Source organism: Amblyomma mixtum, chromosome 10 (genome assembly GCF_055824585.1).
Source record: "Amblyomma mixtum isolate Tamu chromosome 10, ASM5582458v1, whole genome shotgun sequence".
NCBI classification, from domain to species: Eukaryota; Metazoa; Arthropoda; class Arachnida; order Ixodida; family Ixodidae; genus Amblyomma; species Amblyomma mixtum.
The window spans coordinates 188,335,423-188,407,511 of record NC_143021.1 but is presented as its reverse complement, the minus strand read 5'-3'; the positions used below and the strand labels follow the sequence as shown (position 1 = coordinate 188,407,511).

The window sequence follows — 72,089 nt, the reverse complement described above, 5'->3', positions numbered from 1 at the left end:
TATTGTACATCTGTAACTATTGTCTTCATTATTCCTTGTTACTAGTTTCTGATCGGTGTTCGGTCTGTGTTCACTGCTGTTTAGCCTTTGAGCGGATAAGGCCTTAGTCAAGCTGCGTACGCACATTTTTGCCTTATCTCCTCCATTATATGTAATGAAAGACCAATAAACAATAAACAAACTTAATGGGTCAAAACATTCTAGCAGCGCAAGAATACAAAATGTATTTTACGATTTGACGCACATGTCAACAGCACAAATAGGGCCATAGCTGCTGGATGATGACTGGAGGTACACATAAAGGGGCCCAGCTATGATGAGGCAGGAAGCTATCTTCACGGCATGCACAAGATACATGCACACACTGCTTCCTGTCCTTGTGTTGTCTTCTCTAAGTTTCACACAGCTTGAGCTGAGTGTACTGTCATGTGGACCAGACGGCATGTTGACGCTTTGCCTAGAGACGAGAACAATAGCAAGAAAGGCTACTCTGTGCGGTGGTATTCTTTGTTGTTTTACGTCATCTTTGTTCCTAGCATAGGTTTGCAAGCTCCAAAGGGCTCTTTTTTCTATCCGAAGTTTCAAAGTGGCGTCACGTAAAGCCAACTGATATTCTGCACTCACCACACTACTGTACCATACAACACATTGTTCTGACCAGCTTTCATAATTTGCAAAGCCAAATATACTTATCAGGTCATTTAATTAAATAGCACAGCATAATTACTCGTGTCAGCATGACAACACCCTGGAATTGTCATCATACCTCTGGTTGCGCTTTTAACCATGACCTAACAGGCACACGGACTCCTCCTGCTCACGAACTTGCTGGTTGCCAAAGCACCCCTTTTACTGGCGTCAAAATCATTGTCAGTGCCTGGCGAGTCTGATCATGGCACACATTGCTCTCGTACAAAATGAATTAAGCTGCTTAAAAATGAAGGAGCACAGCCACACGCTTAAATTATAACGTCTATAACCTCACAAACGCTTTTCCGCAGCCCACAATGCTAAGTTAGCCCATTTTAAACGGTGTACACGATGTTGTCACAACCTAAACAGAAAACTACGTCTCTGGCTCAACCCACCACCATGAAAGGAAGTTTTGTGTTGTCACCAATTAATCATACCAATTTTGCACTCATAGAACGGCGCTCCGGAAGAGAAAGTTGACTATACGCCGATGTTTCCACAGGTTGTACCTCGAGCACCTATACCCACAATGCGTACCGAAATAGGTTCGAAGTACAGTGGGAAGGGCCTGCTGAAGTAGTTGCCAAGCTCTCTAACACAAACTAGTTTGTTTAAACCCCAGGAAGGCGTACAGAAATGTGAATTTGCTATTGCAACCTAATGAAGCCTTACGTGAATAGAGAGCCGCGGTAAATATAAAGCTGAACCTTCCTGAGGAGATGGAAGATAACCTTGTCTAAGCGGAAAGGTAAGCAGCGCGCAGGAACTCCTCACGAGGACTAATGAGAGAGGAGAATTAAAAGAATCTCAGTTGTCCGATCTCAGCTAACTGATAGCAGAATTTGATGACTGTTTTGTAGACAGGCCAGGCAGAACTGATTTCATTGAGCGCGATATCGGGTTAACTTTCGAGAAGCCAGTGTGGTCAAAGTGCTATCGAGTCTTTCGTAGGCAGAGAGATATCCTTTATAGGGAGGTAATACGCATGCTAGAATTGCGAGTAATCAAGCATTCTAAAATCGAAATATCTCGCCTATGATCTTGGTGGAAGCTCCGAGTAAAGACCCAAGGCCTGTAGTAGACTACCGAAAGTTAAATGCTCTCACCAAGGTAGAAGGGTATCCTATCCGCAATATCGAGCAGAGAGTGGAACAGGTCAGTGAAGCAGCGTATGTAACTACGCTAGACCTTACTCAAGGGTACTGGCAAGTTCCGCTTGCTGAGCGCACCAGCATACGCGCAGCGTTCGTAACTCCAACGGGAAGCGCCTATGATCTTGGTGGAAGCAACGAGTAAAGATCCAGGGCCCTTAGACGACTACCGGAAGTTAAATGCTCTCACCAAGGATGAAGTGCACCCTACTGCCAATATTGAGGAGAGAGCGGCTATGCGGCGCGCAAGGCAACGGCGTGAGATGGGGCCCCGTTTTTAAGCAGCTGGTATGACGTCACTCCTCGCGCGGCGCCCCTGGTGAGAGGAGCGAGAGTCAGGCCACGGCCGCGGATATGGAGTATTGCTTGGCAAAGCAGTATTGCTTCGCAATAATAAAACCGAGTAGGAAATTGGTCGAATTCGGGAATCAAGCCCCGGTCTACGAAGTGCGAGACGATCATGCTAACCACTCCGCCATGCCAGCTCGGTGGTTTGGAATGAACAAATGCGCGTGTAGTGAATACGGTGTCTTCGTTCACTCCCATCTTCCTCCCTTCCCGTTACGGCGAGGTTTAGGTTTCCGCCCAAATATGCCAGACAGATACATTTCCTTTCCTCAAAAACCAATTTACCAACGAGCAAGGCGTACAACCGAACGGGCGATGGCGTTCTATGGACACCCTGGCAGTGTTGCAAGACGCTGTCGCGTTTCGCTCTTAGAGGCGAAGCCTAACATCTTAACAACATATCAGTGACACAAGCAGCAACACCGCGCTTAAGGCTTTCGCCTCACCACACTTTAGGTCAACAAAGTGGCCCCCTGAATTTTGTCTGCGTGTGTATTCCCCCCAAAAAATGCAAACTGCCACCGTTGTTCCTCTCTTTCAGCGCGTTGATAAGACTGACCTAACTATCGGATTATTTCAGTCAATCCAGAATTTTCAAAAGGTATTGAGAAAATAATGCACGAAAGATTACTATTATTTTTTAATCGCCACAACCTTCATGATGACTTTCAACATGGTTTTAGACAGCACCACTCTACAGAAACAGCCCTCCTCACTCAAAAAAATTATTATAGATGCATTCAGTCGTAAGCACATGGCATTAGGTATATTCATTGATTTTTCTAAGGCATTCGATTTGATTAATCATTCTATCCTTCTCAAGAAATTCCAAAATTACGGTATGCGGGGAATAGCCCATGCGCTTTTGAAATCTTACGTTTCTTGCAGAACGCAATTTGTAGATGGCAACAGTGCCACTTCCGCAATGAAACCGGTTAATGTTCGTGTGCCGCAAGGAAGCACTTTAGGGCCACTTTTATTTTTAATCTACGTAAATGACATTGTACACTGCACAGAAAATTCTTCCGTCATTTCTTATGCTCATGGCACGATAGTGTTTATTACAGTCAGCTTGTTCAAAGATTTTGAGCAAGGCTAACAAGACGCTGGCTGATTTAAAGGTCTGGGCTAAGGTGAATTTCAATATACTGTAGCGCAGCAAAAGACGAGGACACAAGAGACGAGAAACGAACAGCACGAGCGCTAACTTCCAACAAATTTTATTCTCCTGAAGCATCACATTTATACGCCAGAAAACAGTAATCACATGTGCGAACAGTATCAATTCCTTAGAAACCCGAGCTCTTTATCTGAGAGGAGAATGGAAGGTGTGCTTACAAACGCGCATCCTGACCTATTTATCTTTTCGGCTTCAATGATTTCGCGCGTTACCCTTTCTCTGCTTTTTCCTATTACCCGACATTTATCAAAGAAATCACGCGACATCATTGAAGCCGAAAAGATAAATAGGTCAGGATGCGCGTGTGTAAGCACACCTTCCATTCTCCTCTCAGATAAAGAGCTCGGGTTTCTAAGGAATTGATACTGTTCGCACATGTGATTACTGTTTTCTGGCGTATAAATGTGATGCTCCAGGAGAATAAAATTTGTTGGAAGTTAGCGCTCGTGCTGTTCGTTTCTCGTCTCTTGTGTCCTCGTCTTTTGCTGCGCTACAGTATATTGAAACTATGTACCAACAAGCCCAAAAAGCCACGCTACTGAACTTAGGTGAATTGTTTGAAAATAAATCCCACTAAAACAAAAGTAATTTTGTATACGCCTAGAGGTAAAGTGTTAACAGAACAGATGGATTTGTTTCTTGGCTCCCAACAGATAGAGATGGTGGACTCTGTAAAATAGTCTTGGAGTACATTTATTAAAGCATCTTACCTGGAGTGAGCATATCGACTACCTCCAATCCAAGTTGTCATCTGCCATTGGTGCCGTTGCGCGTGTAAGGCGATTTATCCCTGCTAAAGTGAAACTTATGCTTTACAATCCTTTAGTGCTACCTCTCATGCAGTAGTGTAACATGGTGTGGGGCACAACTAGTGTGACCAATTTGCGCAGGCCACATTTTCTGCAGAAAAGAGCCGTGCGTTATAGTGGTGATGTACATTACACCATACAACATTTTGGGCGAGTTGGTTACCTACATTCATTATTACAGCGCAAAGACGGCACAGAACAAGAAGGGGACGCAACAGCGCTGACTGTCAACTAAATTTTATTCGAGTCGAGTATGATTGAGAACTGCCACAAGAGCAAACTTGTGATTTTTTTCTCTGCAAAGACCCATAAACCCAACTGGCCGTTTCGTGAAATAGTTTCAGTTGCAGGGACATGGCAGAAGCATGTCGCAAGATACTTGCAACAGAAACTCAACGTTTTAACGATCGATGACCCTTTTAGAATAAAAAATTCTGACGAAGTAATCACCTTCCTAAAAGGATGGGATCACGATAAAAAACTGCAGGGATTTTCAGTCGACGTAAAATACTTATATTACACAATTCCAAAGGCGGAAATCTTGTCAGCTGTGAATAAGCACATCGAAAAGCATGGTGTTATAACTTTCTAAAACGAGTGCGGAATTTCCGCCGATGCGTTCCTAAAATTGTTATCGTTTTATCTTAGTTCGACTTTTGTAGAATGTAATGGGGATATGTACATTCAGAAAGACGGGATATGTATTGGTTCGTGCCTAGCCACGAATCTTAGCGATATGTTTTTGGCCTTGCCTGACAAAACACTGCAAGATCATTTGGAAGTGTTCAGTGTGTGCCGTATTTTTAGATTTGTTGACGATTACTTTGTGTTAGTACAGAATGACAACCTCAGTTTTGAGCAGCAGTTCTTAAAGATTCATTCAGTGTTCACAGAGTGTCTTAAACCACTGGTTTTAACACATGAAACCCCAGTTAATGATTCTATCAGGTTCTTAGATCTCGCCCTTCATTTCACTCCGTCCCATGTGTGTTGGTCGTACGAGCCTCGAGCAAAAAAACCCATCCTGCCATATGCATCACCTTGTAGCGCCCGGCGACGCTATAAAGCGCCGGCGCTGAGATCGGCGTTACAGCGCGCGCTAGAGAAAAATAAAGACGGACAGCGCGTGCTCGTGGCGCACGCCCGGCACGGGCAGTCCGGAACTAGAAGCCTGCCACGCTGGTCGTCTCTCTCTGGTGCTCCGCTGCGACCCCGCAAAACCTCAACAGTGGTGACTCCGGCCTAAGACATGACCGACACCAGCAACCTACCGCCCTCAGGCGGCCTTCCGCCTGACGCTACCTTGCGCCCACGGGACGTCGCAGCTCTCCAGCTCCGCCTACCAACATTCTGGCCCAAGTGTCCGCAGACCTGGTTCGCCCAAGTGGAAGCCGTCTTCCATCTGCACCACGTCACCTCGGAGGCATCTCGGTATCGTCATTTACTTTCCAACCTGCCTTCTGAGGTGGCTCAAGAGGTAGCGGACATCATCGCTGCACCCTTGGGCGATACCCCGTACCAGCGACTAAAGCAGGGCATCCTGGACCGCACCACGGCGTCAGAGAGTGCGCGCCTCCAGCAGCTGCTCACCTACGAAGAGCTTGGAGACCGCCGCCCCTCCCAGTTACTCAATAGTATGCGGCAGCTCCTGGGAGAAACCAATGCAGACCCGAATGGCGCACTCTTGCGGCAGCTCTTCCTACAACGCTTGCCGCAGTCGACCCGCATCGTCTTGGCTGCTGCGGGCGACTTGACCCTTGACCGCCTCGCCCAGCTCGCTGATCGAGTCCACGATGCGACTTCTCCTTCCGTCGCCGCCCTCTCTTCTCCACCGGAGACCGCCGTCATTTCACGGTTAGAGGCCCGGATCGATCAGCTGGTCGCTTCTATCGATGCCCTTCGGACGTCCTCTCATGCCCCGCACGGTTTATTCTCAACACCTCGCCGCCGTTCGTCTTCCCCGAGTGGTCCGCACTCGTCCAGTCCTCGCCGTCCGCGTCTCTGCTGGTATCACCGAACTTTCCAGCACAACGCTCGCCGCTGCACTCCACCATGCAACTGGTCGGGAAACGCGCAGCGAGATCACTGACGGCGGCGTGTGACCTCGCTCTTCAACCTGGCCGCCTTTTCGTCGTCATGGACCGCATTTCTGGCCTGCGCTTCCTCATCGACACTGGTGCCGAAGTCAGCGTACTGCCGGCCTCCAAAGCAGACCGTGCTTCCAAGTCACATGGACCTACTCTTCGTGCGGTCAACTCAACCTCCATCGCAACGTATGGTCTCCGATCCCTCACTCTGGACATTGGCCTACGGCGCACGTTTCGATGGGTCTTCATCGTCGCCGATGTACATCAACCCATCCTCGGTTCCGACTTCCTGACGCATTTTGATCTGGACGTCAGCATGCCTCACCATCGTCTCATCGACAGCAAGACGCGCCTTTCCATCACTGGCGTTATATCAGCTGTCGCTTCCACTGGAATCCGAACTCTGCTTCCGTCATGCCCGTATGCTCAAGTCCTCGCAGACTTTCCCGAGGTCATGAAGCCTTGTAATTTACATCAGCCACCCAAGCACGGTATCACCCACCACACTGTCACGCGTGGTCCACCTGTCGCAGCTCGCCCGCGCCGCCTCTTCGGTGAGCGTCTGGCTATTGCAAAACGGGAATTCGACCACATGCTCCAGTTGGGTATTATTCGCCCTTCATCCAGTAGTTGGGCCTCACCACTCCACCTGGTGCCCAAGAGAGAACCGGGTGACTGGCGTCCGTGTGGCGACTACCGGGCTCTCAACGCTCACACGGTCCACGACAGCTATCCCCTTCCACACATCCAAGACTTCACTGGGCATCTGGATGGCTGCAAGATCTTTAGTAAAGTGGACCTTGTCAAGGCGTACCACCAAATCCCTGTTGAGCCGGCCGATATTCCGAAGACGGCCATCACTACACCCTTCGGACTGTTTGAGTACGTGCGCATGCCTTTTGGGCTACGCAACGCAGCTCAAACTTTCCAAAGATTCATCGCTGAAGTGACGCGTGGTCTCCCGGCGGTATTCGCCTACATCGATGACATCCTCGTCGCGAGTCGTACTCCACAGGACCACGAGCGTCACCTCCGGGAACTCTTTCAACGCCTCCAAGAGTTTGGCTTGGTCGTCAATGCCCAGAAATGTGTCTTCGGCTCTTCTGAGCTCGAGTTCTTTGGCTACCACATCTCGGCGCTGGGAATTCGTCCATTGCCTTCTCACGTCCAGGCCGTTAAGGACTTCCCAGCACCAACTACCCTACGCAAGCTCCGTGAGTTCCTGGGCCTAGTGAATTTTTCACGGCGCTTTATCTCACACTGCGCCGAGCTTCTTCACCCCTTGACTGACCTTCTCCGCACCACGAAGTCCTCATCCTCTGCGATTTCCTGGTCTCCCGAAGCTCAGGCAGCTTTCACGGCTGCCAAACAAGCCCTCGCCGATTCAGTCGTCCTCATCCACCCTAGGACTTCCGCGCCCACTCGCATCATGGTGGATGCTTCCAGCGTGGCCATTGGCGCGGTGCTCCAGCAGAAGATTGACTCCGAGTGGCACCCACTGGGTTTCTTCTCTCGGAAGCTCCAGCCTGCTGAGACTCGCTACAGCGTATTTGGCCGTGAGCTGCTTGCTATCTACTCCACCATCCAGCACTATCGCCACTTCTTGGAGGGCCAGCCTTTTTACGTTCTCACGGACCATAAGCCTCTGGTGTATGTGTTCCGTACGAACTCTTCGAAGTACGTCTCCCGTGAACTTCGTCAGCTGGCCTACATATCGGAGTTCACAACCGATATTCGACATATCAAAGGCACCGACAACGAGGCAGCTGATGCACTTTCACGCATTTCCACCATCGGCGTGTCTCCACCTGCTGTGGACTGGCCCTCCCTGGCGCGGGCACAGCTTGAAGACCCTGAGCTGCACGCCCTGCGTGACCACCCTCGAGCACTCCGTCTGCAGCTCGTGCCTCATCCGTTTGTGCCCGGATCACTCTGGTGCGACATATCATCGCCTCTACCGCGACCGTTCATCCCGGAGGCCTTTCGTCGTGCCATTTTCCATTCCCTTCACGACATCTGCCATCCTAGCATTCGGTCCACGCAGCGCCTCGTTACCCAGCGGTACGTCTGGCCGAACATTAACACCGACGTTCGCCAGTGGGCCCGCTCGTGCCTTGCTTGCCAGTCCACCAAAGTGACACGCCATACCAAGACTCCCCCTCAGTCTTTCCTGCCGCCTGGATCACGCTTTGACCATATTCATATTGACCTGGTTGGACCGCTTCCCCCTTCTCAGGGCTACAAGTATATTCTGACGATGGTCGACCGCTTCACCCGTTGGCCCGAAGCCGTGCCCATTCCGGACATTACTGCGGAAACAGTTGCCAGAGCCTTCGTTTCGACGTGGGTTTCCCGCTTCGGCTGCCCCGGCATTGTTACCACGGATCGCGGCCGCCAGTTCGAATGCGCCCTCTTCACTTCGCTCACCCGGCTACTCGGCACTAAACACTGCCGCACCACATCGTACCATCCCTGTGCCAACGGCATGGTCGAACGGTTCCATCGCCAGCTCAAGGCTGCCCTTACTGCGCGCCGGGATCGCGAGCACTGGGTCGATCACCTCCCTATGGTGCTCCTAGGCCTTCGCGCCGTCCTTCGTCGTGACCTTGGCTGTTCGGCGGCCGAACTCGTCTTCGGTACCTCCCTGCAGCTTCCCGGAGACTTGTTCGTACCTTCGGCTCCCTCGTCCCAACCCCTGCAATACCTTCAACGCCTACAGGACTGTCTCCAGCACCTGCGCCCAGTGCCGCCTCGCTCAACTGCCCATCAAGTCTTTGTGCACCCGGACCTTGCTTCCTCGACGCACGTTTTTCTCAGGCGAGACGCTGTAAAGGCGCCTCTTACCCCTTCATACGATGGCCCGTACCGCGTCCTCACCCGGACGACAAAGTCAGCGACAATCCTGCTTGATGGTCGTCAAGAGGTCGTCTCCCTCGACCGACTCAAACCAGCGTACCTCGAGACACCTCCCCAGGAGCTCCCCTCAGATGTTGCCGGCCCACCTGCAGACCTGCTTGCCGCTGTGGCTAATCCATCTCTGCCCCGTCGGCGCGTACATTTCGCCGTTCCGTCTAGGCGGGGGGCCCTGTAGCGCCCGGCGACGCTATAAAGCGCCGGCGCTGAGATCGGCGTTACAGCGCGCGCTAGAGAAAAATAAAGACGGACAGCGCGCGCTCGTGGCGCACGCCCGGCACGGGCAGTCCGGAACTAGAAGCCTGCCACGCTGGTCGTCTCTCTCTGGTGCTCCGCTGCGACCCCGCAAAACCTCAACAAGCTCATTCGAAACTTGTAAAAAGGGCCATTATTCATTCTGTTTTTAATAACGTTTTAAAGAAGTGTTGCCAGCATAGTATGGAACAAAACTTTGCGAAACAAGTTGATCGCCTTACGATGGCTGGTTATCCATTCGATGTACTAGTGTCAGTGGCAGAAAAGCAGCTGAAAAACCTGAGACCTCGCCACACTAGCGAACCGGTTAGGCAAAGGGAAAGAAGAAAGGTTGTTGTTTTGCCTTATCTCCATCAGGTGTCGCACAACCTCCGGAAAATTGGAAGTAGGGCAGGCGTTGACGTAGTATTTTCAGCGCCGGAAAAGCTTTCCAGCTTGTGCAAAAAGTTAACCGCACGACTAACGAAACGCGCAGGTGTAAAGTTAAACACGGGGATCGTTTTGTCCCTCTTAAGGAAGGTGTGGTGTCTTCACTGCCCATGTCCTTTGCGAAAAAATACATCGGGCAGACTGGCCGCTGTCTCAACAAAAGGCTAAAAGAGCACAGTGACAATGTGGCACGTGTTGCTACCTCAGGCAACATAGCCAAACATTGCAGGGACTGCAGCGCAGAAGATGACAGCGACGATAAATGTGAACCGATGTACAGGCAATGCAGTGTCATAGCGAAACACCGAGACATATTAACAAGAGAAATAATAGAAGCTTCATGATTATAAGATTGCAAGACGAGTGCATAAGCGCACCCTCGGTCCCACAAAGAGATCAAATATCTAGAATGTGAAATCTGACGCGTGCCTGATAACCGCCGTTCTTGTACCCTTGCGCATGCCTACAGCTATTCTTGTATGTTTTTTTCCTGTTCTGATCGCCAGGTGGTATAAAAACCCTACTGGTCTCGTATAAAATTTAGTTGACAGTCAGCGCTGTTGTGTCCCCTTCTTGTTCTGTGCCGTCTTTGCGCTGTAATAATGGATGTACATTACACTTTCTCCACGAAGCAGTTTTTTTTTTCAAAGTTTGATATTCTTCTTGTGTTTTGTTTATAAAATTATAGGTTGATTGTACGCTATAAAGCATTCGTTAAATTTCATATGGATTATGCAATTCGTCCTGCAAGACTACAGGTGAACACAAGTGATTGTAAAACCAGATACAAAAAAATATGCTCCGTGCCCAACCCTAGGACGTCGTACGATGAACAACCTTTATCTTACACCTTACCCTGACTGCTAAATTTACTAAACCGAGTAGAGTTTCATCCTACCTGTAACCAAAACGATATCGTCAAACACCTTTGCCAACTTGTTCTTTTGCAGAACTAAAATAAGAATTCCATTTCGTTCGCAACAGCTTCTGTTTATACTTTTAAATATTTGCACCTGCATTTTTGTTTGTGTTTCTTTTCTGTTTGCCACTTTCAGTGTCTCTTTGATACGTGTCTGTTTTTGTAACTTTGATGTATGACGGGCCGTCATCTTGCCGTCATCTTGTTTGCCGACTAGTAAGGGGCCGGGACCTCGTCAAGCTCTCCGAACTCTTACTCCCGTGCTCCTCCTTCTCAAAGGAAATAAAATAAAGGTATGTAACTACGCTAGACCTTGCTCAAGGGTACTGGCAAGTGCCGCTGACTAAGCGCACCAGCAGACGCGCAGCTTTCGTCACTCCAACTGGAAGCTATCAGCCAACAATGATGAGCTTTGGGCTCAAAAATGCTGCCTTTTGTTTTTCGCATCTCATGGATAAGGTTTTAAAGGGCTGTCAAGCACTTGCTGTGTTCCTACTTGTACGACGTGGCTGTCTTCTCAGATTTGAAATCTTTTTATTTGCCATCAAATACAGATGGGGGGATTGTAGAACAAAAGCTGTCCTTGGACAGCTTGACGGGTCCACAATCCCTTATTATGGCACAGTGGCGGCATCAGGTAACATATTCTTGATATCCAAACATATAAATACATATTTAATATGATACAGACTTAGTACTCGTAGTAAACGAAAACAAGAGAAAACAACAATAAAAAGAACCAAAGAAAACAACAGCGGAACTCACTTCTACATGCTGTAGGTGTTTGCAGCGCACACGAAACACGGACGGACAGAAAAGGGAACGAAACACAGCGCTGTTCCCTTTTCTGTCCGTCCGTGTTTCGTGTGCGCTGCAAACACCTACAGCATGAAAAACCAACTAGCCCAAGAAAAGACGATTCACTTCTACAAATCCAAAAGAAAACAACAGCAAGGCTAGATAACATTACATAGAAACCAAATACATCTGCCGGAGGTCCTTGTAGGTTGCCGTGAAGAGGTCAAAACGGACAGCATTATGATAATTTAAAAGCGTTGGTATTGTGTACTTAAGGCACTGTTTCCCGTAACTTGAACGTGACATTGGTACTGACCAATCCTCAAAGTGTCTTGTAAGGAAATTTGGAGTTCTGCCCTGTAATTGGGATAGGTTACGTATATTGTTGATACTCCTGTGGATTTCTTGTTTATATACATGGTTTAAGCGATATCTATAGAGATTGTGAGCTGGAATTACACCAGAGTTGATAAAGAAAGTTGAGGTGGAGCAATATAAGAAGCATTATATGTGTGTCGGAGATACTTTTTCTGTAACAGGTGGATGTGTTCTATATTAGTGGATGTTGTGTTTCCCCATACTAGTTGATAATAGTTCCAGTGTGACTGAAAGAGTGAATGATAAAGCAAACGCTTGATGCGTGTGGGAAGGATATACCTTAAACGACCTATTACACCAGTTATTTGACTTATTTTGCTTAGAACATGCTTAACGTGATTATCCCAGGCCATATTTGCGGAAAAGGTGACACCCAGACATTTGAAATTCTCGACTAAATCGATGAGTTTATTATCGTGAGTTTATTATAATATCTTGAAGCGGAGGTATGTGCTTGTTTTTCAGTTTTTCGCTGGCAACGTAGGCCAAGGTTTCTGGAAACCCAGTGAGGTTACGATCTCGGCGTTAGCAGACTACCCGCGGCCTAGAACAAAGACGGATATTCGGGCATTCTTAAGGTTGACGGGATATTGCAATCGCTGCATGCGTGATTATTCAGCCTTGGCAAGACCTTTGACCGATGCTCTCCGCAGGCCAGAACCGAAATATGTAGTCTGGGACGAAATGAGGGAAGCGTCCTTCTTAAATCTTGAGAGCGGCACAGATTACCCACCCGATATTGCGAGCTCCTGATTACGACCGACAATTCACGGTCTAGCCTGATGCGAGTCATCGAGGGCCAGGTGCCATTCTCTGCCCGAGGGATGACAGCGGCAATGAACATGCCATGCTCTACCTGAGCCGAAAACTGAGCTCTCGAGAGATGGCGTACAGCGCGTCGAAAAAATTTTGCGCTTGCATTGTTCGGGCTATCCACAAATTACAATGCTATCTTGGAGGCGCCAAAGTGGTCGCAGATGCTACATCGGAATGACGTCCGGCCAGCTTACGGCAACAGTTAATCCCACTGTCCTCCTCCTCATACTTATCGCAACATTTATCGCCGCAGTCCCGCTGTCCCACTCCTCACACTCCTTCTCTAACCGTTTCGCACAATGCCTTTACTAACACGCATAAAAGAAATAAGTGTTGTCTTGGCCCATCCAGCGCTGTGTATGGTGCGGATTATTCTGTGGTGATGAGGATGGGATGACGAGCCGCCCCCTTAGTACGACGCAGCCTTCGCCACCATGGGAGGATATTCCAGCCGGCCGCAGTTTGACGGGACAAGCGACAAGTGGCCAGCTTACCAAATTCGACTGGAGGCATTCTTTCAAGACAATGGCGTCACGGGCAACAAGAAGAAGTGGGCCCGGTGTGTTGCAGTGTGACGACCCACATCGTGAATTTACTTAGTGGTCGATCGGCGCCAGACAAGGTGAACGAACTTTCTTCTTCCAAGTGGTAGCTTTGAGGCAGAAGCACTTTTCGCCACAACTAAACGAAATAGCAGTCTTACAAGTTCTTTACACGCGCCCAGCTGCCACGCGAACCTGTCAAAGGTTTCATAATTGACATTCGTCAAATAGCAGACGGATGCAATTTTGGCGCAACGTTGGATCGAATGCTGCGGCATCGCATCGTTTGTGGGCTGTAAAGCGCAGGAGTGCGTCGACAGTTGCTTCGGGAGCCGCAGCTGAGGAGAAGTGAAGCAGAAGAAATCGTGCTATGAGACGGAACGCAGAAGTGAGCGCACAGCAAATAAAGAGCCACGTCGATGAAAGAAGCTACATGTGATGGGAGGATAGTCGTATCGCTCAAGAAACCGACCACAGATTATTCCGTGCAACTGCTGCGCAGTGAAAGGGCACGAATCAGACGATTCCCGGCACCGTTCGGGAATATGCTTCAAGTGCGAACAGCGGGGTCCTATCTATTTATACTTTTATTTATTTATTTTATTTATACACAGTACCTACAGCGCCCTCACTGGGGCATTATTGTAGGTGGGAAACATCATAAATAAGAACAAACATCTAGTACACAATAAATTAGGCAAATGATGCGGTCTACAGAGAAAATACAGAAAACCATTGTAGAAAGGCAAACATACCCTAAACATACACACACACACACACAAGAAAGATACATTTTAAAATACAGCACTGCTTAAAGAATAAAGCTTTAGGAATAATCAACTTTGTAAAAATTTCAAAAAAAGCAGCATGATACACTCGGACAAGAATTATTGCACTTATATTGACAGGTGGCTTTGCAAATCGGCCGGAAACGATGTAGGAGGAGCGGTAGCGACCCGAGAAGGGAGACAGTTCCAGTCATGCACTGTTCGTGGGAAAAAACTATATTTGAATACGTTTATACGGCTATTGTACTCGCGCACCTTAAGTGGGTGGTCAGTGCGGGCGGAAATGTAGCTGGGTTCATTAATGTATTTCTCTTTTGGAATTCCAGTTTTATTATTAAGCACATTATAAAAGAAAGAGAGTCTCAAATATTTGCGCCTGTTTTCAAGTAACGCCCATCCCAACTTCTCGCGCAAACCAGAACTTTTTTGGAAATTGTAATCGGCAGACACAAACCTAGCAGCCCGTTTCTGGACGCGCTCCAGCTCCTCAATATTCAGTTTTGTATGCGGGTCCCAAACCGCGCAAGCATACTCAAGTATCGGACGTACAGTAGACATGTATAATGTCTCCTTCAGCGTAAGGGGAGCGTCCTTAAAGTTACGTCTGAGAAAGTTTAATGTGCGGCTGGCTTTAGCAGATATGTAATTTACGTGTGTATTCCATGATAGGTCAGTAGAAAAAAAGACTCCCAAGTACTTATAAGTTGAAACTGTGGATAATTCAGTGCTACCAAGGAAATAGTCTGTTTGGAAGAATTGTTTCTTGTTTGTAAACCGGACCAGATTGCATTTGGAGATATTTAGCGCCATATTCCAGTTGTTGCACCAAGAGAATACAGAGTTGATGTCATACTGTAGTGAAATTGCATCTGCTTCAGAAGAAATGTTGCGGTAGATACAACAGTCATCAGTATAAAGTCTGATTATACCTGAAATGTTACTAGTGAGGTCATTTATAAAAATGAGAAAAAGAAGAGGGCCCAAAACCGACCCCTGCGGAACACCTGAAGTTACACCCACACTTTCCGAGCTGACACCGTCGATAACCACGCACTGTTTCCTTTCCGCAAGATACGCTTCAATCCAGGATAAGAGTGAGGTAGGAATATTTAATTCTGAAAGCTTCTGTAGCAATAGGTTGTGAGCAACTAAATCGAACGCTTTTCGAAAATCTAAAAATATACGATCTACCTGACCGGCAGAGTTTAAGGAAACAGAAATGTCATGTGTGAATTCCACGAGCTGTGTTTCACATGAGAAGCCGGACCTAAATCCATGTTGTGTCGAACAGAAAAAACTATTGTTTTGTAGATGGCTAATTAACTGAGTATAAATGACATGTTCCAGTGTTTTGCACGACACGCTCGTCAGCGATATGGGCCTACAGTTACATGTTTTAGTTTTGTCACCACTCTTATGAATCGGAACGACATTGGCACTTCTCCAGTCAAGGGGTAAAGAAGAATTCTCTAACGATTTCTGAAATAATGCAACTAGATACGGGGCAACCGAAGCCGCACAATTTTTCAAAACGTAATTGGAAATGTTGTCAGGCCCTGGTGCTGATGTAACTTTAATTTTCTGTAATAAAAGCATGATCCCCCGTTCAGAAATTTCTACGTCATTCATTCTGGTCAGGGTGCTGGAAGATTGAAAGTCAGTATGTATATTAATGGGATCGGAAAACACCGATTGGAAATAAAGATTGAAACTTCTCGCTTTACCTTTTGAATCCCTTCCAAAATCAGTTTCGTCTAGTATATCAGGCGCAGAGACCCTGCTGTTTCTCTTATTTTTAACATATTGTCACAGAAGCAGGTAGGCAGGTTTGTATTTGCCACAACGTCCAAGCGCCAGCGGAAACGTCACGGCCGGCTAACCGACTAGCGAGCGAGCTCACGGGCGAAGAAGAGCGCGCGCCAGCCTCCTGAGCGCGACTACTAGGCGGCGCCAGTAATGCGTTGCGGCATTGCCCCTCCCGGTGAAAAAAGCATCGTCCCGATGCTGCGTGGCGAGGTCAAGCAGAACCGTAGGCTTGACCTAGCGGGCGTGGAAGGGCTTCATCCTGGCAACGTGTACGACTTCCGATTGTGTTTGTCGTCGGGACGTATGAACAGTTCCTTGCAGAATCACTTCGTAGGTGACGTCGCTGAGTTTGCGCAGCACTTCGTACGGGCCGAAGTAGCGGCGCAGAAGCTTCTCGGAGCGACCCCGCTGGCGAACAGGAACCCACACCCAGACTTTATCGCCAGGGTTGTAAATTACCTCCCTGTGACGAAGGTTATAGCGTTGAGCGTCTTTAACCTGCTGCGTCCGGAGTCTCGTTCTAGCAAGCTGACGGGCGGCCTCAGCGTGCTGGACGAATTGGTCAGCGCCAGCAACGGATGGAAGGGCGACATCGGGCAGTAACATTGCATCCAGCATGGTAACGGCTTGGCGACCGTACACCAAACGAAACGGGGTGAAGCGGGTCGTTTCCTGGACTGCGGTATTATACGCAAATGTTGCATACGGTAGTACCTGGTCCCAGTTCTTATGGTCTTCGTCGACGTACATTGAAAGCATATCGGCGATGGTCTTATTCAGTCGCTCAGTAAGGCCATTCGTCTGAGGATGGTAAGCTGTTGTTCTGCGATGACAAGTGCCACTGAGCCGCATAACTTCCTGGGTGAGAGCTGAAGTAAATGCAGTGCCTCTGTCAGTTAAAACGACCGCAGGGGCACCATGACGGAGGACTAGGTTAAAGATGAAAAAGTTCGCAATATCAGTAGAAGTGCCGCTGGGAAGAGCTTTGGTTTCACAATAACGGGTGAGGTAATCAGTGGCGACGATAATGTAGCGGTTGCCCAAAGATGACGTAGGAAACGGCCCGAGCAAGTCCATACCGACTTGGTGAAAGGGTACTCGAGGAGGACCAATAGGCTGCAGCAGACCGGCCGGCTTGACAGGCGGCGTCTTCCGACGTTGGCAATCACGGCACGTCTTAACATAACGCTGGACAATAGCAGCAAGCTTGGGCCAGTAGTATTTTTGTCGTACGCGAGCCAAGGTCCGTGAGAAACCGAGATGGCCGGCAGAAAGCTCGTCGTGGCATGCCTGCAAAACGTCGGGACGCAGCGGCGTTGGGACCACCTGCAGGTACTGAGTGTCTGTGGGAGCGTAGTTTTTCTTGTAAAGGACGCCGTCCCGCAAGCAGAACGACGACAGGCCACGCGTAAAAAGGCGAGGTGGCGATGAGGCGGCTCCCTCGAGGTAATCGATGAGGGGCCGTAGTTCGGTGTCATCTCGCTGTTGTTGAGCGAGATCAGGCGTCGTGAGAGCGCCGAGAAAAACGGAGTCATCTGTTTCAGGTGAAGAACACGGGATAGGGGCTCGGGATAGACAGTCAGCGTCACTGTGTTTCTTGCCGGACTTGTACACAATAGTGACGTCGAACTCCTGCAAGCGGAGACTCCAGCGGGCTAAGCGGCCAGAAGGATCTTTAAGGTTGGCTAGCCAGCAGAGAGAGTGGTGATCACTGACCACTCTAAACGGCCGACCATACAAATACGGCCGAAATTTTGTCACCGCCCAGACAATTGCAAGGCACTCCTTTTCGGTAGTAGAATAATTCGCTTCGGCACGAGAGAGGGTGCGACTGGCGTAAGCAATGACCCGCTCAGCGCCATCTTGCCACTGAACGAGAACTGCTCCGAGGCCAACGTTACTGGCGTCGGTATGCAATGCTGTATCTGCCTCCTCGTCGAAGTGGCCAAGTATGGGCGTTGTTTGAAGGCGTGTGCGAAGCTCCTCGAAAGCCCTTTGCTGCTCGTCGGCCCAGATGAAAGGTTGGTCGTCCTTTGTTAGACGAGTCAGTGGTTCGGCTATCCGGGAGAAGTCATGGACAAAGCGTCTGTAATAGGCACAGAGGCCCAAAAACCGTCGCAACGCATTACTGGCGTAGCGGTGGGGACGCAGGTGGGACGTTGGCGCTGAGGTACTGGTCGATGTCCCGAGGTCGTTCACCATAGCGCGGCCGAGGGGCATCCGGTGAGAATCCGCGCAAGCCCATCTGACGGTATGGACAGTGGCGCAGTACGTGTCCGGCTTCGCCGCAGTGGAAGCACAGCGGTAGATTGTTCGGCGTACGCCACACGTGTGCTTTGCGAACGGGCGGTCGAGTGTCGGGCGCATCAGCCGGAGCTGGATGTCGGGGTGCAGGACGGACGAGAGGAGCGGGCCTGTAGGGTGCCGGCGGTGCTGGCGCAGGGGTACGCAACGCGTCGCTGCAGGACATGACGCGCGGCGCAGGCGGCTGGGGGGATGGCATTGATGGCACTGCTTGCCGGAGCTCTTCACGTATAACATCCGAGATGCCGCCAACACGCGGGTGTTGCTCGAGAAAGGGCATCTTTTGCAGTTCTTCACGTACGATGCTTCGGACAAGCTCGCGAAGGGCGCCACTCTCGTTGCCGTTCATCGGCAAGCGGAAGTCCACAGCAGTAATGTTCGCAGAACGATCAAATTGCACAAATCGCTGTTGTAGGGCACGCTCCATACTTGTCGCCTCCTTCTTAAAATCAGCCACAGTACATGGAGGGTCACGGACAAGGCCGACAAAGATCTGTTCTTTAACGCCACGCATAAGATGGCGCACCTTCCTTGCCTCCGACATGGACGGATCCGCGCGGTTGAAAAGCCGAGTCATTTCTTCTACAAACATGGCGACGCTCTCATTGGGCCGCTGCGCTCGGGACTGTAGAGCCAGTTCAGCCATCTCTTTTCTTGCGTCGTTGCCGAATGTGCTGAGCAGCTTTTGCCGGCAATCTTGCCAGGTTTTCGAACCACATCTTGGCGGCGTCTTCAAGTGAAAAATAAATGTTCCGCAACTTTCGCTCCTCGTCCCACGCATTAAACGCAGCGACCCGGTCGTAGTTGGTCAACCAGTCCTCAACATCCTCAAATTTGTCGCCATGGAACGGCGTGGGCATACGCGGAGCATGGAAGAACCGCGGCTGGGCACTTACTGGAAGGTGAACGGGCTGGCTTGCCTCTGTAGTCGTCATGGTTCGCGGTAAGGAAAGAAGGGGACCACACTCGAGAGCTAAGCCTCTCAAGCGGCGGCTGGCCTTGTGCACAGGTGTGTCCACGGCGTGTAGCTGGGCTTCGGAGGCACCCAAAAGCTCTTCGGACATGGGATGTACCCAGCACCTCCACCAAAATGTCACAGAAGCAGGTAGGCAGGTTTGTATTTGCCACAACGTCCAAGCGCCAGCGGAAACGTCCCGGCCGGCTAACCGACTAGCGAGCGAGCTCACGGGCGAAGAAGAGCGCGCGCCAGCCTCCTGAGCGCGACTACTAGGCGGCGCCAGTAATGCGTTGCGGCAATATTTCCAGACTGCCTTCGGGTTTGTCTTTAGTTGTTGGCCTAGTGTGCTGAAGTATGCCCTTTTTGCTTTACGGATTTCTTTCGATAAGTTGTTAGTTTGCTTTTTCATCTCGGAGTACAAAGTTAGTGCGGGCGTATCACAATATCTGCGAAACAGCCGTTTCTGCCGGTTGATCATTGCCCGCAACTGTCTATTTATCCAATGCATATCGTCACGACGCTTGGCTGAAAGCAAGCGGGATGGGATGAAAGTCTGCGTCAGTGACAAAATTTTAGTTTTAAACAAGTTCCAGAAGGAATCGATATCCAGAGATGGCCGATGTGAAAGAAACTCAGGAAAAAATGCGTCGAGTTCCCGTGATAGCGAAGCATAATCCCCTTTTTCATAAAAATACACTTTGCGTGGTTGGGTGTAGTGGGTCTTCATAGCATTACAGGATACTTTTGCTAAAACTACATCGTGGTCGCTTATGCCTGGCAGCGTTATGACAGACGAGACTAGGCTAGGGTCATTGCAGAAAAACAAGTCTAATACATTAGCACTGGTAAGGCCGAGTCTGGTAGGGGTTTGAACAAGCTGGAATAATGAGTGAGCACCAATTACTTCACGGAAAGCGGTATACAAGAGCGATGCAGTGCGAATTACTGGTTTAAAAGAAGACCATTCTACGCAGGGCATATTAAAATCACCGGCAAGGATAATATGTGTTGCGTCTAAGGCTAATAATGTGTTGCTAAGTTCAAAAAATGGCTGTGCGCAGGTTGAACCGGGCGTCCTATAAAAAGAGCCAATTGCGAAAGAAGTACCATCGCCCAGCTGTACCTTGCACCAGACAGCTTCACAGGAATCGTTTTCTAGGTTAACAGACACGCTTTTCAAACTGCTATGAACGAGGATGAACACACCACCACCGCGTACATTGCGATCCTTCCTATACGTGGTATAAGATGGAGGAAATATTTCACCATCGCTTATGTTGCTGTCCAGCCATGACTCGGTTCCAATCACCACATGTGCGTTTGTCATTTGTAAGAGTGAGGAGAATTGGTCAGTTTTGTTTTTAGACTGCGACAATTAACAACAATACAGACAAGTACATTTTTAATAGCAGTTTGTGGGCTAGCTAAAAGCCTCGGTGATGGCTATTGGTTTACGCAAGTGATATCGTCTGTTTCAATGTTGTACATATAGGTTTTGTTGTCCAGGTTTAGCTTATTAAACCGCAGTTTCAACTTTCCCCCGCGTGCCTTAGCAAACTGCATGAGCATTTTTCTTTGTTGCCGTACTTTGGCCGAATAATCCTCGCTTATCGCCCAGTCAGTATCTTTTAGTTTGGCAGCATTTGAAAGAACACGATTCTTCTCTTTAAAGGACAAGAATTTAACGATCAGGGGTCTGTGCTTGTCAGGTGCATATCTTCCTAGTCTGTGCGCTCTTTCAATAGCAGCGGCGTCAACGGAAAGCTTTAACTTTTCAGCGCAAAAAGAGATAATTTTAGTCTCAGACTGTTCCCACGATTCGGTTTCTTTGTCATGGATGCCGTAGAATATTAAGTTATTTCTTCGTGATTGGTTCTCCAGGTCATCGTGCGATGACTGGAGGGCCGTGCACGCAACAGCAAGTTTCTGGGAACTTTGAGATAATCTTTCTACTTCAGGCTTTAGCGGGAGCACCAGTGACACATTATCTTCAACGCTCTTGAATTTTTCTGCAAGTTTTGTTAGTTTTTCTTCGAGATTCTTTTGCTCAAACCGAATGGAACGTAGTTCGTCCAATATTTCGGTCTGTTGCTGTTGTATCACTGGTATTGTCATGATAGTATCGAACCTCTGCTTTTCCTGCTCAGCAGACAGAGGCCCAGGGTTTTGCTCTACGTCTCCCGCAAGCAAAAGCTTTCTTTTAAACAAACCTAAGTATCCTGAACAGCTCGCGGACACATCGTACAGAAGGCGTAAAAACATGCACACAGCAAAGTTGGGATCTGGCGTCGACTTCCTAAATGGTTTGCCATTAACAGAAAGGTAAGAGTAACAAACCTGAAGAAGAACAAGATGTAAGCGTCTGGCTGCCATGTCGGCGCCAGATCCCGGTGTGGCTGGGTACAACAGCTGCTTATGTAGGTCATGCTTGTGCTGAAGATTCCAGGGTTGCCAGTCGATGAAGCGTTCGAGCGCCGGTAGCGCTGTGAGGTCCAAAGGCGAAGCGTCACTCAAAAAAGCCAGGTCAGCAGGACAGACTTGCTCGGTAGAAGCGGCTCCATTCACTGGAAGGCACGTCGTCATCCGGCAGTATCGAAAATCGCCATCATTTGCAGCATCTGAAGAAGAACAAGATGTAAGCGTCTGGCTGCCATGTCGGCACCAGATCCTCTCGAGACTGTTTCCATCGAGAGAAAGAGTTCATTGAAGGGCCACCAGGGTGTCGCGTCAGGTAAATACCCTATCATCTCGAGAGGAGGGCACGTCTGTGAGCATGGACGGTATATTTGCGTTGGAAGCAGCGGACAGTAACGCAGGTCGATAGAGGTTCACCAGTCTCCGCGATCACATGGACCACCTATGAGCAAAACAACACAGTGGGGCCCAAGCTGCGTGATCCTCTATTCAAACCGACTCGCTTCCTGAGAAGGCTTCCCGTTCGGGGATGACTCAAGCTCAAGGTTTCGTGCGGAAACCGGTCGATGGACGGATCCCTGACAGTCGTCGGTTGCTCCGGCCCCAAACTGTGCAGACTCGACCTAATCCAGGCGTTCAACATGCTGGAGGGGGCAGTAATGAACCTGAGCACGACAGGTGAGCGCAGACCTTTCGTCGGGACGGACGATCCTAATATGCACCGTTTGGTAACAGAATTCGCTACCGTCTTCGCGCCAGGCCTACGTCTCATCAGGGGTCCGCTGGTACACTTTGAGATGCGGGACAACGTTATACCGAAATTCTGGAAAGCAGGCGAATTTCCGTACGGCTTTCGTCCAAAGGTAGGCGCTGAACTTGAGCGCCTTTCGGCCGCGGGCGTTCTTGTCCCTGTGCCTTATTATAGGTGGGCGGCACCGGTGGTGCCTGTAGTAAAGCGTAACGGCCACATTCTCCTCTGCGGTGATTTTAACAATGCGGATTTTAACAGGGCTACAATGCGGATGCCTGAAAGTCCTTTCTTCTTCCTTGCTGTACAGATTACCGTTGTTCTTGGCACGTGGCTATCTGCACCCCGCCAAGAACATACCAACGTCAACGCAACGTCACCGTACTTTGTGGACGCCAACTGCACAGCTGATGCTATCGGTTTCGCCATCGCTTTCCTGCCCTCAGCGCCACCATGCGCCAAAGGAATGTTCACCCCACCCACCGAGGATATAAAAGCCAGTGGTTTCAACGACTTCTTCAGTGGGCAGAGAAGAGCAGCTACAATGGTGATGTTTGAAAGTCCATTCTTCTTCCTTGCTGCACAGGTTGATAACGGTACTTACCCAGGCAGCTCAACAACATTGGCCGAACGTCGCGCAAGTGTTGGCAAAACTTGGCACGAACATCGGTCCTACACTGGCATTTGGGCCGAGCGCTACCACTTCACACATTGGCCTTACTTTCATGCCAGTTCTGGGCCAACGCTCGGCCAATCAAGCGGCCAACGCAGTCCCGATGTTCGTTCTGCAGCATGGACCAGCAAAGGTCTCATACTGGCATCCAACTTTCAAACATTGGTAGCCAACTTTCAAACATTGGTAGCCAGCTTTCGAATAATGGTTTCCAGCTTTCGAATATTGGCATCCAGCTTTCGATTAATGGTTTCCAGCTTTCGAATAATGGCATCCAGCTTTCGAACGCTGGCACATGCAATTAACCCACTCGGCAATGACCGGCACTGTGGATGGATGTACATACATACCATTCTACCTAGCAAATATTCATAAATGAGGTTGCGAAAGAATTCCAGAAAAAAGACCCGTTTATTGCTTTGAGTTACAAGAATCACGCTTCTAGCGCACACAGGATGGTTTGCGCTACCACCAGCCACCGTGGGGAGTAAAGAAAAGGGGCACAAGAGCATGGTGGCAGAGGCTGTGGGAAAACAATTTATTTTCAAGTTTGGTGCGTGCCGATCAGGTTGGACAAAGCATCTCGGCAAGCTGCTGCGGCACGGCTAAGGCATCCATAAAGCGCTCAACAGAGCTGTCCTCCAGTGAACTGGTCAGTCATATCCAAAGTAATCGTTGCACTCCACTTGCAAGGGAACTGCTGGACTGCATTCAAAGCAATTCCTCGTCCAGTTCTTGCACGATGGCCTCACGAAGCGCCAAGCCTGCAAAGAGATGCATGATGTCATGGTAAGTTGAATTATGGCCATCACAGAACAAAAACAAAAATGATTAAATAACACCGAATTTTGTGAAACACAGTCATCGTGAAGACACTAGCAACATATTTTACAGGATAATTTTGAATTTATTCTTTGGAACCAGCACCACATTAGTTGCACAAAGTGGAATTTAATTTACTAAACTTCCCTTATACCAAATGGTTTAATTTAGTTTAATGCGTCGTGTCGCACTCCCAGTAAATATATTCAATGCGAGATAAGCAAATTAATGTGATATTGAAAACAGATTAATGTATTATTTTGTTTTAATATAACTCGTATCTCTAAATTGCGAGGTAATTTTTTATTCCAGTAAACATGCACAGGTTGTAGCGTCTCTTCCACATGGACGTCAAAACAACATTTTTGATTAGTTTTATTTAATGGGGTTAAAAATGCGGCTTGCGATTTTTGACGAAATACGCTGAACGCAAGGAACTCAGGGCACCTTTGTTTTACCTTAGTTGCTTCGCATGCATGCTATAGTTGGATTCGAAACTGCAACTTGAAAACCACACAAAAATACTAGTCTTGTAGTCCAGAGTAATGCCCTTTTTCATTGCGAGAGAACTTGGGCAAAAGCTTTAACCAGTAATTGCGGATTTTCTATTGAGTCTGCAAGAGTAGAAGGCAAAAAGAAACACTACGGAAGTATTACACATATCCTTACCAACTAGTCTGCAGTGGAAAATTAATTAAGCGGTTCTGATTTCCGTCGTGCATAAGCGGTAAAGGACATATTCCCGAATGCATCCTATCTCAAGTCATATGAGTTCAAACCCGCTGTTAGCCAAAGTGGTGAATCTTTAGTGAGTTCATCTCACCAAAGACGAAAAATTAAATTCTCACCATTCGGCCACAATTCCACTGCGCACGACGTCAAGCAAGCCATTTCGCAATGAGAGTGGGTACACAGAAGTCGTCCTCGTGCTTTTTGACTCGCTCTCTTCTCCTGCCTAAAAAATAAAGGCGCATGTAGTCGAAGCAACATTTACTACAAAAACCACTTTAATTTCCAGACGTATATCAAGGTAAAAGAGTTTTAGTACTTACAAAAGATCTTGCAGGCGGTACGAACAGCGTCGGAGCTCTCCTAATATATGAGTGTGGCTTTTCGCGTGCACAGACTATGAACGGTACTAGCTCGAGTGTGCATGCATTTTCGTCGCGTTGGTTGTGCACGTGGTTGAGCTCCGCCGTGCAGTCAAGAATGTCTTATTGTGATGAGTCGCGCGGTTCCAAGACGAGCAGTGGAGACGATGGTGTGTGTGTGTGTGTGGGGGGGGGGGGTTGGCTGGAGGGGAGAGAGTAATTTTCCTTTACACAGGTTTTGTGGTTCCGAGAAAAGTCCTCGAGCTGAAAGGTGGAGACAGGGAGGTGGAGGAACAGCGAAGCGCGTAGCTGCGTGCGAGGGAAAACAGGTTTGAGAAAGTGACAACCAAAAAGAAAAAATAGCGCTTCTCGGGGTGGGGGGTTAGCCCGCTCCCTGGAAAAGGGCACGGCCGGGAGAACAGGTGGGGAGATATTGGACTTGAAGACTTGAAAGAGAGAGGGAAAGAGGCCAAAACACGTGAAAAGGGTTTGGAATTTTTGGAGAATGAGTCACATAGCCACAGGCAGTACAGAAAGCAATATCTACAAGAGAGAAGTGGATGGGAAACACAGAAGCGTCAAAGTATTGCTACAAAGCTGCAGCAAAAGCCTGAAAATTTTGAAGTGAAAAACTTGGAGCTTCAAGATGCATTTCGCCAAAATGACTTGAGACACTCGCGTATTTTGTGGGGCCGTATGATGTGGCTTCTGTCAGTTCAAGATAGCTTAAAATGTTACCACATAACAAAAATATAAAGAAAAAAAAATATCCAAGCAGAATGCGCGCTCTTTCATAGTTTCATGTACCGTACATGCGCCAAACAAGCTAGGTTAACATGCGTCTAACGCCGGTTGTCAGTCCATTTATTCAGTGGTCGTCGAAGAAACCTCAAATTGTTTGTTGGGGTGGAAGTTTCGCGCAAAAAAAGCAAAAACAAACAAAGGCATGTTGAATTGTGGTTCGCAACTACTTTCGATGGTTTTCATCAATAAAGGTGATGTTCGAAAGAAAAAAAGAACCTGCGAGTAAATATGCAAAGACGTGAGCAAGAGCTATATAGCCCCCAATGCAAATTACGCAACAGAAGAATAAAATGGTCAAAAACAACAATTTCCAACACAACGATTTGCAGAAAAGGAAGGAAATAGCAAATCAGAAAACACGGGAAAGGCGCGATCACAGGGCAAGACGTAGGGAAGCGTAGGAATCGCTTAGCACGTGTCCGCGTGCGTTTATGAAGCATCCGCCTAATATTTCACGAGCGCAACGCATAATTCGAAATTACGAGGCGACTGCTTCGTTTCTGGACGTTGCCAAAACTGAGCACAATTTCGGTTTAGCGAATGCACTTGCGCTAATCTATTACGTTTGTATCGCGATCTCCCTGAAGCAGACACCAGCTGCGCACTGCGGCAGTGAATTCCTAGAGCGAATAAAAAAAAGTGATTTTTTTATTCCAAAAATTTAATCAAATGAAACTTATTTGATTTTTGTTGAAGGCACCTGTTGACAATTTTTGTTGAAGGCGTGTCGGGTGTAATCAGAAGGTTAATTCTGATCAACAGGACTTCGATCGCAATTCTCCTAAACGTATTATTGCTGCTCACTGCGCAACCAGAGTGCAGCTTTTGCTCACAAACTGCAAAAGTGTTCGGTTAAAATATAATAATAAATAAAACCAAATCTTTGAACTCGCATGTTTTAGCGCGTTCCAAAATTATGAACTGCCGATATGGTACTCGACAATAAAAATAATTTTGAACCCATTTTAATGGATGACACAATGTTTACCAACATTTTCCAGTATACTTTGAACACTGGATAAGCGGTGGCAATCCTAGGCCAATATAGCCAGCTCCCGGAAATGGCATAGCCAATTCTGGCAAAGAGCGGAACAACACTGGCTAACATGGCCCATGATAGCCAGGATTCGATGATGGCACAGCCAGCAATGGCAAACAGTGGGGCAATCCTGGCTAACCTGGCCCATGATAGCCAGGATCTAATTATGGCTCACCCAATACTGGTAAAGCGATGGACAACCAGGGCCATTGTTGGATGTGCTAAGGAGTGGCACAACCAATATCGGATGCTCACTGTAAACTCTGGGCCTAGTTAGGGCCACGCTTTGCCAGTGGATTTCCAATATTGGCCCGCTGCCGTGTGCTACCCGGGTATACGCTAAACGTACTAGCAACGTCTGTACGCTGCTCTTCACTTGACCACATGTGTTAGCTTCAACAATCTGCGAATGCGTGCATGTTGTGAAGCTTTTATTGTTAGCAGGTGACATTGAGACAAACCCTGGTCCAAATCCAGATGAAGTTAACTCAAACACTGATGTGCTTGCTGCGATTGTAGCACTGTCAGCTGAATAAGAGACCCGCCACGCTGAGCTGATGGACACCTTAACCCAGTTTAAGACAAACGAACTTGAGCTAGAGCAGAAAGTTTGTGATCTCACTGCCAGGCTCACGGCTGTTGAGTCCCACGTACAATCATTGGAAGGTGAAAGTTCCCCCGCACTCACAGATGCTATATCCGACGCCGTTCATGCTGAGTCTGCGGCAATCAATTCACGGCTAGACAATCTCGAGGATCGGTCTCGTCGAGACAATCTTATTTTTTACGGTGTGCTGGACACCAGCTCAGAGACCTGGCCTGAGTCTGAAGAACACGTTCGCAAAATTATTTCTGACACATTGGACCTATCGTTTCCTGATGAGGGTATCCACCGGGCTCATAGACTGGGCTCTTATGTTTTGGAGGGATGTCGGCCTATCATTGTGAAATCCGGCTCCCCCAAATTAAGAGAGAAAATGTTATCGCTGCGCTCGAAGTTCAAAGGTTCCAAGAGAGCGATTAGTGAAAACTTCTCTCGCGCCACACGCTAGTCCCGCAAAAAGCTGGCCGAGTTCGGGAAGGCTTCAGGAGGGAAGTATTCATTGCGAGGAAATCGAACGTACATAGACAAAAAATGCTACATCTACTTTTGACAACCGATCCTGTTCGTGAAGTAGATTGCGCTGACAACCGTTCAAATGCCAACAGACGCTAATCTGTTTCGGATGCCATGTATAAAACCACGAGTGTATCATGCACTGCTAGTAGTTCACCACAATAGCTACACACACGGCCAGCCGCAAAGCCAGTTGCCTTTCTTTTTTCCAGTGTGCGCAGTGTCCGTAACAAACGTCACGAATTGTCTTCAGTAATTGACACGTGCTCAGCACACGTTGTTATCTTGACTGAAAAAGGGCTCTTGAGCGATATTTTGGATCATAAAATCTTTGAATTTGAAAGTACTTTCAAACTTTTTCGGTGTGACCTTATTTGGCGTACTGGTGGCGGGGTACTGATCGCCGTACGTGATGGTTTGAGATCTTGTGTTTTAGATATTGCTTCATCATTAGAAATTGTGTGTGCACGTGTCACTCTCGAGTATCGTGATTTTATTTTTTGTGTGTGTTATCGTGCACCCACTTAGTCCATTTCATTTAGTTCTGATCTACATGATGTATTATATGAGTTAGTTGTCCGGTTCCCTTCAAGTCCAATCTTTCTCCTTGGCGATTTTAATTTTACAGCAATTAACTGGCATGAATCCCCTCCTACATCGGATGGTTCATCCGAGTGCTCTCTCTTCATCAGCCTTTGCCTGGAGTTCAATCTTAAGCAGCTTGTTCTTCAGCCTACGCGAGCCACAGCGCAGTCTGCTAACATCCTTGATCTCATCCATACTACAACACCTCAGCTTATCTCCTGTTTAAAATATATGCCTGGTTTAAGGGATGATTGCCTCATTTCCCAGTCGAAAAAAACACCAGCCCGTATCTGGTGTTTACACCAGACCGGAAATTCAGACACGGGTTGTGGTGTGACCCGGCCTGGTGTGACCCGGCCTGGTGGGACCCGGTCTGGTGTGACCCGGTCTGGTGTTACCGGGTCTGGTGTTACCGGGTCTGGTGTTACCGGGTCTAGTGTTACCGGGTCTGGTGTGACCCAGCCTGATGTTTTTGGTGTGGCCCGTTCTAGCGTTTTGGTGTGGCCCGGTCTGGTGTTTTCTGATGTGATTTAATTTGGTGCCGTGCTGACCGGGTTAGGAGCCTTCGGGAACAATTTCCCTGTTTCACGATATGTGCCGCCCGCTGTGGAGCATAACGAGCATACCTGGTACCGAGAAAACAGGTTGAAAAGAAGCGCACGTGGGTGAAGCAGGCAAGGTGTGGCTCCACAAGACGCCAACTTCACACGTGAGGAGGCAAGTGTGAGCTCGACAGCTGCCCTCTTCTGTCTTTGGTACTTTTGCTGATATAAACTGCACAAGTACAGTTAAACCACCTGCTTCTGCAATGCTTGCGCAGTTGTTCACTATCACTGGAGAGCTCAAAGAGAAGAGTTGTGTGTACGCAGAGTGGCCGTGAGAAAAACGCAAATTCAATGTGCTTTGATAGCGATGCAGTGCATTAGGATACACAAAACAGCATGCATACACCAGCACTCAATTTTTACACTTAACAATAGAAATTTTAGGGAAAGAAAATTAAACAAAATTTGCACGCATACGCCAATACTCAATTCGTATGATTGCCAAAAGAAATTGCAAGGGCATGTAGAAAAGAAAAAAGAAACAAAATTTTTTCTGATTCGCTTAGCTCTTTGAAGCAGCGGGCCTCTTTCGGCGAAGTTGGCAAGTTTTCTGTGATAGCCACAGTCTTATGCTTTTTTCAGCTTCCGTGGCTGCTTCGTCCGTCACTCCCCGACTGCGGGCATAATGCCTGAAGAACACTGAAAGAAAATCAGGCATAAGAGTTAAAAATAGCGCAAGCTTTGTTATTATTCTGGCTTCGGCAGAATTGTTGTTGTAGAACCAATTTCCAGGACATACAGTAAAAGTCTTAGCCTGACAATTAGCTCAGCACTACAAAAACCGCCGCATCTACTTGTAACGCCACGGCTTGTTGTAACAAAGAACAGTATGCTACATGATAAGTAAATTCATTCGCCTGATCATATCAAAGGGACACAGAGGACAACCTCATCCAGCTTTAGTTCTTTGTAAAAATTAATTGTATGGCTTTGGGGCCATGTTGATGTTGCAGAGTCATTCATTGCTGCGAAAATTGGGTTAGAAAATGAACCCATAGTTCGATTCACACATGAAAAGGGCCAAATCCTGGTGTGAGACCGTCCATGTTTCAACACCTGTAACACAATTAGGGCACAAAGCTGTAGCTCTGACGATGCACAATGCCATTCCTTCTGCTCTTAGTAAGTGTAGAAGCATGTGCAATCTCAACAGAACAGTGCAGCAGTAATGGTGAGCAAATTTAAGCGAAACACCCTAAAACACAGCACATCAAAAGAAAGTTGTAAATGAGCCTAGAATTAAGCCAAGAAGACTTCTGCCTAATATGAGTAATAGTGCAACAGGGTGTTCTGATTCTGGGTAAATCTCAGCAGATATGTAAACAAATCACTTTCTCCACTCTAGAAAGGTTGCACAAAGCTATGTTGCCAAATCTTGTGCATGTGCAAAGGCCATGAGTGCCAATACTGCAAGCACGACAGCTGCTGTGACACTTTGCACTGCCTACATCATCAAAATGAGCATGTCGCCTTAATATTCACGCCAAGTGTAAAGCAGAAAAATGACTAAGGTCATCAGAAAAAAGCGTTTGTCAATTGTAAGAATGCAGGAAGTGCCCAGTGCCCTAGCAGATGCATACATGGTATGGTCCTGAACACAAAGCCAAAGAACACCAAGCATTACTATGTATGCGAAGTGTACAACAGGTCGAACTGCATACATTTCCCGAGAATATGTTTGTGCTAAACCATCCCATAATTAGTGCCTTTGCTAAGGCAATAAAGATGAAACAATAACAAAAAAGGACAGGAAGATACATAAGAATGATACCATCAGCGTTTGCGTTAAAGGTGCACTAAAGAGGAATCTGAACTAATACCTTTACCGATGGAACTCGTTCTACACGTTCCGAACGTTCTTAGAAACTGCGAATTATATCCCTGTGCAGTCGGTTTCTCTAGTTTAAATCGAATTAAACACCCGGTTCCCGCCTTTTTTTTTAATTCCCCCGCAGACAGTGGGAGGAGTCGACTAATCTTTCAACCAGTCCTGTGGCGGCTTGCCGCTCTGCCATCGGCGGAGCGATATGGAGTGATTGGCGAAAGCAGAGTCCACGCGTATTTTTATTTCTGTGGGCCTAATTTGCAGCTATGTAGTCTCTGAATAGATCTATTTATCCACGGAAATGTAAAAAAAAAGCAAAATAAAAACGAAAGCAAAGCCGCCATGTGACTGCCTGCAAGGCACTCCATGCGTTGGCTGACTCCTCCCGACTGCGGAGAATTAAAAAAAGGCGGGAGCCAGACATTAATCACATTTAAATGAGGAAAATCAGCCCCACAGGGCAATAATTCAAAGTTTCTAAGAATGCTTGGAACGTGTAGATCGGGTTCCCGTGGCAAAAAGACGAGTTCTGATTCCTCTTCAGTGCACATTTAAAGGTTTTAAAAATGCGCAGCTCTTAAGAACCTAACTTTCCAGCTCAACATTGTCATGTGACAACAGCCTATTTTAGCATCACAAAACAAGTTATGTTCTTTGGTTGTTGCCACAGATGTGGAGTGCTCATGTCATACACTCATCTAGCAGCTCAGCTCTGTAGGAAGTTCTTATCTCTACCAAATGCTTCTCATTGTGCCTGTCAAGTACCTAACTGCACATGAATTCTCGTGCACAACCAAAAGCCATGCAATGAATTGATCCATTCTAATATGAGTCAAATAGTGTTTGATAATTATTACCTCCTCATGAGCTATTGCCAAGGTCGAGATAGCCTCCTTTCATATGTTATTGCAATATGACAATATGCACATGTGCTAACCCCAGTAGAATACAATAATTACCCCTTATCGTCTCCACCTTCAGCAGCGTCAGTGGCTTCTGCGGTGCCTTGTCCCCACCCTCTGCCAGGAATCTGTTGGACAGCGTTCCTGTGAAGCTGCGCTGAGCCAGCACTTCTGTTGACCACAATGTGGTTGCTGCTCTTTTGACAAACAGTGAATCTTTTGGCAGCGCCATGGGAGTATCGTACGCCTCTTTCAATATTTCGTGGCCATTGGCCAGGTGTACCTGCGGGAAAAAGAAAAATGGCATGCCGAACTGAAAGGGACGTACATAATGTACAAATTATCATTGTTTACCGAGTGCATTCTGACTTAAAACTCAGTGTTAGCACTTACCACAGCACCAAGGTCAAAATCATTTAAAACTTGAAAATAACTGCAGAACTTAAGCGTGGACATTAACAGTGCGATGGGCATTTAGTGGCACTTCTTAACAGCAGTGGAGTATCAAAGGTAACTGCATGCAGTGCTTGTAACTGGCTAATGCTAATCTCAATTCATGTTTGGAATGCTATCGGCAAATAATTTCAGAAAAATGGCTCTACCTTGCTGGACATAGGCAATTAGTATGTGCGCACAGTAACAAATGCTAAAAAAATAAGAACAGCACACAAAAAAGCCGTGCTGTTTGTGCTTCACATGATATGGTGCCCCTTGTAGAGTGGCATGGTCACGAAATTTCTATAGCAACCAGATGCCCTTTTCAAGACATGTCATGATGACTAAGCAATGCGAAAGACCACACACAAAGACAAGCTACCCTTCCGACACAGAGCTGGCCTCTCATGCTTCGAATTTTCTTTCTTGAGGGCTTCCAGCTCCTCTTTTAGCGCATTGCTTTCTCTGAGTGCCACAATGTCCTCATTGGCACTTCTTTTCGCAGCCATTCTCAACTTCTTCACCTTTTTTGTTGACTAGAATTAAAGCATAGGCATAACCAATATAAATGCAGCAAATGTGTATCATGCACAAGTCATCATGCACTTCGTATATAATCAGCATACTGGCATTTGTTTGACCATTGCAAGGAGATTCACCCACTTGCCACAAGTACATTAGGCGTTTCCTCATCCATAACACGGTACTGTTGGCCGCAAAAGTTTGCAGGATCTGTGAAGCGTGGCGGGGCGAAGCATAGTGCATAGTATCCAGGCTCATGTGAACCTCAACACCACACTCTGTGATGGCAGATGGCAGTCATTCCAGAATTGTAAAGCGAGCTGTAGCTACGTCTTGCCTGAAACCAGCTATAAAAAAATCTTGACCCTACTCGATAATTCACAGCGTAGACCAACAGGTCTCCCAATTGAAGGAGAGCGGTTATCCGGAGCAGTTACTTTGCAGCATTGCTGAAAGCTTACTAAGAGAAGTTACTGGATCCTACAAAACTAAGAAAATGAGCTACGAGGGACGCCCTGCCGTGATGCCGTATGTTCACAATATCTCCCACAGAATAAGGAGGACAGCTAACAAGTACGGAGTCCAGGTGGTTTTTTCAGCTGCCAATAAGCTCATTGGAATGTGTAAAAAGGTCAACGAGAATGAAGACCACAAAACGAAACCTGGGTGCAACATCAAACATGAAAACACCTATGTAAAGTGTGACGAAAACGTCATTTACAGCATTCCGCTCAGCTGCCAACAAACTTACGCAGGGCAAACGGGAAGATGCCTTAACAAGAGGCTCCGGGAACACGAAAGATCATGTGAACAACTTGCAAAGTCCGGGAATCTGGCAGCTCATTTCGCACACTGTAAATGCATATCCTTGCTAAAAAACACCAAGGTAATTGGTAGGGCTAGAAACGGACGGGAACAAGAAATTATCAAAGCTTTTGCAATGCACATTGCTCCAAAACAAACCAAACCAAACCAAACCAGATAAGCAATGCGTCAGCTCCCCTTCAGTGATGTCAGGGGGAACAGAATTAACCTCCCTCAAGAACAGTAATCTTCGGCTGTTGTAAGCGCGCGTAGTTTTTACCTGTTTTTCCTTCATTCTTGTCGTCAAATGTGTGTATATAGTCATGTTTCTTCTGAGATTAAACAGTAGTTAGAAAGCGCTTCGTCCTGTGCGTTTTCAGTGTTTTTATAGCGCTCACCAATTCCTTCAAGTATGTATTTCCAACTCGCCCCAGTAGTAGCTCTTTTGTCTTTTACATTGCAAGACACCACAGCTACTCCCACAGGCAGTCACTTCCATACTGATGGTCAAAAAAATTCAAGTGCAAGAGTAGGGATCCTTACCACATCGTTGCAAGCTAGCTAATGACTTAGGTTGGGCACAAGGTACACTCATAGAGAAAAGTTTGCTGGATGTCGATTTTCCGAAAATATTTATTTTTGCATTGCCTCGCCAGGCAGTCAGCTGAAATTTGTTCAATAAGATCGAGTATCCATGTCCCCTCCTCATTCTAGGCTTTTGATTAAATTGCTCTGGCTAACAGTACAGAGAAAATGTTTCACAAAGAACTCTCATCCCACAAATTTTTATCCATTACTGTACAAGAACACTGCAGTATAGCTAGATACCCTCCGCTGCACAAAGCAAACAGAAGGAAAGTATCCATTATGTGACAGAGTCAAACTTGCACTGTAGTTCAAACTTACCTGAAGGTTGCTGCTGTAAGCTGCAGGTACTATATAGCTGCTAGCTTAGGTCAGTCACATCCACACTGTATGGACAAGAAAATAAAGTACGAGAGAGCACCTTATACAGCACGTTGTCAACGATGCAGCAAAACACAATCTCTGTCGAAACTACAATGCCCACAGGGCTCACTGATGAATCACGCATCAGGGCACTGACAGCATATTTGATGATCCACAGCTGCACAGGAGTAAGGAAGAGTGGTCTGGTCACAATCCAGGAACATGTGGCTCTAGGGGTGTCATATATGGTCCTGCTATCTGGCTCAGCATTGAGCCCTGTGGGCATAACATGTTTGGCAAAGTTATACCAAAGCACTGCAAGAGCTCATTGCACTCAGTGATTGGGAAGTAAGTGAAAAATGTGACTGAAGCTCGCAAATTTAACACAACAGTTAAGCTGTCCTAAACAATGCTACTGCACAGTGCAAAGTACTGTGCAGTGAGTGGATGGTTGGAGACTTCCATTTGGCAAGCCTAATAAATAAATTGATAAGCTGTGGAAGTATGCACAACTTTTATATGACATTTTCAACCTACCTGTGCTTTGCACGGCTTGGCATAATTAATGTAGGCACCAATACACTCGGTAGCCGGGCCACATCCACACTGCAAAGACAACAGAAAAGAAAAACTCAGTCGCGAAGCACTGAAAAACTAACACCGTCCTGGCACTATGCTTTTCGTGCATTCTGTTTCATCGTAATTGTGAACCTACGCGCAATTGCCTTAAGATTCACACCATGCAACTACACACCGTCTCAACTTTTTTTTCACAAATACGAGAAACACGTTTGCGGCAGCTAATGCATAGTGCTTGCAATTTCCACTCCGTGGCAAACAAGTAGCGCAACAGAGTACAACTGCGTTAATGCGCTTTAGTCATCCCACATCAACACCCTGAAAGTAATTTTCAAGCACAGTTACTTACCTCGCAAGTGTTAACACCATGGCCGCTTCTTTCATCCGAAGCAACAAAGCATGTCTCGGCAAGGGGTCAGGAGACACCGGAGCTTTTCCACGAGAGCTTCAGAATCAAACGAGCGTCTTTTCGAGCGCGTAGATGACACATCACATTTGTAGCACAGCCAAGCAACCACAGAGCGAACAAACCGCACATTGCAGCAAAAGTAAAGGTCGAAAGGAGCACCGCGCGACGAAAACCAACGAGACCATCGCGCCACAAATATTGGCTTGGCTGATAGATTGGATTGGGTTGACTTTTAGGCTTACCGCTCTGCCGCGGCCCCTGGTAGGAGTTTATTCGGGTTTGTTTTCATGGAAGGCAGCATGCATGGCTACATGCCTCGGTTACCTCGAAGGAGTGCTGCAGGATAAAAGGGCGTTAATTATGAGCACTGGAGCCAGAAAGCCAAGCGATTCGTTTAATTCTGGTTCTTTTACATCAACACCATAGTTGAGTGATCTTAATCAATCTGAATATTAAACTAGTTGGTGGTAGAAATGTGATTGTGTGAATTTTGGCATTGGCAAAATAGAATTTGTTTTAAAATGTTCGTCTGAGGGAAAACAAATTATATATGCCATGTAAGCTCACATCCCAAGAGGGATGTTTACGGATACTCCTCGGACATCCGCCGGCGGATGTCCGCCAGCCATCTAAAAACGAACGTCCCTCGTACATACACAGAATCTCCGATGCGTATATCCGAATATGGACATACGTAGGCATGCCCTATGGACATCCCAGCCTGGCACTGGAGATTCGGACATTACTCGGACCTACCCCGGATATCCGTGGTTGACTGGGTAAAGTTGGAAGTTGCGCTTCTTTCCTGTCGTCTCTATCTTTTTCCTGTGTACGTCTTTTTAGCGCACACCTTTTCAAATATGGATATGTACCAACTAGCCCGTCAAAAAGCTTTACTAATATATAGTTCTTGCTGTCACATTCGAAGCTATAGAAATCTCATAAAAAGGAACTGCGCGCATTATGCAACTCAAAATGTGGTGGAAATAATCCAGTTAGACTGAGAAAAGCTTCTGTGGTAAAAAAAAAAGCTTCGCGATCATTTTATGCGAACAGTTAAGAATAATAAACCGTACGTATGACAAACCCAGAAACTCAGGGATGATTTAAGTAGAAATATGGCACTCTCTAACCCCCCCCCCCCCGCCAATAAAAAAAATTACGTAGGAAGGCCATGCCGAACTCCACTTTTTCGGCGAAAAATATCCAAGAAGTATACGCATGTGAAATGAGCCCTCGCTAGTAAATTACAGGCCCCTCAAATGGTGTATCTTTCTGTGGTCGCTTAATTTTGCTGCCTATAATATTTCTTCACTTTTACCAGTTAACAGCAACTGAAACAAAGATCTCAGTAAAGGAAGCCAAAATAAATGGTACAGGTCGCGGAAGCAAAAGGGATGGACATCTCTGATTACAATTAAAGGAAAGCCGCTGTGGTGGTTACAGTAGTATATGCATCTAATTGCGTGTAATGTCTTGATTGTAATGATGCGCAAGACATTGCTGTACATGGATTATTCCGTGGTGTTCTCTTACGAGGGCTAAATAATTATAATCAAATTTCTTTCTCGTGCTATTTCGGTTTCAACAGCCTATAGCGATGGCTGTGACGCCAACGTGTGTTTATAGCTAACAAGGCAAGAGCGGGGCTTAATGCTGGTCCTTCATAGTGCAGCTATCGCGCTTACTGATACTGATAACTATTGCTATTCTGTGCATGTGCTGTTTGTGTCAGTTGTCTGCACTGTGCTTATGGTTCACAGGTCACGGGAGACATGAAAAAACTGCGATACGTTGATTAGTCGTTTTACTTCGCTACAATGCAGTCTGCTTCAAGAATCGGAATGACAACGAATGTAGAAGCAGAGATTATATTGTAGTTTTTTTCATGTCTCGCGCTTCTTGAGCTATAAGCCACTTTGACGGTACAGTCATCGTTCGGCTGTGAAAAACCGAAACCGAAACAGCATGACAAAACATTTCCCTGCTCACAGATCTACAGTATCTACCGCGAAGAAAGAACTGTGAAAAACGGTCATTTACGCTTGTATTAATGAAAAAAAAAGGTATTGTTTTGAGAGTTCAGAGGTGCAAAGCGGCGGCGTGATGGTTACGTAACTGTGGAGGCCGAGACCGCGCGCCAATAGCGCAGTCTATTTTTCCATGGTGCGCTCCTTCGTGCCTCGCCTTCGTTGAGTGCATCTGTTAATCTGTGTCGCCTTTTTGGTACTCGGATCGAAGGCTTTCTTTTACCAGCAGGCCGTGCACTTTATCGCAGCATGCCTCCTAAAAAACGGTAATTTGCTTATTTTGAGCCCGGTGCGTCGTCAGCGAAAGTTCCACGGCAAACCGTGTGGAGCCAGCGGCAAAGGGAACCGTCGAATGAAGTTTCACAGGTGAGCCGTTGCGCATGGCACGTTTCCAAATACGCCCGCTACCCCCCAATTTCTCCCCGTACTCCTTGGGCTGTACCTTGGGCTTCTACGAAAAAAATAAAAAGTCGATGAGCAGAGGCAAGTAAGCCTGTTTCTAGCGTGTCGTGGGGCCCGCACCGAATCGAGGCGAGTGCATATTTGAGGGATGGGGGCGGATTTAACAGGCAGTGGTGAATAGGTGAGGCGTGTTTCCGAAGTGAATGCAAACAACCATGGAAGAATCGTCTGTCAGCTTTTTCCGGTTACAAATTTATCCCATGCACTGCCTTCTGCATAGCAAATGCCCTGTATTCGTGCATCGTTTATTCGCTAATCTATTTGTGCTGCGACATTGCGTATTGCACCGTAAGATCAGCGCGTGCTGTGTATGAACGCGTCCTGAGCGCAGAAAATGACAATTACGAAAGGTACGACTGTTTTCTCGAGTGTATGCACGGCAGTCGGCTGTGTGCGCGAAATAGTTTAACGCGTTGGTCGTTATATATTTGTTTTTTTTGCTGCATCACGAAGGCAACGAAGGTTGAGCTTGCACAGTTTAGCAAACGATTGATGTATTTGCCTCAAAGCGTGTAAAAGCTGCCAGTGGGCTAGCACATACATGCAACCGTGCGCGCAGCGCGTCTCAACACGTCCCACTGCGTACGCATAGGAAGCATCCGACCGTTTACATTATTGTGGTTGTACTTCATGCGAGTACACGCTACGAAGCAGAACAGAGTCGACGTCTGGTTGGTCTTGCGATGATGCAATACAATCAGCGGTGTTGCAGTGGAAATAAATTAGTGTTAGAAGCGAATTAACACAGCGACCGCCGTGAAGCAACAAGCAGGGGGAGAAATTTGGAACCGGAAGTAGCTGTAGCAGACGACTTTTCCATGAGCCTCTGTGCTGACTCTGGAAACGCACCTCACCCATTGAAAGGGGACAATCTATCCCCCTCCACAAGCCTGAAATTTTGCATAGGAAAACTTTGCTTATCCCAATTTTCCGAAGAAAAAAAAATCTCCAAGCAGTACACAGTTCAAGTGGTTTGCCCCCCCCCCCCCCCTCCTTACACACACACACACACACACACACACTGATGTACTACCCTACTGCCCTTTGCCCCAGAATGAATCTAAATTTTCGTGTAAATGTTGAGGTGTTCAGAGGCAATTCTTGAATTCAAGCGAAGCCACATAGATATGTGCACATAGACTTGTTGTGGTGACTATGTGTTTAGGTGCTTGGCAGTTGAGCCCGAAAATGCATGTTTGGTTTCTTGTGTGCCCTTTTGATAGTTTAATGTTAGCTGCCTGTGAACCAGGCAGATGCGGTATTATGAGAAAATGTATTATTTTATTTGCCTATGTTTCCTGCCCACTCAGTTGTGCTAATGCTTGTTCTATGCATGGGCTCATGCCGCTGTTGAGCAACTCTCTTTTTATAAATATTAGCATCTCTTGTTGTTGTCTGCCTTGTGTGACTGTTGTGAAATCATACTCAACGAAACTGGCAATGCTGAACTGTAAGGCGGCTTGTCGCACTTTCACTCTTGGTCCTACCTTTTTAACACTTTCCCATATATAATTTAAAGGAGTGTAGATACCAAATTTTGGTTGCCTATGTTTTCTTGTTTGTAATGGTGCGTTAGACATTACTATACATGGAACACCATGAGGTATCTGGCTACAGCTGCCAAATAATATTCAAATTTCATCTCTTACCTGATTCGGCTTCTGTTACAAAAGCAGTGTGATGGCTACGATGTCAGGTCAGTATAGGTCACATGAGGCATGAAGACAGCTGCAATATAATCGCTGCTGCTTCACTCATTGCGATTCTGCTGCTGTGGTGGCTCAGTTATGGTTCTCGACTGTTGACTTGAAAAGCGGGGGTTAAGTCCCAGCCACTATGATCACATTTCAGTGGAGCTTAAATGCTAGAGTCTCATGTGTTGCGCGATGTCAGTACACATTCGAGAACCCCAGGTGTGGGTGAAATTATCCGGAGCCCTCCACTTTGGGATCCCTCATAGCCGATGTCGCTTTAGGACGCCACAACTCCCATGAACCATGCACCAAACCCATTGCCATTCCAGCTCTTGCGGCAAGCTGTCTTTAGCATCACAGTGAATTAAAATTATGAAGCAGTGATTATGTTGCACTTTTTATTTGTGTCTCACGTGACTTATACTGACCTTTCACGTTGTAGCCATTACTTGACTGTTGAAGCTGAAACAGGTGAGATACGAAATTCGATTATAAATTATTTAGTGATTGTAGGTCAGTGTCACATGGTGGTCCATGTATACTATCTCTTATGGATCATTATAAAGAAAAAAACATAAACCTGTGATGAAAATATTAAAATGTGAAGGGAATCGGAATGATGTTCATGCGGAATGATACCAACTCGGGGTATACGTGAACAGGTTGCAGTCATTCACTTCAATACTGATGTTTTTTTCTTCTGTTGCTGATGTAGCCTTTCCAATGTTTTTTGTAGCAACCTGAAGATGAGGTGCATGACAACGCCTCTACAAGTTATCCCAACTTGGATGATGAGCCTTCAACCCTGCATCTTGATGACAGCATTTCTGATGCACAACTGCCAAGGCTTGATGAGGACACCAATGGGCTTGACAACCATGTGCTAGACGACCCCGATGAAGACTTGTCGGAATTTATCAGAGTGAACTCCGAGTCGAGACTTCCACACAGAACACTACCCACCTGCAGGCGATGCTGCGTGTATTAACATAATTAAGATTTGTTGTTGCTGCTGGCCTTCCTTGGACACAAGTGGACAGCTTGTTGAAGCTGTTGAATGCATTTCTTGGCCAGAACGTCTTCCCATCGACAAAATATGGCTTTAGGAAGTTATGGGATTTGCACAAATCAAGGATGGGGGAAGTCCATACATACTGCCCAACGTGTGAGTGCCTGACATCAATCTGCGGCGTAGATTTCCAGCACTGCACTAACTGTGCAGCCACAATGACTGTGGCACAGCTGGTGAAAAAAAGGAAGCTTTTTCATAACTGTCGACCTCAAGCATCAGCTACAGTGTCTCTTAAAGAAGTTTGGGGATATAGTTGGCGCAAACCTCCAGAAACTCACAGCTGAAACTCATCAGGGAGCTTATAAGGATATCACAGATGGCCAACTGTACAGAAAGGTCCGCCGTGAAAGGAACATGAATTAGAGTGACCTGACTGTTACCGCTAACAGCGATGGATCGCCAGTATTTAAGTTGAGCAAAGGGTCCGTCTGGCCAATTCAAGTAGCGCTTAATGAGCTCCCTCTTCCCTATCGTTGGAAGAACATCCTCATCGGCGTCATTTGGTTTGTCAAAGGTCACCCACCTACTCGCCTCTACTTGAAGACATTTGTTGAGAAATTCCACACTATGGGCAGCTTCACGTGGTCATTTGCCAGCAAAGTTGTGCAGTCAACAGTGAATGTGTTGTGCTTTTGTGTTGACTCGCCAGCTCGCGCTTCACTGCTGAATGCTAAGCAATACAACGGATACTATGGCTGTTCTTGGTGCCTTCAAAAAGAAACGCTTGTTGATGGTAAGAATTGTTTCAGTCATATTAGAAGCTTTGCCTCTTCTGCTTTCTGCACACTGTACAGCTCTAAGGACATAATTTTGTTGCTTAAATGCATTCATATGCAACAAGCAACATACTCGTATCCCATGTGGTTGGTATCAACTGTTACCAGGTATAAAAATACTGGTTCATATCAGTTTGAACAAGGTTATGTTCTAATACAAAAAGAACTCGGTGTTGCAGCAACTTGGTGATGGAGGGCCATGATGATGACGTGACAATCTGTGCTTCCCCATAAAAGCAGTGAAAGAAATTTCACTTGGGAAGGATTATCACCCATATGAGGGAGAGAGAGACTCGAAGATGGTATGGCAGAGAAAAGGATGGCAAAGTTGCTTGATTGTGACAGCTGTAACTCTGCTGCTTAGTCTTTTAAAGAAATTTTTCTATTCACATATTCCAGAGATGGAGCCTGACAAGTGCCAGGGTATAGCAGTTTTCGACCATAGGGATCACAGGTCTTCTAAAACTCCTCATAAGTATTCTGAAACAAAAGGCTGTTGTGGGGTGCTTAGTTTACTCTCTAGCAGGCATAATGACAAAGGACGGTCATTTTGCGCGTTGGTGAGCAGTCACATTTAGCTTTGTGTTTACTGTGAGAAATATGTGCAGATATGCACAGGGCACTTATTTCTAGCTACGAGGAGATTGGGTGCTGTTAATTATGTGAGCAAATGTCTGTTCTGTCTGTTTAAACTCTTGTGATAAGTTTATTGTCTGGTGATCCAAGACGTACGAGGTGTGAAGACTGGAATCACAGTTGTCACTTGTGGTGCACATGTATGGATTCAGAATGTAAAAAATTGTCACTTGGAAGTTCTATCTTACACAAGCACTCTTGTAAACTTTTGTACCTCTTCCTGCAGAAGCTATGCACATTAAAGGTCAGGAAGATTGACTGTGCAGGTCAGATTCCATAGTGATCCTAATAATCCAGAGCTTTTCATTAGCATCTCCCATAGCCTAGGTCTACATCTTGGAAGTTGGGTTCTGCAGTGAAATATAGGGCATGCAAGCTCCACATGTTGACTTATTGCCCATTTACATATTCTGAGTGCAACATGAAAAGCCTAATTTTGTAAAATGGGCTTGTGCATTGATTAAAGGTAGATGTGGTACCATTGCATGTAGTTTAAGTTATTGTAGCATTTCATAACCGTCACTTACATGTGCATTCGTACTCTCCTGTCTGTTCTTTAGCATGTATTTATTTGTTTATTATGCATAGTACTATGAGAAATTTATCTGTCATTTCTTTTTTCAGGCACCCTGAAATATATCATGGAGGGGCGAGATATGGTCGAGCGATGCCATGACACTGTGTACAGTACAATGAAACTTGCAGCCAGGTGAGACCGTCCTGTGGATGGTATGAAGGGCTTGTCAGCCGTCGCAACCCTCAGCACATTGGACCTGTCGTGGGGCTTTCCACCGGACTACATGCACTGCGTACTGGAAGGTGTCACATCGCAGCAAATGGAACTTTGGCTGTGTTCACCAGGAAGTGCCTGGCACATTGGGAATCATGTGAGGGAGTTGAATGACCGCCTGTTGAAAATTCGGCCACCAATTTCACCAGATTGCCAAGACTGGTAACTGAGCGCTCGTTTTGGAAAGCTACAGAGTGGAGATATGGGCTTCTTTACTACAGTGCACCTTGTCTCTTCGATATGCTCCCGCAGATATTTGACGCATTTCTGCCTTCTTCCACAGAGTTTACTCTTACAAGCAAGTGTTGAAGAGACAGATATTTTTGTGCCGAAAGGCTTCTTGTGGAGTTTGTTGAGCAGATGCCAATTCTCTATGGTGAACACACCCTGACATTCAATGTGCACCAACTTGTGCACCTTGCAAAATCTGTGCGCATGACTGGGCCACTGTGGGCAACCTCTACCTTCCCATTTGAAGGAGGGAATGGTGACATTCTCAAGCTGCTTTCTGCAGCGAAAGGTGTTCCACATCAAATAGCAGAGCGCTTCATCATGCGAGAGGTGCAGAAGTCCCTGAAGCGTCTGGTACTACTGCCACCCTACCTGAACAAGCAGCAAAAGCTGATCTCGGGGAAGCAAGGCAATAAGCTCCAGTTAGGAGTATTAGGTTCGCCATTGCAGCCTGGCAGTCTTGAATGCCATGTTCTGGATTTGATCAGCCAGACCATTGGTGCTGTGCCCAGTATGAGTGAATACCTCAGAGCACGTATTAAAGGGTTCACTGTACATAGTGCCAATTACAACAGGACCGAGAAAACGTGCTCTGAATATATTCTAACAGATGATGGCAAGTTCTTGCGAGTGATCAAAATCTTTTTAGTGGAAAACAGTATCTTCTTACTCTGCCAAGAACTAATTACCGAGGAAAGCTTTATGCCTTTCATGTTCACTGCTGAACACCCTCCGACTGATGTTGGGTTGCGCCTAATTTGTGAGCAGAAAGTTATTTCACCTTGTGTGCTTGTGGCACAGTGCGACCAGTCACATATTGTGAAGGTGCCTAATCTCTATGAAAGTGATTAGGAACAGATGCCAGGGACAAATTTAAATTGGCTTATAACCAATCCCTGCGACGCTGCGTATGACCAGAAGTTTTCTATGTTGTCCGTCTAGAGCCCAATTATGCATGCTGAAGGACACTGTTCCCACACTGTTTTTTTTTGCACAGTCCATTTTATTTGTTTGTAGTCTTATGTTTTAAAGCATTGGGTCGATGCTTCTTTGAAAGGGGAGAAATTCTGTTAACCTTTGTAGTGTTTGTTTATTCTTCAGTGTTGCCGGTGCGCCGCTTTATTGCTTTGGTTGTGATGCAAGACGCGACCAGATTTATCTCGATTGATCGCATCCAGGCGGAGCCGCTTCTACGTTATTCCAGAATGTTCTAGTAACTTTGCACGCTTTATCTCGAAAGTTCGCTATCAGCTTTAAATTCAGCATGGCCAAGAGCGGCAGGCATTCTGTCCGACCGCAGAGTTCGCCTGTTGCGACGCCGCCGCGGAGTGATTCAGTTCTTTGCTTGTGCAAGTCGGCACAAAAAGAGTTTCGGTTAGAAGCAATTTTCGCTGTCTTCTTGCTCTCTGTACTGCAGTCACCACTCTGTGACAATATTTGCCTCAGTTGTATGGAAGGTGTGCACCTTTTGCTGCATAGGTCATTTGAAGTTTATTTCCTTGTGCTGTTCTCGATTATTGTGAAACATCTCTGCATCTCTGTGTTGCACTGCTATAGGTCATTGTATATAGAAGAAGCATTCTGTCTAATGTCCAGTGTGTAGTCCTGTTTGTAATTACTAAAGTTGAATGTGGCTTGTAATCGCATTTTTCATATGCCATATTTGGCCTAAGGTTCAAATGTACGTGTTTTGGTTTGTTATGTGAGATTGTTAGTTTGTTATGTGAGGTTTGTTAAAATAGCGCTTCATTTGTAGTGTAAATAAAGAATTATGATGTTTGATATATAATTTTCACACATGTTTATGAAAACATGTTAGGAGGTTACCTTAATTATCATTCTACTCAACATTGTTTCACAGAGGCGATTAGATCTAAAAGGGCGACCTTCCGCTGCATACGTTCTGCTTGAAATGGTATGTTGAGGCATATGCATCGGCACATAACATCCAGTGAAGCAAAGTTAGGGCATGCTTAAGCATGAAACACTTCTGCCCTTCGCTTTACCTGAAAAATGGTTGGTATAGTTCTATACTGCACTTTGTGATCAGTGCGACGCGCGTTAGACAAGAAGTCCAGATTAGGATGGATGCACTCTGCCAATATTTGTCTTTGCTGTGTATGCCCCTAAACTGAAGTAAACTAAATTAGGTACTGCAGTGTAGTTGTATACGTTTACAACAGCACACTAACTTCCTGTGTGTGTCAGCCAGAATGTGGTTGATTGGTGTCCAAACCTTAATGCCTATTCAAAGTGTTTTTCATGCCAAAATTAACCAATCCACTCTTAAGTGCAATTGACGACCAAAACAGTGTGCACACCACAACCCATGCAGTCTGGTGTATGCACTACAACACACTAACACTGCACGCTGTGGGTACCAAAATACACCAATCAAGTGTAGTGTGCATGCTACAACACACCAACGCTTTCTGGTGTGCACGCTACAACACGCCAACCCGTTGTGGTGTGCCCGCTGCAGCACACCAACCCAGTCTGGTGTGCACACTGCAACACACCAGCCCAGTCTGGCGTGCACGCTGCAACACACCAACCCAGTCTGGTGTGCACACTACGACACACCAACCCATTCTGGTGTGCACACTACGACACACCAAACCGGGCTGGTGTGCACACTAAGACACACCAAACCGGGCTGGTGTGCACGTTACAACACACCAAAACGATCTGGTGTGCACACTACAACACACCAGCCCGGTCTGGTGTTAACATCAGAACACACTACAGAAGCTGGTGTTCACACTAGAAAACACCAGAACACACCAAGCCATCCTGGTGTATTTTTCAACTGGGTTATTTCGAACTGCGAATTTAAGTTCCCACTACCAAAACGCCAAAACTTATTTTTCACAACAAAAACGATAGTTTTGACTCCATAAACCATGAACTAATGAATTTCATCGCCGACTACATTCTGACTTTTGAAACTCGTTGTGTTGAGGAAAATTGGGCCTTGTACAAAGAAAAAATGAAATTTTTAATTGATAAATACATCCCTCGAGATCGCATTACATCTATCTCCCCTTCTCAGTGGTTTAACGCGTGCTTGCGACGCCTACTGAATAAGAAGAAAGGGCTGTTTCGGCGGGCTAAGGCAGTTCAAACGACCGAACGCTGGCACGCTTACGCTACTGCTAATACTGAATACAAGAATGTTGCATTTGAAATAAAAAAACGAGTGTATCAGCACTCTCTCCCGTCTCTCCTGAAAGACAATCCTAAGAAATTTTGGAATGTGGTCAGCGGCAATAGGCCGAATACAATAGATCTTTCCGATGACAGAAACGCACCAATACCTGAGAGTGACTGCTCCAAAGTGTTGAATGAATATTTTGCCTCATGTTTCCCATCTATTTTTCCGGTCTGTTACCCTGATCTTTGTACATCTATCTACCCATCGATCCGATAACCATTGATTCCGTTGGTGCATCATGTTTAATTGAAAGGCAGAAAATGTCAGCTTCCTCAGGTGTCGTCGGCATAACAACCAAGTTCCTGAAAAACACAGCTACGTGTTCATCTTTGATTCTTAGCGAGATCTTCATGGAGTCATTGCAGAGTTGCTCTATGCCAAATGACTGGAAAATGGGGAAGGTGGTTCCTTTACATAAATCAGGTAACAGTGTTTCAGCATTTCATTAACCAGCGTACCCTGCAAACTTCTTGAGCACATTATTTACTCTCACCTTGTTACATTCCTTGAAACTAACAACTTTTTCCATTCTTGTCAACAGCCGCCGCGGTGGCTCAGTGGCTATGGTACTCGGCTGCTGACCAAAAAGACGCGGGTTCGATCCCGGCCGTGCCGGCTAGAATTTCTTTGGAGGAGAAATTCTAGAGGCCCGTGTACTGTGCGATGTCAGTGCACGTTAAAGAGCCCCAGGTGGTAGAAATTTCCGGAGCCCTTCACTACGGCGTCTCTCATAGCCTTAGTCGCTTTGGGACGTTAAACCCATAAACCAAACCAAACCATTCTTGTCAACACGGGTTTCGACAATCTTTTCCGTGCGAAACGCAACTCCTCTCTTTCACTAACGATTTATTTCGAGCTCTGGATGCTAACCCTGTTGTGGACTGTATTTTTTTAAATTTTGCCAAGGCATTTGACACAGTTTCGCATGAATTGCAACTAATTAAACTCAAGGCTCTAAATACGGACGATCAAGTATTAGGCTGGATCAAATGTTTTCTTTCTAACCGAAGCCAATATGTCTCACTTAAGGGTTATGACTCGCCTCTTATTTCCGTAACTTCTGGAGTACCCCAGGGTTCTGTGTTAGGTCCACTCTTGTTTCTAATCTATTTTAATGATCTGCCTAACAATGTTTCTTCCCACATAGAACTCTTTGCAGATGATTGTGTGCGGTATCGTATAATCACTAATCCCTGAGATGAGGCGTGCTTGCAGACCGACCTCGATACAATTTCTTCATGGTGCAGTGATTGGCTTCTGAAACTTAGCACTACTAAGTGCAAATACATGCGTATTTCTAGCCGACCTTATGATAACACCACTCTCTATCTTCGCAATAACAGTCCGTTATCACCTGTTCAGCGTACTAATATCTCAGTGTCCACATAACTCACAATCTCTCCTGGAAAATCCCCGCAGGGGCGTCTGATTCATGCAGACGATGGTGAGTTGCGACACCACGGGTACCTGAGCATCCGCAGGGACATCCCCGCGGAGGATGATGGTGAGCAGTGCGCCACCACGGACCCGAGCACCCGCGCTTAGCCGTGCGTGGCATCGCCGTGTCCGGGGAAAAGGGGTTCCTGGTGGTTGAGCCGATGCCGAGCGTTTGGACCCTTAAGGCCCCTCGGCGGAGGCAACACACCACTTTGGCCCCAGCTTCCTGTAGACGGCACCTCCGGCCTGACCCGACCGGGGGAAATCGGCAGTCGACTTTCCTGTCCTCCCCTCTAACTTTCACTTTTCTATTCCTTTCTCACAACTCCCCTGTCTTCCACTTACTTCTTCGCTTTTTCCTTTTTCCTGGCGGCGAGGGTTAACCTGGTGTGGCCAACTACCCTGAGTTGCGTCATATTTGGTTATAGTTGGGGTGTACAGCTAGCGTGGGTAGGGCTTGCTTGCAAGTACCTGTCCCGTCCCCTTGTTGGTTTCCCTGGTGTGTGGCTGGCACAGTAGCCGAACAATACACATATCCTATGGCTCCCCCTCCTTCATCATACGATCGCCCTCTCAAGAGAGGGCGCACCGAAGTAAAGAAGCAGTTTGTAAGCAAAACGAAAGAAGTCTTCCCGAAATCTCACCTAGTCCACAGTGAAGAACCTGAAAAACCAGCAAGGAAAATATCACCATTTATGGTTGCAAAGAGTCTCAAAGAAGCCTTGCGCCCCGGCTACAAGGTGACGAAACTAGCTAGCTGAGACTTGCTCCTAGAAATACGTGACAAAGTTCAAGTTCCGAAACTCTGAAACATTCTGACATTTGGGGACATTCGTGTCTCTGTCACACCTCACAGGTCACTAAACACAGTCCCTGGAGTGATCTCTGAAATTGACTTACTGGTTATCACCGAAGAGGAAATGCTAGATGGCCTAACCGGTCAAAATGTCACCAAAGTTCAACGAATCAAAATAAGAAAAGAAAACAAGGAAATCCCAACGAAGCATCTTGTACTTACTTTCACTTGTTGCACACTCCCCAACTCCATCAAAGTGGGGTACACAAAGATTGCCGTGAGACCTTACATTCCCAACCCCAGACGCTGTTTCAATTGCCAAAGATTTGGCCATGGATCCCAGAGTTGCAGTGGCCGCAAAACGTGCGCGAAATGTGCTTCAAAAGAACACGCCTCAGAAAACTGCGAAGCAGCATTCCGCTGCGCTAACTGCGAAGGCGAACACCCAGCCTACTCTAGGTCTTGCCCATCGTGGAAGACGGAAAAAGAAATAATCACACTGAAATCGAAAGAGAACATTTCATTTAAAGAAGCAAGAACACGTATCAGAATGGCAAGCAATTTTTCACTCAATCTACATACAAGCTTTGCCGATGTGGTGCGACGGGGCGACCCATCACACCGGCCTCTGGCACCTGCCCAGACCTCACGCCGTGAGGCTGCGGCGGAGCCATCCTTGCCCCAGGTGGAAGTGCCTAACACTACTCCACCACCTCCAAAGCAGATCTTGCTGTCTCTCGAGGCAACGGAACTCAAGACCAGGCAAGGTCAGTCACACAGAGCCACGTGCAGTCTGCACGATCGTTCAGCGCCTCTGAAGAGGTGATGGACACGAGTCCTGGTAGCTCCATGCCGTCGACGTCATAAGTACGGCGGAACTCCCTGGATCGGAAAAAGAGAGACAAGCCCCGAATCATGGGGCCAACCTAAACACAGTTCTTACCCTCCACACTGAAGATGGCATTCATAATTCATTGGAACTGTAGGGGATTTTTAAATAATTTCACTGACATAAAGGACACCGTAACATCATTCTCCCCTGTTGCGTTGTGCCTGCAAGAAACTAACCTAGGTCCGCAGCATAAAAATCTACTAAAAAAATATAAGTTATTCCGGCGTGACCGAGAGCATGCAAACAGGCTATCGGGAGGGGTAGCCATCATTGTGCAAAGTAGAATACCAGCCCGTGAGGTGAAACTTACAACAAAATTAGAGGCTGTAGCAGCCACTCTACTTACACACAAAACTATTACAGTGTGCTCGGTATACCTGGAACCACACCTTAAAGTCACAAACATAGAGCTACAAAACCTTTTAGCGCAACTACCAGAGCCTTATTTGGTAGTTGGCGATTTTAATGGACATTCCTCCTTCTGGGGAAGTAAAAAAACAGATACCAGAGTCCAAATTTTAGAGGATCTTATTCTTAGCAGTAGTATTTGTTTGTTAAACTCGGGTAAAAGTGCATATTGCTCCCCAACTTCGGGGAAAATGAGTTGTTTAGATTTGTCTTTTAGTTCACCGTCTGTTTTTAACGATTTTAACTGGGATGTTATTTACAACCCATATGTCAGCGATCACTTTCCAGTACTAATCAGTCTAACATCTCCAACAGAAATCATCCCAACAAAACCGCGACGTTGGAAACCTCATTTAGCAGACTGAGAACTTTTTAGAACCGAAGCCACTTTAGAAAAAATACCGTTAGATAATCTTAACATCGATGAGATAAATAAAAATTTCACAAGTTGCATTCTAGCTGCCGCACACTTAGCTATTTCTCAGTCTTCTGGAGTGGTGCGACAGAATCACAAACTATGGTGGGCACAAGACTGCAAGGAAGCGAAAAAACGACAAAAGAAAGCGTGGGGCACATTTCGCAGGTACCCGACACAAGAAAACCTCATACATTTTAAAAAAGCTAGAGCTAAAGCTCGGTACATTCGTCGCAGCACCGAGAAAGCATCATGGCAAAATTACATCTCATCCATAAACAGCCAGGTCACGTCGAAAAAAATGTGGGAGCAGGTTAGAAAATCGAACGGCAGCTTCTCACCGTTCACAATTCCTCTTTTCACGACACCTGGTACACAAACAAGTATAAAAGAACAGGCAGACATGTTAGGGGAGCACTTTGCTACCGTTTCTAGTTCGTCACATTACAGGCAGTCATTTCTAAATTACAAAAATATAGCAGAAAAGCAGACTCCCAACTAGTGGCAGCACTAATGAACAATACAATAGTCTCTTAACACTCTCAGAAATAAACAGAGTGCTGTCTTCTGGAAAACTAAATGCTCCGGGGCCTGACGAAATACACTATTCAATGCTGGCCCATCTCTCCGAGCCTGCTAAAGAGGCACTTTGGAAATTTTTCAACAAAATATTGATACTAGGGCGAATACCTGAAGATTGGAAGAAAGCTATAATTGTATCATTTCTTGAACCTGAAAAGCCACCAACCTCCCCAAGCAGTTATAGACCAGTAGCCCTTACGAGTTGCTTAGCCAAATCCTTCGAAAGTGTGGTTAATATAAGACTGAATTTTGTCCTTTAATCGCGTGAACTCCTTGATATCCATCAATGCGGTTATAAAAAAGGTTGCTCAACGACCGACCATCTAGTTCGCCTTGAAAATACTGTGCGCGAAGCTTTTATACACAAACAAGACTGCCTAGCCATATTTTTCGATCTGGAGAAAGCACTCGACACTACATGGAGGTTTGGGATTCTTCGCGATCTTGCAGAACATGGCATTCGCAGCAGGATGTTAAACTGCCTAAATGATTTCCTGTCGAACCGCAAATTTGAAGTACGCCTGAGATCAACCCTTTCCAGGAACTTCCTTCAAGAGAACGGGGTTCCTCAGGGGTGTGTTTTAAGCACAACACTCTGTTGTAAAAATGAATTCCATAAGCAAAATAATCCCGAAGTCAATTATGTATTCTGTCTATGTCGATGATCTCCAAATAGCCTCCACGTCCTCCAACGTAACAACCTGTGAGAGACCAATACAGCCAACAATAAATAAACTGGCAACATGAGCAGAAAAATGGATTCCAATTCTCCACACAGAAAACAGTGGGTGTCCTTTTCTCACTAAAACGAGGCCTAAAATCAAACCACACATTTCATCTGAACAATACCGAACTACTGGGCACAGCGGACCGCACTTAGGCTCCTTACGCTTCGTTCTTCTGCTTTGCACAAGTTTTTCTGCTCGGTCCATCCAAACTGCTTCTTCATCAGGATGCCGCTAAAGTTGACACGTGCCTTTAAGATTATTTGACAACAGATACGGGAGATTTCATTCCCTGGCGGAATGACTACCTTCTTCAAACACCGCTCCCGTTCCATGTGACCTACCCGGACCTTCGTTTAAAAGACCGACAGCCAGGCTTCAACTTCAGTGGGCACAGCGGACCGCATTTAGGCATGTTGCCTTACGCTTCGTTCTTCTGCTTTGCACAGGTTTTTCTGCTCGGTCCGTCTAAACTGCTTCTTCATCAGGATACCGCTACAGTTGACACGTGCCTTCAAGATTATTTGACAACAGATAGGGGAGATTTCATTTCCTCGCGGAATGATTACCTTCTTCAAGCACCGCCCCTGTTCCATGTGACCTACCCGGACCTTCGTGTAAAAGAACGACAGCCAGGCTTAAACTTCAGTGGGCACAGCGGACCGCACTTTGGCATGTTGCCTTACGCTTCGTTCTTCTGCTTTGCACAGGTTTTTCTGCTCGGTCCGTCTAAACTGCTTCTTCATCAGGATACCGCTACAGTTGACACGTGCCTTCAAGATTATTTGACAACAGATAGGGGAGATTTCATTTCCTCGCGGAATGATTACCTTCTTCAAGCACCGCCCCTGTTCCATGTGACCTACCCGGACCTTCGTGTAAAAGAACGACAGCCAGGCTTAAACTTCAGTGGGCACAGCGGACCGCACTTTGGCATGTTGCCTTACGCTTTGTTCTTCTGCTTTGCACAGGTTTTTCTGCTCGGTCCGTCTAAACTGCTTCTTCATCAGGATACCGCTACAGTTGACACGTGCCTTCAAGATTATTTGACAACAGATAGGGGAGATTTCATTTCCTCGCGGAATGACTACCTTCTTCAAACACCGCCCCTGTTCCATGTGACCTACCCGGACCTTCGTGTAAAAGAACGACAGCCAGGCTTAAACTTCAGTGGGCACAGCGGACCGCACTTTGGCATGTTGCCTTACGCTTCGTTCTTCTGCTTTGCACAGGTTTTTCTGCTCGGTCCGTCTAAACTGCTTCTTCATCAGGATACCGCTACAGTTGACACGTGCCTTCAAGATTATTTGACAACTGATACGGGAGATTTCATTTCCTGGCGGAATGATTACCTTCTTCAAGCACTGCCCCCGTTCCATGTGACCTACCCGGACCTTCGTTTAAAAGACCGACAGCCAGGCTTCAACTTCAGTGGGCACAGCGGACCGCACTTAGGCATGTTGCCTTATGCTTCGTTCTTCTGCTTTGCACAGGTTGGTTGTTATTCTACTACAATTAGAAGTGACTGCCGCGGTCTTTTGGTCCTGCCGTGCCCACAACGCTCTGTTATCATTGCCCAAGACGTGTTTTGTGTTTGCGCGCTGCTTTTATGTGGTGACATTGAATGTAACCCTGGGCCTGATAATTCCAATGAGGACAGTACAGAAATATTAAAGCAGTTGCTTACAGCTCATTCCAAGTTAACAGCAGAGATTGTAGGCCTCAGAACACAACGAGGAGATTTGGAAAAAAACAATATCTGACTTAAGCGCTCGCTTTGCGGATTTTGAAAAACAAACAGAACGTATTGATAATACGGAACGCACAATTCACGCCTTGCAGTCGAAACTGGTCTATGTGGAAGATTACAGTAGACGTTCCAATTTAGTCGTTTTTGGTGTAAGCGAGGAACCAGATGAGACAGAATCTGATCTAAAACAGAAGGTTCTGACTGAAATTTTCTCGGAAACACTTGATGTCCATGTGCTTCTGTCGGTAGAATTCATCGTTTAGGAAAGAGCACTGCCAACAGGCCTGTGATTATATTTTTTCAGGACTACAATGAAAAGCAAAAAGTCCTGAAAAACGCTCACAAGCTCAAAGGAAAAAAAGTATCTATTCAGAATGACTACTCAAAGGAAACCCTTAGGAAACGAAAACTATTATGGGATAGTACTAAAACTGAGAGAGACAAGAAAATGAAGGTGACCTCAATCAATAATAAGTTGCTCGTTGCTGGCCAAATGTTTTCGTGGGATGATACCACTAGCACAAGAGTGAAACTGCCATCGCGGAACACACGAAAGAGTGAATGACGTAGTGCGCGGAGCAAGAAGGAATTAAGACTTATAAATATTAATGCGCGGAGTATAATCAACAAAAGCGAACATCTTGAGGCACTTCTTCTTGGCTACAATCCACATATCCTCATCATTACTGATAAGTGGCTGCGTGATGAAATAGATAACAAAGACGTTTTTCCTCCAAATTATCAAGTCTATCGGCGTGGCAGATTATCAAGAGGTGGTGGTGTGGCGGCTTTGGTTAAAAACAATATTCATGCTACTTTAACTCGCCCAATCGATGACCATGAAAGCATTTCCCTAAAGCTATCTTTTAGGGGCCGTTCCATTTTTCTATTCGCTGTTTACCGAGCTCCAGATTCCCCTACTCAGTTTCTGCGCGATTTGTTGGAAGACATGTCATCATTAAAAGATAAAAACATAGTTCTTGTCGGTGATTTTAACTTACCTAACACTAATTGGCAGTTGGCCTCATCTAATTCACGACATTGCGCAAATGCTGAGCACTTAATTGATATTATGCTGCGTCACAATTTGAAACAGGTAGTGGGACAACCTACACGTATTCATGGCTCATCTGCTTCCATTCTTGACTTGATTTTTGTGAACCGCTCTCTTGAAATGTTTTCTGTTTCGATCCATCAATGATTATCTGATCATGAGTTGTTGTATTTCACTTGCGATTTCGTCGCTGATAAATGTGCCGTACCGTCCAAAACCGTGCTTGTAAAAGATTTCTCGCGTGCCAGGGATGAGAGTGTATTAGATTGTTTAGATCTGTGTCTCAGCACCTTTGTCGGAACTGACACATCTGATCTCTGGACCAAGTTTAAAGACATATGCACATATTGTATCAACCAATTTATTCTATCAAGAGCTAAAAAAGTGGCAAATCTAATCCCTGGATTACGCGAGAAATCTTGCATCTCAAAAGAAAACTTAAACGCTTAAGAAGAGCCCGTGTCCCTCACAACATCATTCAAACCAAAGATGTTGCGGCTGCTAAGCGACATTACTTTCAAAACATTTTTCCAAATTTTATTCTTAACGCTCCTCAGAAATTTTGGAAGTTTTTAAGCAAAGAAAAAAAATCCCTGCCTGCGATGATGCATGAGGGCACGTTGGTCACCAACAAAAAAGATATTGCTGACAAGTTCAATTCACATTTTCACAGTGTGTTTTCCCAACCTGCAAATAATTTCACAACTCGTGATTCTTGTTCCCAGCCTGTGCACGATCTCGTATGTCAACCTGGTATTTTTGCAATCCTTTTGAATCTTAAAACAAAAGCAACTCCTGGGCCTGACGAAATACCTAATTCATTTTTACATCCTTATGCTGAGATTGTTTCGCACTTTCTTGCTATCATTTTTCGTGCTTCTCTTTTGTCTTCAAGCCTACCACCCGATAGGAGGGTGGCCCGTGTCGTTCCTATACACAAAGCAGGTGATGCCGCATTGTTTAATAATTACCGTCCTATATCGTTGACCTCTTCATGCTGCAAACTTCTTGAGCATAGCGTAGCCAATTACATTAAAACATTTCTTGATGACAACAACAAATTATCGGCTTTCCAGCATGGTTTTCGCAAAGGCTTTTCTACGGTCACCCAACTTACATCCGTAATTCACAATTTCGCTCAAGTTCTGGACAATTCCGGCCGAATAGATGTCATATTTCTAGATTTTAAGAAAGCTTTTGATTTAGTTCCGCACAATAAACTTATCCATAAACTTGAAACTATAGGTCTTCCTTCTTTTATTGTTAATTGGGTTGCGGCTTATTTATCTAACCGATTTCAATAAGTTAGTATAGATGGTCAGTGTTCTAACAAACTTCCAGTCACTTCAGGTGTCCCGCAAGGCAGTGTCTTTGGGCCATTACTGTTTCTTATCTATATTAATGACATTGCCGACATCATCTCTCATCCTGTTCAAATTAGGTTGTTTGCTGACGATTGTGTTTTGTTTAATGAAGTTAAAGTTCAAGGCGACCAGATTTTGCTTAATAATAACCTACAGAATGTTAGTGAATGGTGCGTTCAATGGGGGATGGAACTAAACGCTGACAAGACAGTGTTTATGCGGATCACTAATAAAAGAAACAGTCATTCTTTTTCATATAATCTTCCCACTCGGCACCTTTCAGAAGTCAAAGAATACATGTACCTAGGAGTAACACTAACGAATAATCTTAGTTGGAATAAACATATTGAAACCGTATGCTCTTCTTCGTTTCGCAATCTCTGTTTTCTTAGGCACAAGTTAAAACAAGCTCGCCCTAATGTTAAGCAATTGGCATATTACACCATGATTAGACCAAAACTTCAGTATGCATGCACTGTTTGGGACCCTCACACAAAGACTAACATTAATGCCCTTGAAAGAATTCAGCGCAAAGCAGTTCGGTTTATATTTTCTAAATATCGCACCACTGACTCACCATCTGGTCTGTTGCTTCAACATAATATACAGTCCCTTGAAACTCGGCGTAGAATACTAAGGTTAAGATTTCTCTTCTATTGAAAAATAACAAACTGTCAATGGCTCCCGATTTGTATCTCCAACCGATAACGTCCAGGTCAATAAGAAACAGGCACACTGAATCGTTAAATCCTTGCTTTGCCAGAACTAACATATTCAAATTTTCTTTTTTTCCCCGCACCATTACCGAGTGAATCAGTTACCACCATCATCAACAGGACATTGATGCCATTGAACAGGCCGTTCATTGATGTTTTGACTTGCCTTGTACTTTGTTTTGTGCTTTTTGTATTGTGTTTATTGTGCCCCTCCTGCCAGGGCCCTTCACTGGGCCTGCAGTATGCCCTAAATAAATAAATAAATAAGAATGAAACAAAATTTCTAGGCATTACTTTTGACAAAAAACTAACTTTCCTACCATATATTAACGGTCTCAAAAAGAAAGCCTCTCGATCCTTGAACATACTTAAGGTACTCGTGAGAAAAAAAAACGCCCTTCCCTGGCACATCGAGCATATTTTAACGGCCTGAGCAACAAATTGTGCTGAAAGTGGCTAAAAAATCCATTCATTACATAAGAGACATCAACTATTCATGCCACCTAAAATTCCTCAAAAGCAAGCAAATAATTTACAAACAAAAATTCCCATTCCCGCACCTGACAACGATGGCCAGTGCTGCTGTCTAGCTTGAATCCTGCCTTACAAGCGGACCTACTGGTGTCAGCCACGGGACGGCAAGGGCGTTTGTAGATGTAGGCGTAGCCGGCTGGAGGTGGTGGCACATCACTCCCTTTGCCTTCCCTAAATTGTGCCATGGCGGGTGGCCGACAAAGTAAACCGAGCGAAAAGGGCAGGCTCAGCCTATAGTCTTTTTCAGCCTCACTACTGTGCACAATTTGAAAGGCAAAGTTGCTAACAGCCGATTCTTCCTGGGCTACATAAGCTAGATCACAAACTTTTGTGGGATGATGTTGGGTGCAGGGGTCAAGTGGATGCAGCTAGCCCAAGTAAGGGCTAATTTGGGGCATATGGGAGAGGCTGTCGCCATGCTGTGAATATATTCCGGCTGATGATGATGAAGGATGATTGAATACCAATCAATATTTTTCTTTTCTTACCCTTGGCGCAAATCGCTGCACAGTCCCATAAATGTTCGTTGGTTATAAGAGTATACATCTGATTGGGAATGAGAGGGCAAAGACTAAATTACTAGACATGATGCAGCAACGTCAGTTTCGAGTGAAAGAATAAATTCTGCTTCTTAGCTTAGAATGCCGCTGGATTTATGCTATCTTCCAGTAGAATGCATGAGAACTGGTGTAATGCCCTCACACCAAGTGCAGACGTTAAGGAACATGCACAACATGTTCTTCCAGAGAACTAAAAATTCCAAAGTAGTGGTAATGACCATCGGTCATCACTGCTGGATCAGTCTGCCTCTGCGTCTTTAGTAATTTTCTAGCATCCGTGGGTAACTCTTGATGGTATGGCTTCAGCACTTTAAGCAGAGAATGCAGGTGAGAAGCAGGCAATTGGCTATTAATTGCCCACACGCGCAAGACGTGTTCTAGACAATGAGTAGCGGCACCAGACTTAAGTGTCATCCTATCTTCATAAACCACCAACTCCTCATTGTCAAAAATCCGTGACAACTCTTACGTTGCACTTCCTATGACAGAGATGCTGCTAGCGATGCTGAAATCCGACAAGTGAGAACTGCGGCTTTCATCTGCGTCCTCGACTGGCGCTGATAAAGGGGATAAAATAACATTACGCGACGAAAAGGCATCTCGATACTATTCTGCTCCTGTTGCGCACAATCTGCGTTATCAAGACTGACAACTGCCAAACAGTCTTCTAGTTCTTCGTGAACAGCCTCTACTGTTCTTCGGCGTCGTTGATGAAGGGACACTTCGCTTAGCGAACACTTCATTCTCTCCATGATACAACGAATGTAGCACGTTATCATACTACCACGAAGGGCATGCCAACCAACTCAGGTCACAGCACAACAATGGAAGTCTACAAATCACTCACCATTGAGGTCACCGTCTGGGCAAGCCTTTGTTTTTTCAGCTGAATTCCAGTGAACCCACAATGAAACACAGCTGCACGAGCACGGCGACCGCAAAAAAAACTATTAGAACAACAAAAAACGTGAAGATCTTTCCACGACTGCCGCTGACACGCGCGTTCTCGGATAACCGCGCGTCGCAAAACTGGCTCTCGGCGCGGCCGCGAGTAGCCGCGGGGCCGCGGTTTGAATTTGTGATAGTGATCTCCATGGCCATTAGGCTGCTGGGCGTCAGTAAAACCAGAACTATACTTCTTTGGCAGTTTTAATTTTGTCTGCGTGTTTAATTGAAAAACAAAGTAATTCCAGCTGTTTAAAATATTGTAGATAGAAATATATCTTTCTACCTCAGTGGCACAGAGTGCGAGTACACTTGAACTGCTCACCATTTGCATACACATCACATGCAACTTGCACTCGAAGTAAAAATAAATAAATAAATAAATAAATTAATTAATACTGTCATGGTGAGAAGAAGTGATCCGGTACCGCCTTTTCTATTTGGGCTTCAGAAATAGCCCGAGAGGGCAGACAATTAACCTATAGCTTGAATGTTACAGCAATGCCATCGTATGTGGTTCAAAATTTATTCATCATTTGACAATATTGCTGGAATGTGAAAAGACCACTTTAGAGCAACGTTATCAGTATGTTTCTCGGTAACATTGCACCCACATTATGTAATGTTGAAGAATGTTAGCGCAACATAGTAAAACATTGGCAATGTTGTTGCAACGTTGCAGTAACATACTCTCCTCTATACTCTGGCTGCATTTCAAAATTGATCTGAAGAAGCATGATATATTCCTCGTAAGCTCAACGGACATCCTAATTCAGATGTCTGTTTTCGGATTTCTTCGGTTTTATTTGCATGTCAGGGAGTGCGTCGGAGATCGTTTGATCATGAGGGACGTGCGCCCAATCTGCTCCCAAGCTTATCCTTGTCTCATAATCATTTCTTTTTCATACGTGAGCGCAGGCATGTGGGAGATTGTCCAGTCACTGCCGCGACTCAAGCAGGGAAATCAATTACATACGTAAACAAACTAGGCTATCGGATAAATTTTGGGATAATTACGATAACTTAGAAAATTGTAAGTAATACAATTATCTCCCCGACTTATTGTTGCAATCATGAAGACTCGCAAACTGGTTTCAGCTAGGACATATATATAAATAAATACATGTTTGTCTGCAGTGCCCAGTACTCAAGAACGGAACATCGGGAAACTAATTATAACTTTTAAGCAATGGGGTATATGATAACCATGCTAGTGAGCAAGCGTGTGTCTATGCAATGTTTACGCTTTCCCTGCAACTCTTGTTGAGGTTTAATTGATCCCCCGCGTAGCACCGTATTGCTACAAATTGACTTGAGCTCCGTTACGCTTGTCATATTGCTTCGTAGGTCGATATATTGTTTAGAGTGTACAAAGATGATGAGGCTGCTGACGAGAATAGAATCATTAATCCATAAAATATTAATAACCCTTGTCTTTCAGGTTTTTTTTTGTCGTCATTCAAACCTGATTTACACACAAGAGAGTGCAGTTTCCATTCAGCCGCCAACATATGCGATTGAGGCGATCGAAGAACTCTGCCGTCGCAGGACGGGGCACCCCTGTGCGATTCCGCATGGGAGGGATATATTACTTCGACTATTTGTGCCGCATCACACACGATATAGCGGCAACCACTGAAAACTTTGTCGACCCAAATTCTTCTGGCATCCGCTAGCTATTATTAGCTATTAAACCGAACAAGCAATGATAGGCCGGAAGAAAGTACAGCTGCTTGAAGCAGTGTCACAGTGTTTCCCACAGTGTTTGCTTCGCTGCAAGCATCGCTTATTCCTTTTCATTCTTGATATCTCAGTTCTGCCAGCGGCGCTATTGTTCGCTCGCCTGCTGACGCAAAACTGTTTCATAGCGCTGACTTTAAACTGAACAGCGAAACATATGGTCCCGCGTTCGGAACAAAACAAAAAATAAACACACTGACTCGCGTTACTAACAAATGATGTCGAACTCCTACATGCATGCACTCGTGCGAGAAATAATGGCTGGAATTTGCGCAGGAGCCAAGCAAGTAAAAACCAAAGTGGCTCCACTGCGCTGTTAATTTTTGCTATGTTGAGACCGCATTGACATAATACCTAAATATATCAACCGTCCATAATGCATTGTCTGCCGTGTCGCTTGCGAGGTGATGTTGCTTGCGAGGTATAGTTAGCTGTACACTGTGAGGCGGAGGTGGGGCAGGGCAGAGCACCGAGAAAGGCAGATGCGAAAATTAGTGACAACTGTTTATTGATACAATGACTCGAGACTGCCAGCAGGACTCGCCCGGCCGCGGGAAAATAGAGTTTGCGATTACGAATAGCCTGGTGTGCACATAAACAGAAGAGAGGCGACGGCCAGGCGGTGGTTCAACCCTGCTCACGTAAATCACGAATTTCATTTCATTTCGTTTATTATTCCCTTAAAGGCCTGAACGCATTGCATAAGATTGGAGAAAACTCGATTGTTGTGCCAATAAGAACAAAAACACATCTATAACTTGAATATATATATGGGCGGCGGTAGCTAGATTGGTGCTGTGTTACTGTGTGCGTCTTCATGGCGTCTTCACGTGTTTTATTTCTCCCTGGTTTTCTCCGGGACCAAGAATGTGTATTAGTCTTCATAACCCCAAATCCACTCTTCAAAGTATATATATATTGTGATCTGTACTTATTCGCCAGCTGGCTTAAAATTTGCGCCCCACTCGATGAAAAAATGCGGCAATAAAACAGACGGGCGCAAGAAAGCAAAGAAGCATTTTTAAGGCTCGGTGTTTGTTTTTTTGTGCACTAACAGCAGCATTTCCAGTTGATCAATGAAAACAATCAAAAGGTCTCGCTTTTAAAAATCATTTTTCAGTGCAAAAAACTAGTTGAAGTGGCTCATGATTCAAACTTGCTGCCACGAGCTTGCTCACCCGTGGCGCCTCCGCTACTCCCGCCGCGTCAGCTATCGTTTTTTATTTTTTTTAATCAAATTTTTTGTTTTGTTTTTTTTCACTTGAATTAAAGCCCACGTAACGGTGTTGGACCCCCTCGCGCGTTTCGTCGAGGTGAAAGACAATGCCACCTTTTGTAAGGTCAACAACTACTTCCGCCGACTTTCGCGCAACTGCGCACCAGCTTAGCCGCCAAGTCCTTTCGTCCTCCATGCCTCGAAGTGCAACAATCATACGTGCGCTGGAATTCTTCGAGCTGCTTGGAGCCTGAAAGCCGTCAGCGATAGCCCTTCTTAACAATTAATGCGCTCTTCAGTTGTCCGCCATGGCCAGTAAGTGGCAAAAGTATCGATGGCTCACACGTGAAGTTGACGAATTTTTCCGGGCAGTTTCTTTCGCCGTTGAGGACGAACGTCATGGGTCTCCAACGACGACACGCGAAGGCCGCAATATGAGTGCTGAAAGCGCAGAGAGAGGAAAAAGGCCTCGGGCATCCTTGGAAGCATCGACAGGACGGCTCAGCTCTCCCTCCACATATGTCATCCAATTTTAATGAGGACTCAGAATCCACTACTTCTGAGGAATGCTTGGACGCTGCTGAGGGTTCGTCGTTATCCGAGGATCAATGAGACGACCGCGACCACCCAGCATTTGAGGGGCATTAGACGACCACCAGTACAGAAGCATTCTCCTCGGTGATAGATGCGGCTCGGGAGCTAGCGGACATAGCACGCAAGCACTGTCTTTCACATGTGGCCATTAACGACCTGTCCTTGCTTTTGCGCCGACTAGGTCATTCAGTGCCTCGTGACGCTCGCACTTTACTGAAGACCGAGCGGAAAGTGAATGTGCAGAACAACAGTGTGCATTTTGGCCTTGGATGTCAAGTGGCAGAAAGAGTTGGAAAAGGTCTTTGGGGTCCTGCGGGCGCCAAGGTGGACCTACACATCAACATCGATGGACTACCCATATTCAAAAGTTCTTCAGTGAGCTTCTGGGTCCTGCTCTGCGCCGTGGCTAATGCAGTTGGCAGTAGGCCCTTCGTTTTCTCCATTCACTGTGGAACAAAGAAGCCATCAAATGTTGAACAATTTTTGCGGATATTTATGGATGAAATGAAAAGCCTGGAGGTCTCTGAAATGGTCATCAAGGGTGTGCGTTACAGTGTTTCTCTCGCTGCTGTAATATGCGATGCCCTGGCACGCTCTTATGTCAAGTGCGTAAAGGGACATACTGGCTATTATGAATGCGATCGCTGCACTCAGAAAGGTGAAAGGATTGAGCGGAGACAAGCATTTCTAGTGTGTGCTGCTTTTGTAAGCCGTGCGGATGACTCTTTCTACAAAATGGCTGAAGCAGGCCATCACCACGCCAAAAGTCCGCTTCTTGAGCTACGTGTGAACATGATCAAACACTTTCCGTTGGACTACATGCACACGGTGTGTTTGGGAGTCGTCCGGAAGTTGCAGCAGACTTGCGTGTCCGGACCGCTACCTTATCGCCTCAGTGGACAGCAGCGTAGCATTTTGAGTGCAAACTAGCCTGCCATCAGAATTTGCTCGCCAGCCTAAAATCCTGGATTGACTGGATCGATGGAAGGCAGTAGAATTTCGGTCCTTTCTCCTTTACACTGGCCCTGTGCTGTTAAGGAATTTGCTAAAAGATGACTGCTGCAAGCACTTTCTATGTCTGCATGTGGCTGTTCGAATTCTCCTCAGTGCCAACCTTTGCACAGAAATGAACAGGTTTGCTTCGCACTTGCTCCAATATTTTGCACAACAATCTGCAAAGCTATATGAACCAGAGTTTCTGGCGTACAATGTACACTTCATGCGCCACTTTGCTGATGATTGTCTAATTTATCGACCGCTGGACAATGTCAGTGCCTTCCCCTTTGAAAACTGCTTGGGGCAAATTAATAGATTGCTGCGCAGCAACAGAAAGCCTCTCGAAGAGGTGAGCCGGAGGCTATCAGAGGTGGGTAATTCACCCAGAGAAGAATCGCCATTGAGAGTGCTGCCAACAGATATATCTTCTTTGAAAGTTGATGTGGAGAAAGACTCATGCTGTTTATTACGCAGTGGCCACATTATCAGTGTGACAAAGTTGACTCCACAATTTATTTTTGGCCATGAGCACCTTCATTCCAGAAGCTTCTTCTCTCTTCCACTTTTGTCAGAAAAGTTACAAATTTTCCGCACAGACAGTGCTTCACCTGATATGAGGATGTGGCCTGTGGAGTGTTTTCAGTCCAAATGTGTGAAAATTCTGTTGAAGTCTGGGTTCGTTGTATTTCCCCTCTTTCATCACACTGCAGTAGAAGTGGATCATTGTTATCCTTTTTGAGTTAGCTTGTCATGCTTAGTTCAAGCTTATTTTTGGGCACCGTATTCCCTCTCCATGATAGCTTCAAGCGTATCATGGTAGATGTGCATGAATATTCTCTCCTTCATAGCGAGCAGAAATGTAGCTAGTAGGAATGTATTTCGAGTGTTGTATTTTTGCTCCTGCATTATGATTAGTAAAAGTGTAATTTTAAGTATCCTATTTCCTCTCTATGATGGTTGTTTATTTTGAAATGCTGTAATTACTCTCCATCATAAATGGTAGAGGCAGCAAACCCCACGTTTATGGTTCCGTTCAAAGACTATGGCTACTTGCGTGCGCCTTCGTGACGACCTACTCTGACGATAGTTGAGCTAAAATGTTGCAAAACGTTCTCTAAATCTTGGAAATGACTCCCCTCATCTCTTAAACAGTGCTTTGGTATCTCATTGATTTCAGTACATGGAGCCCTGGCATCCTTTGCTCCTGTGATGTGCCAGCGACATGTTTGCACATCAATTAGCTTGCCTTGCTCAGTATCACATGCAAGAGTTAATGATGCCCTTTGTCTTGCTGCTTGGCTGTGATGGCACTTATCTGATGCAAGTAATGCCACATGAGGTTCTCAGCACATTGAACCAACATGAATGTTGGCCCACTGGCCTTGCTACATACGGTTGCAGACACGTGCTTTGCCCTTGGAAGAAACTGTTGGGCGTTGGCCTCCCCCCCTGCATCTAGCTGGTGTTTCTTTGATAGAATTTCTTCTGTGAGAGGTGATGCCATTGGAGGCAATATGTGGTCGTAGTGTTAAGGAATTTCATGGAAGAAAGTAACCTTTTCACGGCTGACACTTTTTTCGTAGACTGTTCTGTGCTGCCAGTACAAGAATCATGTCGCTGTGATGCTCATTGGTTCATGTTAATCTCATGCTAGAGCTTTCTTCAACTCGCGTATATTCTGTTCAGCTCGTCTGTTGACAGGAGGGCGGCTTGGGCGCAAAGCTGCGGGAATGATGTCTCTACCGCAGTTGACACAAATGCCATCCTGTTGTATTACGCTACCTTGTGTAGAATTCCAAAAGGTTGTATACAATGAACGCAGTACATCAGTGACTGCTGCTCACATTGGATGAAGTACTCTTTGAACCTGCAGCCTCTAGGTAAAAACATCCATCGGCGCCAACTGTATCCCTTTCCACAGGCCTAGAAAACCACGGCTCTATGACCGACTCATGGCTGAGCCTAAAATAAAATTTGAACCTTTTCTGCGTTGTTCTGTTTGCTCGGGCATAATTTGCAAAACTTTTTGGTACCTAAGTGTTCCTGGCTACCCCAAATAGCTTCGTGCACAGGTCTTAACTGCCAGAGCGCCAACGGTGACTTGCATAATCCAGTGAAGCAGCCTGATCTCATGCAGCTTTCAGTATTTCTACTCCCGAGTTCCAAGTGATGTGTCCTCAATAAATAGCAAGTTTCGTCACTCTCCAGTAGCAGGAACTGAAGCTGTTGCATTCGTTTGCTCTGCTGTACCTTCTTTTGCTGTCAGATATGGCCTTGAAAGTGCTGTATTTTTTTGCAAAAGCGTAGCCACAGTCTCTGCGGTCAGACGTGGTTGTGGAGGTAATTCAAACATTAGTATCACTCTGTGAATGTGAGGTTCCTCGTTGCTATCTCACAGGAGCAACCTATTGCACGCATCTGTATTCTGGTGGTTCTTTCCAACTCGGTGCATCAGATCAACATCATATGCTGAAAGACTCGAGCGCAGTTAAGCTAGAACTGGGGAGAACATCTTTGGCACTGATTTTTGTGTCCAAGTATGCATCATTCAATGTAATTGTGAAGTAATCTGCTGCAAATATGATAGCCAGGCCTTAATGGTCAAGTTGAGCATAATTGCACTCTGCTGTGCCTAAGGTATAATGCATAAGCAAAAGATGCTTATTGCCCAGAGTTGTCCTCTGCAGGAGCACTGCACCCAGACTCCAAATGATGTGTTATGTGCAGTCAGGAGTTATTTGGTCTCGCTGTAGTGTTGCGAGCGCTACGCTTCAAAAGTGACTGTTTTAACCTATGAAAAGCTTTTGCCTCTTCACCTCCCACCTCTATTTCGAGTCAATTTGCTGCAGCTTCGTGCAGCACAGCTGCTTTTGTGTGCATTCTCTCCACTTTGTTATCATAAAAGGCGAACATGCCAAGAAGTGGCTGTAAGGCATGTTCGTTGGCGCAGGGACTAAGTATAGTCACTGACCGAGAGGCTTCCAAGTTGGTGTTGAACAGGTAGCTGTTTTTGACCACTTTCTTATCTGTGCGAAAGCACTTGTACGTTCACCAACACTGACCGAGGATCTTGTCATCTTTGGATCTTGTGCCGTTGCCTAGCAACAGCGATGTCATGCTAGGTTTAAAAAAAATCGGATCTGTATCCACGACTGGGAGGCGATGCCGTGGCAGTGTGAACAGATCAGCTAGGCTATCACAGCAGCCGAGCACGCCTCGTGTTAAACTGCAGTGTACTCTTTTGCTGTGCATTGCAAAACATCGTCTTCACCAACTTCCATTGGCGGCGGGAACTGATCAGATAAGCTTGACCTCAATCAGAGCTTAACTTGAGTCTAATATTGTCGCCAGATGTGCCAGCAATCCAGCTAATCAACACCATCGGCCAACCGGCTAAACGTATGCTTTCGCAAGTCTATTTTGTTTAACTATGTGAAACCCTACCAATTTTCTCAAATACAGGCACTCTCAATATGACCTTCTTGCAAGCATGGTATGTTCCGTCTTGAGGCTATGGGAATCAACACAGTACCAACCAACAGTGTTGTCTTTGCTTTGTCTGAGCATTGCAGTCTTGTGCAATGCCTGTGTTGGTAAATGATTGCTTTTTTAATGTCTACATGTTCAGTACTCATCCCTGGCTACTGCTATGCAGCCTTCTCTGCATAAGCAATGAAACCCTAAGCCTTCGAGAGCATCAGTTTACATTCATTGAAGAGGCACTGCGGGGAGTTCTCTCCGCGTAGGCCAGACATGAACCTGTCGTGCAGCATCACATGTAGTTGGAGCATAAAGTTCCACATCATGGTTGTAGCAGCCATAGTTGCTGACGCAGCCCTTCCTTTAGTTCCTGCATCTGCTGCTTGCAATGTCCCAAGTGTACAACTCAAAGCCAGCTTGCATAGTGCAGTTAAACATTCACTCACAGATTCACCGAGGAGCTGGTCACAATATTGGTGTTCCCCCGCAAGCCCACTGCAATTCAGCATTTATACAACACTAATTCGGTCCCGGTTGCTCCCACATCATTGTATCAGCACCTTGGGTTACATCAGACATCTCTGTCTTGGATAACCCACATAACAAGCAATGTGTTCAAATGCCTCTAAAGTCTTAGGCTATCTCCAGTAAAGCCTGAAATCGGTGCCTCCCAAAGTGCAAAGCTGGCTTATCAAATGTTCATATTTCCCATACTTGATTTCGCATCATCTATGTAGTCTTCATTTCAAGCAAATACTTAATTTCGCAACTTGAGGCCATCCAACATCACGCAGCCTGTTTTATCACTTCATAACACTCGAGAAAAATCAGCATCTTTGCACTTAAGCGCTTCATCAATATCCCCGCACTAGAGTTGTGTCACATCATCTCTTGGCTCTGCCTGCTGCACAACCTCCTCTACTGCCAACTACGAGAGACCCACTGCTGGAACCACTGATAAGAATATCCTGTCACCTTAGCCAGAGCCACCCCATAGCCAGCATCAAGTGCCACACTTTTCTGTTTTCGCAAACGTGATAACCCTCTGAAAAACGCTACAAGATTACATAGTTTTTTGAAGCAATCGCAAGTCATTTCATGTGAAACGTGGATATTTCATTGGCATTACCATGAATCATTCATTGATTTTTAACAGCGTATACTGCCGCATACACTTTTTCCTGTGTTTTTGCCTTGTTTCTTGACGCCTTTTTGTGTGTTCATTTTTTTTAGATCTCATTGTCTGTAGTGTCTGCGCTCACTGTTCCTGCTTATATTAAATTCGGATTTGCACCCGTTGTAGTCCCCTGTTGTGTAATATGCGTTTAAGAATGAATGAAATAAAGGAAATTATGCACAACATGAAAAGTGATCATATAACCTAGCGCACACCCTTGCTCCATTCGTTTGCTTCATGTGTATTTGCTTATAAGTATACATTCTGTAAAAATGATGGTTGTCAGCAATGGTTTGCGAACAGTCGCCAGCCCTCATTTGTTGTGCTCGCACCCATGATTTGATTTTTAATGCCCCAATCTCATTTGTCTGTGCTATGTAGCTCAATGAGTGGAATTATGCATTATTTCTATTGCATCCAGCAGTTCAATGTCTTGTCTCAACCAGTGGTAACAAAGTCTGTTCTTTTATTCCAACCTTTACGTGGTCTTTTCTTTTAATGTATGCTATGGTATGGAGACCATGACAACAAGGAAGGCAAAAAAAGGAAATAAATTGTAAATTGTGGGGTTTAAGTCCCAGTGTGACAAGTTAAAGAAACCTGAAATGGCGTAAATTGATCTGGAGTCTTCCACTGATGCGTCCCTCACAGCCCATGTGTTGCTTGGGGTCATTAACCCCAGAAATTACTATTTTCGTTGTTTACTTTCCTTCCTTCTCATGACCTGAATGTCGTAACATAATCTGAGTTATGCAGTTTGGCAGCCCTCTTCTCATAATCTCGATGGTATAAACCAGGCTACCCGTAGCAAAGACAGATTTCTCATTGAAATCATGGTCAGGAAAGTATGCAGCAAGGTATTATTTATACGTTGTCTACTGACAGCAGCCGTTAAGAAAGGGGGAAACAGCTGTTATCATTTTGTGTTTTGTCAACGAGGATTTTTGAATCACCAATGCCAAAAGCTCCTAAAAGCTCCTTTTTTCAGCTGCCGCCGCGGTGGCTCTGTGGTTATGGTGCTCGGCTGCTGTCCCGAAAGACGCGGGCTGGATCCCGGCCACGGCGGTCGAATTTTTGGCGGAAAAATTCTAGAGTCCCGTGTGCTGTGCGATGTCAGTGCACGTTGAAGAACCCCAGGTGGTCAAATTTTTGAAGCCCTCAACTACGGCGTCTCTCATAGCCTTAGTCGCTTTGGGACGTTAAACCCCATAAACCAAACCAAGCCAAACCATCCTTTTTCAGCTCTCCCTCAGCCGCCGCTTTCTTGAGGCTCCCAAAGTACACATCAAGCATTGTAGAAAGATACATATAACCAAGTGGCTGCAATAAGAACTGAAATATTCCAGTTGCCCACGCTCACAGTGCTTATTGGGTAGTTTGGTATTCTGGTAAAAAAAATGAAGTACAAATGAACCAATGTAGTGAAAAAAAAATGACTGCAAAATGGAACCCTTTTTATGAGTAAGTTACGAATGAGCAGATGGAGTGAAAAAATGACTGTGCAGAATGGAACCGTCCTAACGATGAGTAATGTGCAAATAGGCTTATCAGCTAATTAATGTTGAGATTGGGGTTTGTTCTATTCCTTGCTACATGTGCTGCTTCATGAGCACATGTTCCAAGGAAAAAAGATGAGGCTACACAGAAGGTATTGAAGGCAGAAAGACTGGTGGGGTCTTGGTGACTTGCTTTTGCCAGCACTGCATTATCTTTCAACTGAAACTTTCAATGTTATGTATGTAATATTGATAGTAAATGTAATGTGTTGCAATAAACTAAGTAATATGTTACATGTTCTCAAGCACAATGTTCAAGGCATGCAAGTAACTGCCAGCATCTGCTACCTCGAACTGCTATAATGTATGGTGAAGTGGTGTGAGTTACGGTATAGATATTTTATGTTACTTATTATGGTCTCTTGTATGCTTCACAGCAATAACAGTGGCCGTATTGGGTTTTCGGGCGGCTTTGTTAATAAGGTTTGCTAACATGAACATGTAATGGCTTTCTTAGTATACACCTTGAGTCTGAGATGCCTTATCCAGTGTCGTTAAGTGTGGCTAACACTGGAAGGTACGCTTCGAAGGCTAATGCGTAGTTGGGAAGGTCCTGAAGGCACCTTTGTAATTTGGTGCTTTGGGCACTTCTTACTGCGCTTCTATGCAGTCATGGTGCTCCTGTAAACGTCAGGAAAAATATATGGTAAGGAAACAGAAGTGATGTTCTTGTTGTGACATTAAAAAAATTAATACTGACATGAAAATAACTGCCTCCTGAGCTGGATAAGCATTTTGAGTGTGTGTAGGAACGTTGGGCATGACTAATATATGTTGCACCTTAACAGCAGTCATAGATAAAGCAATGACAAATAGAAACGGAGCTCCTGAGAGAGTGTAGAATTCTCTAGGTGTACAGCACGGAGATCTGATAGTAAGTCATTATCAGGCATGCTTCAGACTTTCATAAAGGAAACACTTTTCATCACTATTGAGCCCACAATCAATGAACTGCAGTGCCCGAAAAATTACAGTTAACAGGTATAGTTATCACTCGTTGTTGCCTGTTGGCATCCTACTGTGGGTGGGGTACCCTCTTGCTGAGCTAGAATGCATGTGATGGTTTCACTGGAGGCCTGAAAGTGTGTGGCCAGCTCACCATATGATTGCCTGCTGTCCTTCTCTATGGCTGCCCTTAATGCCTTATTATCCAACACATATATGTCCGATGACTGTGGTGTCCATAACAAAGGCAGATCTCCCAGGCCGAATTGTTGGAGCCAGTGCTTAGAGTTTATTTAACTGCAGCATTATTCCCAAAGATTTAATGAATTCCATGGCTTGACTCAACTACTGACAAGCAGGCCTTGAAGTGAAAGAGCAGACAGGCAGGAATGAGCCGTTTCAACACCTCCAGTTCGCTTCATCACTACTCAAACTTTCACCACTGTGAGGTGGCAATATGCATGCTTTTGTAGTCATTGTTCCTGCATCAAACATCATTTTTAAGCACCTCAAGCAGTTTGTTTCATATCAGTGTTCAGTTCTGAGGTGTGGTCTCTTAATAGGAAGATTTTCTTGGTTGTCTTGTGGCTTTAACCCATTTCAAAACTTACGACAAACGTTTTGGCGGATTCAAAAACACTCCATTACAGTGAAGTGTGCATGACTAAATTGTTTTAGGCAGGGTTAGGTAGAGTAATGAAATGAAAATGAAACGCAGTTTGTTAGTGTGTTTTTGATGGACCCTTAGATACTAGCTATCTATGCTAGCTCTAAAAACCATTGATTGCGGCTTGCGAATGTGGCATGCTAATCTGTCAACTTGTGAAAGAGCCAACTCGCATTACAGCATCCACTGCCAACACTCTGGACCTTGTTCTAACAATTTGCCCTGACTCCGTTTCATCTCTTACACTTCTGCCTGGACTAAGCGACCATTTAGTTATCAACTTCACTCTACCGTCACGTGCACCCCGCCCAGTCAAACATTATAAGGTAATTCGGGATTACAAAAATGGAAATTATTCTGCAATTAAGACCGAAGTAGAAAAATTTGGTGACATATTTTCCCCCAGATTTTGGGAACGTTCACTGCACGATAACTGGTCTCTTTTCAAAGACAAACTGGAAGCCCTCACTGATAAATACATCCCACTTCGTAGAATAACGTGGACTAAACGTTCACCATGGTTCAGTGTTTCCTTGAGGCGACTGCTAAACAAAACAAAAACGCATCTTTCGGCGCTGCACAGCATCTAACTCTACAGAGCGATGGAATGCTTATCGTACTGTGGTATCACAATACAAAAAGGCTATTTTCAACGCGAAACGCAACTTTTTTCAAAATACCTTGCCTAGTCTACTGATTACTAACCCACGCAAGTTCTGGAATATCCTTAACGTGAAACCAAAAAAAGATATGATACTGAAAGATAACCAAGGTGCCCTGATCCAACTAAACGAATGTTGCACATCATTAAATCGTACTTTCTCTCTGTCTTTCGTAACAACCACACCAGTTACTCTTCCCGACATGCCTACCTTTGACTCCCATTTGATGGATGCCATCACTATTGACTGGGAGGGAATTCATAAACTTATTGATAGTGCTAAAATGTCATCCTCTGCAGGTGCTGATGGTATCAGCAACAAGATGGTGAAAAGCACTATTACTTATTCTTCACTCATGTTGTCCGAAATTTTTATTCAGTCATTGCAGGCCGGCATGCTCCCTGACGACTGGAAGGTAGGCAAGGTGGTTCCAGTACACAAGTCTGGTGATGTTCACAGCCCTTTTAACTACAGAC

General features: G+C 45.8%; 2 protein-coding genes and 2 pseudogenes across 2 annotated transcripts; 2 read left to right on the top strand and 2 right to left on the bottom strand.

Annotated features, from left to right (window-relative positions):
• The first annotated feature begins 13,210 nt into the window (after positions 1-13,210).
• On the top strand, positions 13,211-20,240 carry LOC149328001 (uncharacterized; annotated as a pseudogene).
• Positions 20,241-20,617: 377 nt separating this feature from the next.
• LOC149328000 (uncharacterized) lies at positions 20,618-21,757 on the bottom strand. Its single transcript, XM_089565023.1, has one exon. It carries the CDS (start codon positions 21,755-21,757, stop codon positions 20,618-20,620), a length of 1,140 nt encoding a protein of 379 aa, XP_089421149.1.
• A 69-nt stretch (positions 21,758-21,826) lies between these two features.
• On the top strand, positions 21,827-22,550 carry LOC149327999 (uncharacterized; annotated as a pseudogene).
• Positions 22,551-29,575: 7,025 nt separating this feature from the next.
• LOC149327998 (uncharacterized) lies at positions 29,576-35,507 on the bottom strand. The gene is made up of 5 exons (XM_089565022.1): positions 35,438-35,507; positions 35,047-35,115; positions 34,468-34,532; positions 31,858-32,083; positions 29,576-29,712 (listed from the first exon to the last, which is right to left on the bottom strand). The coding sequence occupies exons 4-5, from the start codon at positions 32,030-32,032 to the stop codon at positions 29,576-29,578; spliced, it is 312 nt and encodes a 103-aa protein (XP_089421148.1). The 5' UTR covers positions 32,033-32,083; positions 34,468-34,532; positions 35,047-35,115; positions 35,438-35,507.
• Positions 35,508-72,089: the final 36,582 nt, after the last annotated feature.

Coding starts and splice junctions, on each gene's coding strand:
- LOC149328000 (XM_089565023.1), bottom strand. CDS start 21,757: ATGACGACGTGCCTTCCAGTGAATGGAGCCGCTTCTACCGAGCAAGTC.
- LOC149327998 (XM_089565022.1), bottom strand. CDS start 32,032: ATGGCGCTGCCAAAAGATTCACTGTTTGTCAAAAGAGCAGCAACCACA. Junction 29,713..31,857: donor GAAGGTGGAGACGATAAGGG/GTAATTATTGTA, acceptor ATTTTCTTTCAG/TGTTCTTCAGGCATTATGCC.